The sequence below is a fragment of the Procambarus clarkii genome, chromosome 50 (assembly GCF_040958095.1).
Source record: "Procambarus clarkii isolate CNS0578487 chromosome 50, FALCON_Pclarkii_2.0, whole genome shotgun sequence".
Taxonomy (NCBI): Eukaryota; Metazoa; Arthropoda; class Malacostraca; order Decapoda; family Cambaridae; genus Procambarus; species Procambarus clarkii.
This window is the reverse complement of record NC_091199.1, coordinates 16,993,715-17,065,803: the sequence shown is the minus strand read 5'-3', so window position 1 is coordinate 17,065,803 and position 72,089 is coordinate 16,993,715. Positions and strand designations below refer to the sequence as shown.

Genomic DNA, 72,089 nt, shown 5'->3' with positions numbered 1-72,089 from the left:
TCTCTTTGATATCCCCAGGGTCAAACTTAATCTGTGTAAACACTCTATGCAAATTAAGGGACCTAGTCTATGGAACTCACTCCCTAGTGAATTGAAAAACTGTAAAACTTTTGCCTTATTTAAAAGCAAAACCAAAAAGTACCTAACTTCATCTTCTTAGTTTCCTACACTGAGCTTTAAATTTGCTCTGTACCTAGTGTTACCCAATCTCCTAATTTTTATGTAATATCAAACAACCTTATCATTGTGTTCATTGCTGTCTTCTTTTATGTGCTAGCCATATGCTGTATTGTGACTACCAATTTTTGTCAACTACCATTCAAGCTGTCATTGCAATCAATCTTATATTGTTTCTGCTGTATTGTGCCTACCAATTTGTTGTCAACTACCATTTTAAGATGTCATTGCAATCAATCTTAGCTACCTATGTGCTTTAATATACTGTACCTACAATTTTCTCTCATCTTCTTTTTTTTCATTTCATGTAATCTGTTATCATTTTTTTGTCTATAAATTTTGCAAGTATTTACCTCCTTAAAATTTTCTTAGATTAAGGACCTGCCCGAAACGCTGCGCGTGCTAGTGGCTTTACAAGACTGTAATTACCATATTTGTATCCTCACATTCCTTATGTACATTCTTGTATGTGCATAAATAAATAAATAAATAAATAAATAAATAAATAAATAAATAAATAAATAAATAAATAAATAAATAAATAAATAAATAAATAAATAAATAAATAAATAAGATGTATCAGCACCTGGTGCGTGGAGTGCAAGGTGCCACTCTGCCCCGTTGGCTGTTTCGCAGCATATCACACACTCGCGGAGTACTGAGTGTGTTTATGGTGTGTGTATATAGTGTGTGATACTGTACAGTGTGTATATAAAGTGTAAATATAAATTTATTTGGCATGATACATTGGAAATTGTGCAGGATAAGTGAACTTGTTTGTGATGCACGTAACAGTGTCTACGGACAGTACGGATGTTGTACTGCGATATTATAGTGTACGTGTTCATTATACATTGGATTGGCACATAAAAACAATGAAAATGTATTTGGAAAGGTGCGCAATAAATGAACAAAAATATATTCGCGGCAACTCGCGCGCCCCGCCCCGAGCGCCCCACCGCCTCCGAGAGCTTACACCACGGGCGCACGGGGAATGATGACGTCACGCCCCAACTTCCGGACCCCATAGCACCCAAAGTAAGTACAATTTCGATTTTTTTTTTACATACCTATACTCAGGGAAGGGTTTTTGACACTTTAAAAAGAAAAAAGATTTTTTTCCAGAGAATTTATTTCCTGCGCACTGCGGGGGTGTCACATTTGGAGGAAACGCAGTTAGGGGCTAAAGCATTGTATATACTAGTTCTATCTATAAATCCATCAACTTTTCTATTTCACCTTGTATGTATGTACTTTACCTGAATAAATATTTGTATTTGTATTTGTATTTGCATTGCAAGAGGCTGAGAGACTTGCTCTCCAATTTGCAGAAAGAACAGCTTCATATCTGCTTCCTGCGATGGTCAGAAGGAAACAAGAACAATTAAAACAATAGAGATTGACAGCCATCCATGAGAGCATAGCTACAAATGACGAATGTGACTGTCCCTTCACCAAACAAGAACTATCAGAGCAAAAAAAGGTGATAAGGACACTGCACCAGGTGCTGATAACGTTACATACTCAGTGATCGTACTCGCAGGTCCTGCTGGAGAACAAGGGATATTGGACGTTATCAATGTATCTTGGCAGCAAGGCAAACTGCTAACCTCTTGGAAGAGGGCAGACATCATTCCAATTCCTAAGCCGAAAAAACCTGGCAATTACAGACCCATTTCATTAACATCATGCATTAGTAAAACTGCAGAACGGATGGTCTTAAATAGGCTACTGTGGAAGACTGGAGACCTTCATAAACACATATTTGGCTTCACTACAGGAGTAGGTACTGCAAACTGCATAGCAACATTACTAGGAACAGTTAACTCAGGTCCAGCTATAGTGATCTTCCTTGATCTAGAAAAAGCATTCAAACTTGCAAGCCCGCAAGCAATATTACACACCTTAGTTAAAAAAGATGTATTTTGTTATTGTTATTATTTATATATACAAGAGTTCTTACATTCTTGTACAGCCACTAGTATGCGTAGCGTTTCGGGCAAGTCCTTAATCCTATGGTCCCTGGAATACAATCCCCCGCGATGAATCGTTTTTACAACCAAATACCCATTTTACTGTTGAGTTAAACAGAGGCTACAGTTGAGGATTTGCGCCCAGTAAATCCTCACCGGCCAGGATGCGAACCCAGGACAAAGCGCTCACGGATCCTATTCCAATCCTGGAATATGCAGCTCCAGCCTGGAGTCCATACCTAGTTAAACATAAGACAAAATTAGAGAAGATTCAGCGGTATGCTACCAGGCTCGTCCCGGAACTGAGAGGTATGAGCTACGAGGAAAGGCTAAAGGAGCTGAACCTCACGTCCCTGGAAAACAGAAGAGTATGGGGAGACATGATAATTACCTACAAAATTCTCAGGGGAATTGACAGGGTGGACAAAGAAAAACTCTTCAGTACGGGTGAGACACGAACAAGAGGACACAGGTGGAAACTTAGTACCCAGATGAGCCACAGAGACATTAGAAAGATTTTTTTCAGTGTCAGAGTTTTTAATAAATAGAATGCAATAGGCAGTGATGTGGTGGAGGCTGACTCCATACACAGTTTCAAATGTAGATATGACAGAGCCCAGTAGGCTCAGGAATCTGTACATCAGTTGATTGACAGTTGAGAGGCGGGACCAAAGAGACAGAGCTCAACCCCCGCAAGCACAATTAGGTGAGTACGGAACGCCAGGCGAGGGTCATACCGCTACGCCACGGAGACTATAGAAAGAACAGCTTCATATCCCAGGTATCTGAAATATGAAAATATCATATTGAATATATCATAAAAAATATCATACCCAGGTATCTGAAAAATGGAAAATGAAATATGCTAGGATGGATTCAAGATTACCTGAGTCACAGGTATGCCAGAGTAAAGTTGCGAGGACAAGTGGCAGACTACCACTTGCACGAGAATGGGACTCCACAAGGAGGAGTCCTCAGTCCTAGTCTTTTTAACATCCTAATGGAAACCCTTGTTACCATGACATTTGCAGAAGGGGTTACATTGCTAAGCTATGCTGATGATATAGCATTAGTCATTACAGGTCCTTCACTTCTAAATAAAACACAAGGTGCATTAGATAAAGTAACATCTGAATGCAGCGTTTTAGGGCTAAAGATATCTGCACCGAAGTCTAAGGCAATAATTTCTAAGGCTCTTCAACAAGGGAGCCGGTCGGCCGAGCGGACAGCACGCTGGACTTGTGATCCTGTGGTCCCGGGTTCGATCCCGGGCGCCGGCGAGAAACAATGGGCAGAGTTTCTTTCACCCTATGCCCCTGTTACCTAGCAGTAAAATAGGTACCTGGGTGTAAGTCAGCTGTCACGGGCTGCTTCCTGGGGGTGGAGGCCTGGTCGAGGACCGGGTCGCGGGGACACTAAAGCCCCGAAATCATCTCAAGATAACCTCAAGATGATATGAGACTAGGTGGCAACACTCCAGACAGGAACCTACGCATTCAAGACATTAACCTTCAGTGGGTTACACAATATTAACATCTCGGAGTGTGGATAGATTCTGAAATGACATTCAACAAGCAAATTTGATATCCGAAGGAGAAAGCAAATTCAACACTAAATATAATGAGAGCAATCACAGGGCCCCGTCTAGGAGCGGGATACAAAGTGTTAAGAATGTTTTACATACACGCCGTTCGTTCCCTGGTTGATTATGCAGCGCCTGCCTTACTCGCTCTTTCTCCTGGTCAGTGGGCAAACGTTGAGGTTATTCAAAATGATGCAATGCGAGTCATAACAGGGGCTCTCAGATGGACTAAAATACTGACCCCTTGACTAGAAACTAAGCTAATGTTGATTGAAATAAGGGTAAAAGGGATTGCTGCATGCATGCTGACCAAGATATTGACTAGACCTAGAATCAGTTCACTTAAAGATATAATCACTGGGGCACTAACTCGGGACAGAAGAGCCTCCAATAGCAACAGGTGGACCAGTTGTGCGATAAACACCATCAATACATTAGATATAAGGCCTCCAAAGGATACCTGATCAACTAGGCTGTGACTCGTACGTCAGGCTGCGAGCAGCCGCGTCCAACAGCCTGGTTAATCAGTCCGGCAACCAGGAGGCCTGGTCGACGACCGGGCCGCGGGGACGCTAAGCCCCGGAAGCACCTCAAGGTAACCTCAAGGTAAGGTATAATAAATACAGTCACTGAGAGGGATGTCGACGAGCATGCAGACCTCATTATGCAAGCCCCTTGGGAATAGCTGCCAGCAGACTTTAAGATTGTGGGTTCTTGAGGGGAAAAAAAGCCAGACTAATCCTCATCTGCTACGTAATGTTGCACAGATGCAAATAGAAGCCAACTTGGTATCAGACAGCTTCACACACTTCACAGATGGATCAGTAGACCAGCAGGGACAAGAAACCGGAGCTGCAGTTAAAGCAGGAAACTCTGTAAATAGTTGGAGACTCTCAAATGGGTGTTCGACTTTACAGAGATGCTACCCGTTCAAAAGGCTTTGGAACTTGCTCTTGCTGAACACTGACAACATGTTATCAAACATACAGATACGAGAACTGCCACTGAAACCTTGCAACAAGAACACATGCATGACAACATTAATCTGATAACAAATGTTATATTATTAATGCAAACACTCAAACGTCAAGGCCGTCGAGTACTTATCAATTGGGTGCCAAGCAATGTCAGATTCAGATGTTCAGATTCAGATTCAGATGTTTATTCAGGTAAGGTATATACATATAAGTGATGTTACATTAATGGATTGATATATAGATAGAGCTAGTACATACAATGCCTAAAGCCACTATTACGCAATGCGTTTCGGGCAAGAAAAACATTAATATCTAGAACTTAATACTAATTGAGCATAAAGAATAAAAAGTGTTGAGAACAAATACAAATAAAGATAAAAAAAAGGGGGAACATGACTGAAAAAGCAGCACAAATACAATAGGTTGACAAACAGTGTTGATTAAAAAAAAGAAAATAACGGACATGGGTTGACAATAGAGGAGTGAGGTAGGTTACAGGGAATTTATTAGGTAGTGTTTAGTTTTTATCTTAAACTGGTTGAGAGAGGTACAGTCTTTAACATGGTTGGGAAGGTCATTCCACATTCTGGGCCCCTTGATTTGTAGAGCATTTCTAGTTTGATTAAGTCGTACTCTAGGAATATCAAAACTGTATTTATTTCTGGTGTGGTGCTCATGGGTTCTGTTACAACCTTCTATGAAGCTTTTGAGATCAGGATTGGCATTACAATTTAGCGTTTTGTATATGTATAGTACACATGAGAGAATGTGCAGTGACTTAATGTCTAACATATTCAGGGATTTGAGTAGGGGTACCGAGTGATGTCTGGGGCCAGAATTGGATATTGTCCTAATAGCAGCTTTGTGTTGAGTAATTAGAGGACGTAAATGATTTTGGGTAGTAGAACCCCAAGCACAAATACCATAGTTGAGATATGGATAGATAAGGGAGTAATAGAGAGTCACCAGGGCAGGGCGTGGTACATAATATCTGATCTTAGAAAGAATGCCCACAGTTTTTGAAACTTTTTTAGATATGTTTAGAATGTGTCCCTGGAAATTCAGCTTGTGGTCAATGAGAATGCCAAGGAATTTGCCATCTAATTTGTTACAAATTTGGGTATTGTTTATTTTGAGATTTATTTGATTAGAGGATTTATTGCCAAACAGAATATAGAAAGTTTTGTCAATGTTAAGGGTGAGTTTGTTGGCAGTTAGCCACAGATGGACTTTATTTAGCTCAGTATTTACTGTGGCATTTAGAGCAAGGGGATCAGGACTGGAGTAAATGAAGGTTGTGTCGTCAGCAAATAGGATTGGTTTGAGGTGTTGGGAGGCATTTGGAAGGTCATTAATGTAGATGAGAAAGAGGAGAGGGCCAAGTATGCTGCCCTGGGGAACACCAATGTTGATGGGTAGGGTGGGAGAAATTGTATTATTCACAGAAACACATTGGAGCCTGTCAGTAAGGGAATATGTCATGTTATGAATATGAATATGTCATGAATATGTCATGTTATGAATATGGGAATATGTCATGTTATGAATATGAATATGTCATGAATATGTCATGTCATGAGCCTGTCATGTGGGAATAACAGGAAACGACATTTCAGACGAAGCTGCAAAACTTGCAACTAAGAGAAGAAACGTAAAAATTAACATACCACAGAGTCTATCACAGATTAAGAAATTAAGTAGAAACAGAGCAATGCAGAAGATGTACAGTGACCACAACACAGCAGTTGCAACATCAGGATCCGCGGGTTGGTACAAGAATTCACCAAACTACGAACTCCTTATTTTGATGAAAGCGAACAGTAGACCATCAGAAGTACACTTACATCGCATCAAGCTTGGATACCCATGTGCATGGGAGATATGCTTACAGGTTCCAGAAGATGAGAGGAAATGTCAACACTGTGGAGAAATGCCCGACAGACCACTGGAACATTATCTAACACAGTGCACAGTTACAACCACAACAGACCACTGGAACATTATCTAACACAGTACACAGTTACAGCCACAACAGACCACTGGAACATTATCTAACACAGTGCACAGTAACAACCACAACAGACCACTGGAACGTTATCTAACACAGTACACAGTTACAACCACAACAGACCACTGGAACATTATCTAACACAGTGCACAGTTACAACCACAACAGACCACTGGAACATTATCTAACACAGTGCACAGTTACAACCACAACAGACCACTGGAACATTATCTAACACAGTACACAGTTACAACCACAACAGACCACTGTAACATTATCTAACACAGTGCACAGTAACAACCACAACAGACCACTGGAACATTATCTAACACAGTGCACAGTTACAACCACAACAGACCACTGGAACATTATCTAACACAGTGCACAGTTACAACCACAACAGACCACTGGAACATTATCTAACACAGTGCATAGTTACAACCACAACAGACCACTGGAACATTATCTAACACAGTACACAGTTACAACCACAACAGACCACTGTAACATTATCTAACACAGTGCACAGTAACAACCACAACAGACCACTGGAACATTATCTAACACAGTGCACAGTAACAACCACAACAGACCACTGGAACATTATATAACACAGTGCACAGATACAACCACAACAGACCACTGGAACATTATCTAACACAGTGCATAGTTACAACCACAACAGACCACTGGAACATTACCTAACACAGTGCACAGTAACAACCACAACAGACCACTGGAACATTATATAACACAGTGCACAGATACAACCACAACAGACCACTGGAACATTATCTAACACAGTGCATAGTTACAACCACAACAGACCACTGTAACATTATCTAACACAGTGCATAGTTACAACCACAACAGACCACTGGATCATTATCTAACACAGTGCACAGATACAACCACAACAGACCACTGGAACATTATCTAACACAGTGTACAGTTACAACCACAACAGACCAGTGGATCATTATCTAACACAGTGCACAGATACAACCACAACAGACCACTGGAACATTATCTAACACAGTGCACAGTTACAACCACAACAGACCACTGGAACATTACGTAACACAGTGCATAGTTACAACCACAACAGACCACTGGAACATTATCTAACACAGAGCACAGTTACAACCACAACAGACCACTGAAACATTATCTAACACAGTGCATAGTTACAACCACAACAGACCACTGGAACATTATCTAACACAGTGCACAGTTACAACCACAACAGACCACTGGAACATTACCTAACACTGTATAGTTACAACCACAACAGACCACTGGAACATTACCTAACACAGTGTACAGTTACAACCACAACAGACCACTGGAACATTATCTAACACAGTGCATAGTTACAGCCACAACAGACCACTGGAACATTACCTAACACTGTATAGTAACAACCACAACAGACCACTGGAACATTACCTAACACAGTGTACAGTTACAACCACAACAGACCACTGGATCATTATCTAACACAGTGCACAGTTACAAACCCATTAAGATATCAACTTAGATTCAACAGAGCAGAAGTTGTTAAACACATATGGCAAAATCTTACTGAAGCGACCATACGAGTCATAAATACTCATACTCCGCCCAAGTAAAACAGAAACAAGCAACACTTAGTGGGCCAGCCAGAGGCTTAGGGCCCGCGCAGTGGGCCAGCCAGAGGCTTAGGGCCCGCGCAGTGGGCCAGCCAGAGGCTTAGGGCCCGCCCAGTGGGCCAGCCAGAGGCTTAGGGCCCGCACAGTGGGCCAGCCAGAGGCTTAGGGCCCGCACAGTGGGCCAGCCAGAGGCTTAGGGCCCGCGCAGTGGGCCAGCCAGAGGCTTAGGGCCCGCGCAGTGGGCCAGCCAGAGGCTTAGGGCCCGCCCAGTGGGCCAGCCAGAGGCTTAGGGCCCGCGCAGTGGGCCAGCCAGAGGCTTAGGGCCCGCGCAGTGGGCCAGCCAGAGGCTTAGGGCCCGCGCAGTGGGCCAGCCAGAGGCTTAGGGCCCGCGCAGTGGGCCAGCCAGAGGCTAAGGGCCCGCGCAGGAAATTCCCTGAAAAAAAAAGTTTATTGTGCACCCCATACACATCGTATGAGTCATAGTTTATTGTGCACCCCATACACATCGTGTGAGTCATAGATTATTGTGCACCCCATACACATCGTATGAGTCATAGTTTATTGTGCACCCCATACACATCGTATGAGTCATAGTTTATTGTGCACCCCATACTCATCTTTGAGTCATATTTTATTGTGCACCCCATACTCATCTTTGAGTCATATTTTATTGTGCACCCCATACTCATCTTTGAGTCATATTTTATTGTGCACCCCATACTCATCTCTGAGTCATATTTTATTGTGCACCGCATACTCATCTCTGAGTCATATTTTATTGTGCACCCCATACTCATCTTTGAGTCATATTTTATTGTGCACCGCATACTCATCTCTGAGTCATATTTTATTGTGCACCCCATACTCATCTTTGAGTCATATTTTATTGTGCACCGCATACTCATCTCTGAGTCATATTTTATCGTGCACCGCATACTCATCTCTGAGTCATATTTTATCGTGCACCGCATACTCATCTCTGAGTCATATTTTATCGTGCACCCGTGTGTAAGCACCAGTCATCATGTCACCCAGTTAAGCCCGCATTATTATTAATTTTAATTATTATTAATATTTGTTAATTTATTATTTTTAATACATACCACTGGACGTGAGAGACCTGTACACACACACATTTATATTTTGTTTACACATGATAGGTGTAAACCTGCGTATACCTAATTTTGCTAAATTAAAAAAGTGTAAACTTGCTAGTTAATAGATATAAGGTAAAGCAAATAAATTTCTTTATATATATATATATATATTTATTAAGAAGCTGAGGTATACACAGCAATGTGCTACTACCCTATTCTATATGAAATATTATTACACAGTGTAGATCAACAACTAGCTATAAGTTCATCTAACCATCTGACAGGATGGTTAGTCATACATGGAATCAGGGGAGAAAATACCAGCCTCAATACAAAAGAAACCAACTCTGAACAGAAAGTGTGAGGCTGATCTATTATCCTCCACAAGCAAAATCTGGGTACAGCACAAGAATATCTTCCAAAATTGCTGAGTGTATGAAAGTTAAATATAAGGAGGGTTAGGCTGCTATGTTTTATCAATAAAGTAAAGCCAAATAAGTTTTATTGTTAACATTGAAATATAAATGAAAAGAAGACGCATCCAATGTGCAACGATACTTTTTCAGGAGAACTTTACCAATGATTACGGGGTATATTTCACCAGGGAGGACGTGTAGACGGTCTTCAAGGTAGGTGTCGCCCCCCATATGGATCCGAACTGTTTTGGGTGGAGTATTTTCTAGCCCAATAGTTTTCAAAAACAAGTTTGAAACAAAGGTTTATACTGCTCCGGTATCAACCAATATTTTATCCGTCAATGTATTGGGTGCATTGGGCGGTACCTTTATTCTAACATACGCCTATCTTGAGGAGGCCAATCCAAACCCTTTATACTTAAACTATCTTAGTCTCTTGAAGTAGAGGGTTGATTTATTACGATGAAACTGTTGCACTGCGTGGTACTCGGTCATTAGTGGAAAGCTAAAATAAAAAGTTGGGATTGGGTCCGGGTCATAATAGTGGTCCATTTCCGGAGGAAAAATGTCAACTCCTGCGAACACTTCTTTGTCATTTTGTAGTTTGATTTTAACATTGGTGATTGTCTTCAAACTGAGCTTTTTTGTTCCTCCAAAAAGATCTAATTTGATGGAGCGGCTCTCGGATGCAGTCTTATCTAATCCAAGTTTTCTCGCTTCTCGGTGTTCTATTAAGTTGCTTGACGTCCCGCTATCAACAAACATAGTGGACTTTTGTCCATTTATAGTTACTTGGAGGTGGTTATGACCCTCTAGAGCAACCTCCTCCATACCCTCTAGTGACGGCGGGTTAGAGATGATAGGGGAATGAAGAAGATATATCGTTAATACCTCCCCGTTATCGCTGATTTCATAGCCTCGTTCTCTGTCTTCGTATTTTTGTCTTTTCTTGTGACCATAGTTGATGTGGCACTCATCCATGTTCCTCTTGGCTCCGCCTACGACTCCTATATTCTCAGAAGCCATGCCTGAGGGGAGAAGAGGACGGGAGCTGAAGCACGACCTCTCGTCTTACCATGCATGGGTCTCTCTCTCAGACAAGTACAAAATATATCCCAGATGCATCATAATATAGTCATGTACATCTTTAGATTTTACTTTCATTGGCGGGTTTGCATTTGTAAACAAATATTGTGTGGTAAGTACATCAGCAAAGTATATTTTGTATTACAAATAAGAATAATGATTTTTTTAATAGTTGAGAAGAGCGGGAAAATATAAACATTGTGCGCCGTGTTTGGAGACTGGACCAAGTAGGAGAAGGTGCAGCCCCTCTGGACGGGGACAAGTCCCGCTGGACGGGGACAATACAAGACACAAACTACTCAAGACCAACCCCCAATGGATATGGAAACCTTACTAACTTTATTTAGCTCAACCTAACCCAACCCAGCTAATTACAGTTTAACCTAAGTCAATACATCCAGGCATAGCAATATACGTTTCATTCATTACGTATGTTTCACTCCTACCATTCAAGCTGTCATTGCAATCAATCTTAGCTACCTATGTGCTTTAATATACTGTACCTACAATTTTCTCTCATCTTTTTTTTCATTTCATGTAACTGTTATCATTTTTTTGTCTATAAATTTTGCAAGTATTTACCTCCTTAAAATTTTCTTAGATTAAGGACCTGCCCGAAACGCTGCGCGTGCTAGTGGCTTTACAAGACTGTAATTACCATATTTGTATCCTCACATTCCTTATGTACATTCTTGTATATGCATAAATAAATAAATAAATAAATAAATAAGTATATAAATACAGGGTTTTAACCAAGAGAAAACGAGCTTGGTTGAATGGTCTGGTGTAGTAAGCGACCACAACATTATCAGTCAGCTGAGGTGTCTCTCTCTCACTCAAGGTAATGTTTTTATTTGTATGTCTTTATACAGGAAGGTACATTAGGTTTATGAGGGTACATAGCAATGATCAACATTGGTGATTAACATTGGTGTTCCTCAGGGCAGCATAGTTGGCCCTCTCCTCTTTCTCATCTACATTAATGACCTTCCGAACGGTCCGTCTAATTACCGCAAGCTACCACAAGCTACACAAGCTTCACAAAGCTTCCTGGCAATACGTTAGTAATGAATAAATATGATATATTTGCTCATTATAATGTTGGTGCTGAATGTACAACACGAAAAAACATAATTTTAATCTGAAAAAGTATCTTTCTATAAAGAAATTAGACAAAAATAAAGAGCTGGTGACGCCAAATCAAGTCGACAATCCAAGCGTCGGTTAGGTTAGGTTAGGTCAGGTCAGGTCAGGTTAGGTCAGGTTAGGTCAGGTTAGGTCAGCCTAACCAAACATATCATATTTATTCATTACTAACGTATTGTCAGGAAGCTTTGTGAAGCTTGTGTAGCTTGTGGTAATTAGACGGACCCCTTCCAAATGCCTCCCAACACCTCAAACCAATTCTATTTGCTGACGACACAACGTTCATTTACCCTAGTCCTGACCCCCTTGTTCTAAATGTCACAGTGAGCATACTGAGCTAAATAAAGTCCATCTTTGGCTAACTGCCAATAAACTCACCCTCAACATTGACAAAAATTTCTATATTTTGTTTGGAAATAAATCCTCAAATCAAATAAATCTCATGATAATTAATACCCAAATTTGTAACAAAATAGGCAAATTCCTTGGCATTCTCATTGACCACAAGCTGAATTTCCAGAGACACATTTCTAAATATATAAAAAAAGTTTCAAAAACTGTTGGTATTCTTTCTAAGATCAGATATTATGTACCTCGCCCTGCCCAAGTGATGCTCTATTACTCCTTCATCTATCCTTATCTCAACTATGGTGTTTGTGCTTGTGGGTTCCACTACCCAAAATCATTTACATCCTCTAATTACTCAACACAAAGCTGCTATTAGGACAATATCCAACTCTGGCCCCAGAATGTGGAATGACCTTTTCAGTTATGTTAAAGACTGTACCTCTCTCAACCAGTTTAAGATAAAAACTAAACACTACCTAATTAACTCCCTGTAACTTACCTTACCCCTATACTGTCAACTCATGTCTGTTATTTTTAAACAATGCTGTTTGTCGACCAAATTGTATTCATGCTGTTTTTCTGCCATGTTCCCCCTTTTTTTATTTTTATATTGTCTCAACACATTTTATACTTTAATCTCAATTAGTATTAAGTTTTAGTCTTTAGTGTTTTTCCTGCCCGAAACGCTTTGCGTAATAGTGGCTTTAGGCATTGTATGTACTAGCTCTCTATAAATTCAGCAATATTTGTATCACCCCTTGTATGTATGTACTTTACGTGAATAAACATTTGAATTTGAATTTGAATGATGATGTTGCATTCTTGTAAAGCCAATAACACGCATAGCATTTCGGGCAGGTCCTTAACCTAAATGAGGATTTGAAGTAGGTAATGTGTATCAAAATGTTGGCCTCTGATGTTGTTTTGAGATGATGTTTTTATTTCAGTTGTCTCTTGAAATTTCTTGTGGCGCTTTACTAAATCCATAGTAAGGTGGACAAGTTGATGGGTGTAAGTGAAGGGTCAGAATGAAACAAGGTCATTCAGGTCTGTCAGGTTCACTTTTTTTTGGGGGGGGAGGGGGGAATCCCAGGACAATTTGTTATATGAGGTTCACTATGGATTTTCCTTATGAAATTGAAATAAGTTTATTGAGGTAAAATACACACAAAGGGATGAGGTAGCTCAAGCTATTCTCACCCCATTCAGTACAACGTGTTAATATATACATAGACACACATCACAAATAAACATATTACCAAACATTCTGAGAGGTAAACATATACATTTCCTCCTTCACAAGTAGTATGTTATCAGACGTACTTCCTTATGAAGGTATATTTAGTTAGGGTAAAAAAGTATTTAGTTAATGTAAAAAAGTATTTGGTTAGGGTAAGATATATTTGGTTAGGGTAAGATATTTGATTAGGGTAAGTTAGGTCATTTTCAGATTATTTTAGGATGGATAAGAGTGAATGGTTAGCCACAGCTCTCGGTATTGTACCGGCATGACATGATCACTTTGCACATATATCTGGTCCATGCTATGTTGAAAGTTAACCACCTCAGTCAGTGCCAAGTACTCTCTCACTGAAGTGCTGAATACTTCAAATATTTTTTTTATTTACTTATTATTTTATTTATATACACAAGAGTTGTTACATTCTTGTAAAGCCACTAGCACGTATAGTGTTTCCTGTAGGTCCTTAATCCTAATTTTCCCTGGAATACGACCCGCCAAATCGTATAACAACCTGGTACCCATTCACTGCTGGGTGAACAGAGGCTACAGTTAACGATTGGCACCCAGTCAATACTCCCCGGTCAGGATATGAACCCAGGCCAAATCACTCGCGAAGCGTGGGATGAGTGTTTTACCACTGCTTCATGGGGATAATGAACCTCTGTCCAAGCTAGCTGAAGGATTGTTGATTTACTGTTTTGCATATAGGCCTAGTCCTCTTGCATATAATTGCATGTAGCCATGTGCATTGTGCTATGAGGGTAGCCCTCCAGAAACATATGGGGAAATGTTTTTATACCTTGCTTTTTTTTATTTATGTCTCCTAGAAAAATCCCAAAGACCCAAACACAAATTACTACATATCTCACTGGCAGCTATCCTGAATATCTATTCCTTTTACCATTCAACCTAACAGACATTATATCCATGATTCACTCACTTAGAACTAAAGCTGTGAGCATTAACCCTTGTGTGGCTCCGGGTTATTTAGGATTTATCACCCACAGGCACATACCAAAAAAAAAATAAAAAAAAAAAAAATTTTTTTCTTCCTAACCTGTTAAGTCGTGTTCCCTAACCACGAGAAAAAAAAAATCAATTGTACTTACCGGCGACGTAATTGAGCCGACAAGATGGGCGATGACGTCACTATTTGCATGTTCGCTTATGCACGGTGCGTCCTGGAGGCGTCGCGCACCGTCTTCAAGCAGCCAGAGTTACCACGAATTTATTTTCACGTCATTATTTAAAGTGTCTAGGCCTATTTTATTTGCAATATTAGTCACTAATTGTGTTGCACATAATGTTGCATCACAGTTATTGTCAATAAAGGTTGCATACATCGAGTATACACATGCGCACATAAATGTTTTCCACAACATCATTATATTATGTAATCACAATGTTCATTATTATATGTACACACAAGCACGCACTATATACAGGTTTTTGCACTATTACTGCAAATTTAAAATTCTTGGAGTGAGTGGTAGTCGTTGAAGCAGTCGACAGCACACAATGGAACTGCACACGCTTCACACCATGTTTGCACCATTTTACGTTTCTGTTCTCTCCTTTTTGTTGTTTTACATACTAGACATTCACGTTGGCCTATTGCACACTTTCCAGCTGGTAGCAAATTTTTTAGTCTGTGTTGCTGAAAGGCCTCCATGTGAGCGAGCCTGGGTGTTACAGCATGCTGCAACACTGGGTTCATGATTGGTCTTTGTATGCCAGGGACATCTTTACCAAACTTTGCTAATAACTGTTGCAAGTGTAAAAGCAAATGCATGGAAACTAGGTTTACGTCCAGTTTTCACCCGATACATATTATAGCAATTCAACATGTCATGCGAACAAGATGGAAAAACACTTTTTTCGTCCATTTCAATGTTTTCCGCACACACTTGATAGTGCCAACCATCATGTCAGCCTTATCAATCAAACGCATGTTGATATTGTAGTCAAGAACACAATCTGGCTTATATGTTGGTTCTTTCATTACACGGTGCACCTTGCCACTGTTCAACATTGTACCCTCATGAACGGTTGTCAGCAGGTTCACTTCTCTCTTGTCTTTCCACCGTACCGAGAGTATTTGTTCACATTTCCGAAGCTGGCACTCACCAACTGCAAGTCCACCTAGCATTTCCCTTCTTCGTGCCTTTACTGTGCCAACCAATCCGGTTCTATTTTCAATCAAGAACCTAGCTAGCAATGGACTTGTATAGTAATTATCCGTGTATAAAATGTGGCCCTTGTTCATCCATGGTACCATCATTGACTTCACTACACTACCCGAGAAACCATGTTCGTCGTTACCGGGAATGTCTACATCGCTAGCTGAATACAGAATGATGTGTAACACGTATCCGGTTTCACAGTCACACAGTACAAAGAATTTCAATCCAAATCTGTTTCGTTTGGAGGGAATATACTGCTTGAATGAAACACGTCCTTTGAAAAGTACAAGGGATTCGTCAATCACCAGCTTCTGTGCTGGTACGTAAAAATCTCTGAACTTTCCAATCACTTCATTCATATAATGCCTCACTCGCCAAAGTCTATCATCCTCTGTCCAGTCCTGATTACTTGCAAAATGCAGACACCTGAGGAGTATCTGAAATCTGTCTCGGGACATATATTTCCCGAAGAAAGGTGTTGGAATAGTCAGATCGATTAACTTGCTTTATCATTAAGGTTAATTTTGCAGTTGGGGCAATTACTGGAATTGTAATTACAGTAATTACTGTAATTACAGCAATTACTGTAATTACTATTTGCTTTTCCAAATAGTTTTTATTTCCAAACAGGTACGGTATGCAGATACAGTGCTATGCTCAACCAAGCTCGATATGTTTGGTCCAAGCTGTTTGGACGTTACCTGTGGGTGACCAATACTGTCACTTGTGGAGGACTTCTAGCCATAGGGGATGGCATTCAACAAAATATAGAACGTGTGCGAGGTGTCCGCACTACCCCTGGCTATGACTGGGGACGAACTGGAAGGCTCTTTCTTGTGGGCCTCAGTCAAGGGCCTCCTCATCATATATTCTACCTCTGGTTGGACAAGGTATGCTTTATAGTGCAATAGTTAGTTTTAAGTTAAAATTAATTAGGTTACAATTAAGGGGGGTCCCATACACCAGGAACCTTGTTCCATAAGTATGGAACCATCCCTCTTGATACTTATAGCAGAGTGATTGTTGACTGGATACTATATCTGCATATCAATCATAATGGTGGACACATTGAACAAAGCTGTTCATAAAATAATAACAAGTTACACTCAAAATATTTTTCATCAGTTCATCCAAGAGTTCCAGATTTATGGGCCATTGTTCCATACTTATGTGGCACCCTCTATACACAAATTGTTAAAGCTTTATAGTGTAACTATTTAAGTTATTTAATGAAGTAAAAATTCTAGTTACTAAATGTGCTTCAAATCATGAAAGAACTACAGTATATAACTGATACTAACTTCTTGGCAAACTAGTATTAGTGTATATATTTATTATAAATGTATACCCCTTGACAATAAATACTTGCAGACTAATAAGGATGGTTCAGATAAGTTGTCACTAGGGTGAATGCATTTTGTTGTACTGTATATCATTTTTAAGGTTTAGAACAATGTCGTTAGTCAGCTATTGTCCATCATGGGGAAGGAGCATCCCTCATTTACAGTACAGTATTTTTATTTTTCCCTTCATAGCCATCACCAATAATTATAGAAGGCTACATGGTTTATGGAGGACTAACCTACAAGCATTCAGCTAGCACTGCAGTCCTCTAATTTTAGGGAGCCCCTTGTGGCTCCCTAAAGCTATCTATGTTACTGATATGACTCCCAACTACTAGGTCACAACATTCGTGGAGTTGTTGTTTGGCCTACAGGGGGACCAGAGTCTTCACAGGCATAGAAGGCAAATGGCACTCTGCCACCCCACTGGGAAATCATCCAGAAAGTCGAGGAATCAATACAGACCACTGCTGGATTCAAAGAGACCGAAGTCTCAAAATCACCAAATGAATTCTCCCTCGACAATGTAAACAAATGATTGAATTTCTTAGAACTAAGATGAACTCAATTGTTTTAACCCTTCCTGCCAGTTGGGAGGGTGGCCCCAGAACTCCTAGTCCCCTCCAGCTCTCTTACACCAGTTGAGATGCTGATGTGGACATGTGTGAAGGTCAACTGTTAAGCTCCTGGAATGTTATTGACCTGCGCAGGTCCCACTGCAGCTCACCTAAATGCTGCCCCATCCTTGTACTTTGTTCCGAGAGGGCTGTTTGCTTGGTATTGTAATTCATTTTAGGTGTCCTTCATGGTTGTGTTTTTCGTCTGGTTTGTGTTGTGTGGATCTGGCTCATTGGGAGCTTGGAGCTGCTTGTGCTCAGGATTACCTTCCCTCAATCCCATCACAATGCTTATCGTATTCCAGTCACTTGTGCTGTCCAGTTCTGCTCGATACTCGCCTGTCCCTTCCAAAAGATATTCCAAAATGATTTACGTCCTCTAGTTACTCAACACAAAGCTGCTATTAGGACAATATCTAACTCTGGCCCCAGACATCACTCGGTATCCTTACTCAACTCGCTGAATATGTTAGATATTAAGTCACTGCACATCCTCTCATGTATATGATATTTATATAAAACGCTGAACTGTAATGTCAGTCCTGACCTTAAAAGCTTTTTAGAAGGTTGTAAGAGATCCCATGAGCACCACACCAGAAACAATTACCTATTTGATATTCCAAGAGTACGACTTAGTCAAACTAGAAATGCTCTACAAATCAAGGGACCTCGAATGTGGAATGACCTTCCCAATTATGTTAAAGACTGTACCTCTCCGAACCAGTTTAAGATAAAATCTAAGTACCACCTAATGAATTCAGTGGAACCTACCTCACCTGGAAATAACCAACCACAGGTCAGAGAACTATTGAGATTCTGTGACAAATTCTCGCTCAGCAAATTACAGAACCAACTAGGAACGAAAACACGCTGGACCTGATATTCACGAACAATGAGGAGCTAATCAGAGATATTACTGTCTCAGACACTGCGTACTCGAACCACAAGCTCATTGAAGTGCAAACTAACATTAATAACGGTAGTAGGCCCAAGAGAAACAACAAGCGAAAAGGGCTATTCAATAAATTCAATTTTAATAATAAGAGGATAGACTGGGAGAAAATTAACAGGGAACTTACAAACATTCAATGGGAAAATGTTCTTAGAAATAAAAATCCTACACAAGGAATAGAAAAACTGACTTCTGAAGCATATGAAGTCTGTCTGAAACATGTTCATTTGAGGAAAGCCAGAAAGAGGTCCAATAATAAATAAATAAGTAAAATAAATAAATTTTTATTTAGGTAAGGTTGTTGTTTCTCTTGGGCCTACTACCGTTATTAATGTTAGTTTGCACTTCAATGAGCTTGTGGTTCGAGTACGCAGTGTCTGAGACAGTAATGTCTCTGATTAGCTCCTCATTGTTCGTGAATATCAGGTCCAGCGTGTTTTCGTTCCTAGTTGGTTCTGTAATTTGCTGACTGAGCGAGAATTTGTCACAGAATCTCAATAGTTCTCTGACCTGTGGTTGGTTATTTCCAGGTGAGGTAGGTTCCATTGAATTCATTAGGTGGTACTTAGTTTTTATCTTAAACTGGTTGGGAGAGGTACAGTCTTTAACATAATTGGGAAGGTCATTCCACATTCGAGGTCCCTTGATTTGTAGAGCATTTCTAGTTTGACTAAGTCGTACTCTTGGAATATCAAATAGGTAATTGTTTCTGGTGTGGTGCTCATGGGTTCTGTTACAACCTTCTAGAAAGCTTTTAAGGTCAGGATTGACATTACAGTTCAGCGTTTTATATAAATAACATATACATGAGAGGATGTGCAGTGACTTAATATCTAACATATTCAGCGAGTTGAGTAAGGGTACCGAGTGATGTCTGGGGCCAGAGTTAGATATTGTCCTAACAGCAGCTTTGTGTTGAGTAATTAGAGGACGTAAATCATTTTGGGTAGTAGAACCCCAAGCACAAATACCATAGTTGAGATAAGGATAGATGAGAGAGTAATAGAGTGTCACTAGGGCAGGGCGAGGTACAAAATATCTGATCTTAGAAAGAATGCCAACAGTTTTTGAAACTTTTTTTGATATATTTAGAATGTGTCCCTTGAAATTCAGCTTGCGGTCAATGAGAACACCAAGAAATTTGCCATCTACTTTGTTACAAATTTGGGTATTGTTAATCCTGAGATTTATTTAATTTGAGGATTTATTGCCAAACAAAATATAGAAAGCTTTTTCAATATTAAGGGTGAGTTTGTTGGCAGTTATCCAGTGATGGACTATATTTAGCTCAGTATTCACTGTGACATTTAGAGCAAGGGGGTCAGGACTGGAGTAAATGAAGGTCGTGTCGTCAGCAAATGGAATTGGTTTGAGATGTTAGGAGGCATTTGGGAGGTCATTAATGTAGATGAGAAAGAGGAGAGGGCCAAGTGTGCTGCCCTGAGGAACACCAATGTTGATGGGTAGGGTGGGAAAAATTGAATTATTCACAGAAACACATTGGAGCCTGTCAGTAAGGTAAGACTTAAGATACTGCAGGGAGTGACCTCTGATTCCATAATGTTGTAATTTAAGAAGAAGGTTTTGGGGGTTGACAGTGTCAAAAGCCTTACGCAGGTCCACAAATAATCCAATAGAGAACTCATTTTTATAAAGAGCTGCATGTATCAAGTTAATCATACAAATAAGTGCATCGTTAGTGCTTTTTTTGGGCCTGAAGCCATATTGACAAGAGCTAAGTATATTGTGTTTGGCTAGATAAGAGTAAAGCTGCTTTTGATAAGTTTTTCAAATATTTTTCACAAGTTTGGCAGATTGATATAGGTCTGAAGTTGTTAACATCTGTGAGATCACCACATTAGTGGACAGGGGTTACTCTCGCTTTTTTTTTTAGAATATCTGGAAAGGTTTGGAGTTCAAGTAACTTGTTGAAGAGCAATGCAATGGTAGGAGCTAAAAATCTGGAGGCTTTTTGTAAATAAGAGTTGGTATCTCCTCAAGGGCACTAAACTTTGTTTTTAGGGAAAGAATTATGTCAGTAACATCAGTGGAATAAGTAGGTATTAGGTACAGAGACTGTGGATAGTTACCTGTAAGATAGTCCTGAATATTAGTACTGGAAGATGGAATATCATTTGCAAGGGATGACCCAATGGAAGAGAAGAATCTATTGAACTCAAAAGCAGTGTCAGAGGCTGAAAGCTGACCATCATTATTTGACAGGAGTATTGGTTTGGTATTTAAAATCTTCTTTGATCCCAATATTTGTGAAATTGTGCTCCAAGTTTTCTTAATGTTGCCCTTTGTGTGGGTAAATTTATCTTAGTAGTATTTAATTTTGGCTTTCCTAATTATTTTAGATAGCAATGAGTATATAATTCTTTGAAATTTCTTTGGAGACAATTCCTAACCGATACTTCTTCTCAAGGTCATGTTTTTTATTAATGGATTTAAGTATCCCCTTTGTAAGCCAAGGATTGTTTAGCCTTTTAGTTGTGATTTGTTTCGTTAGGATAGGACAGTGGGTGTTATAAAGGCTGAGAGTTTTTTGAAGAAAAGATTGCACTGCTAGGTTGATGTCCCCTATGTTACCTAATTCAAACTCCCAGTTGACATTAGCAGCAGCAGCTATAAAATTGCCTATGGCAGTTTCATTGTGCAGCCTAAAGCTTATCTCCCTTGTCTCTAGAGGTGGTTTGTTAATGTTAGTTAGGAGAAATATGGGGTAATGGTCTGTAGTGCTATCGATGATTATCCCTGAAGTAAGCGGAGAGGTTATGTTGGTCCAGATGTGATCATGAGCTGTGGCAGTACTATCAGTGATTCTAGTAGGTTTTGTGATTAAGGGTATGAGGAAGCAGGAACTCATAAAGTTGAGGAAGCTGGCAGCAGTAGGGTTTTCAGGCTAGCAGAGGTCAATATTAAAGTCCCCTGCGATAATTAGATGGTTTTTGTTCAGTCTGTTATCTAGTATTAGATTTCTAAGATTAGAATTGAATTCGGACACATCAGTGTTAGGAATTCTATAGACTGCACCCACAGACAGGACAGACTCAGCACCCTTGACTCTGAAACTGGCGAAGTTATACTCCCAATAGTAGTCTCTAGTTTTAATTACTTTTAAGCATGTTAGTTCTTGGTGGTAGCAAAGAGCAGTACCACCACCTCTCTGAATTGGTCGACAGTTGTGAATTGCTGAGTAGTTTGGCATGTTAAAGAGTTGAGTAGTATCCTCTTTTAACCACGTTTCAGTAAGAATAATAAAAGAGAATTTGTTGTCAATAGTTTCAATCAAGGTACTAACATCATCGAAGTGTTTGCTTAGTGTTCTTACATTTAAGTTAATTACAGAGATATTGTGATTATGTGTTACTACATTGTTTACATCATGAGCTGTTAAATATCTGCAATTTTGATCATTAAAGTGAAGATTGCCATAGATAGTGGATAAGAGGTTTAGTTCTGGCTCTATACTTGTTTGAATAAGAAAGTTGGCTGTAGGAAAGCAAGGCAAGAATGGCAATTACAAAACAAATTTTTTTTATATGAATGGGGAGGAAAAATAAAAATATAAACAAGACTATACAAGACAAACACAAAATGAACAAAAAATGTAAAAATGAGGTAGATTGCTTACAAGTACTCTCAGGTACACTGTAAGTAATAATTTGCATTCTGAGACACAGGCAAAGCCAGGGGTACAATGGAGTAAGGGAGTATGGCGAGGCTAGGCAACCTAGATAATAAATGAAAGCAAAGAAAAAAGTTGAATAATAAACATAGGCTAGTTTAATCTAATGATTATTAACTATAAATAGTTTAGTTATGATCATATAATTAATAAGAACTAGAGAAAATATTTATGCACTCAATTAATTAAGTCCAATAAATGACAAATATAAATTAAATTAAAATTTACTTAAAGAAAGTGTAACAAAGAGACTTTGGATACCTAGCCCGCACTAGGTGACAAGGGGGGGGGGGGTAATTATGTTGACTCAATGAGAGGGATACTAAGGTGGGACAAACCACATTGGGAGAGGAAAGTGTTGAGGTTATCCTCATTAGCAATTGTAAACATTTTACCTTCTGAGGTCTTTCTCACTTTAATCACGCCATCTCTAACGAAGCACTGATGAATCGCAGCTGGTTTGTTTTTACGTATTTGACGCAGGCGGTGGAGGAGTTGCTGTCTTTTTAGACACTTTTTTTTTTTGGAGGAGTTGCTGTCTCTAGAGCAGACTTCTAGATGTTACTACTGCTCGGCTTAGACTCGGTTACAAATATCTCTGGGAATTCTCATTATCTGCTGATGTAGACCTGACCAAATGTAAACTGTGTCACCAAAATTATTCGCACACCCTCCGTCACTATGTGATGGAGTGCGAAAAGATACGTGAATTTAGAGACAATTCTATAACCAATGTTCCAGCGATGTGTAAATATTTCATTCAATTTTATCTGCTACCAGAAACGTTAGCCAAATATCCCCAGTTTGCTAACTGTAGGTAGTAACTGAGTGATTGTAACCTATCCACCGCTGCCCACTGGATGGGGGGCGGTGTGCAGGACAAACATATAAATTGACACTAGCTCTCCACATGTCAGTTGCTTAATTTAGAACCAGTACTTGAGGTCGATCTCGAACCCATTGTTGATGTGACGACTTATATTAAATTTTGTAACTAGCTCATCAAGATTGTAACTTGCTTAGCTAAATGAATTGTGGGGTTCAGTCCCTGAGCCCATGTGCCTCTGTAACCCTTTCCACTACCGCCCACGGGATGGGTATGGGGTTCATAATAAATGAACAAAAATAAACTTGTAAAGTCACTAGTAAGCATAGCGTTTCGGGCAGGTCCTTAATCCTAATTTTCCCATGGAATACGACCCGCTAAATCGTTTAACAACCAGGCACACATTCACTGCTGGGTGAACATAGGCTACAGTTAAGGCCTTGCACACTATCAATCCTCCCCGGGTAGGATTAGAACCCCTGGCCAAAGGGCTTGCAAAGCGCCGGGCAAGTGCACTGCAAACCACTGCGCCACAAAGACTTCAATTAAGCACATTTGTGTTCGTGTGCGCGCGACAGCACACAGCAACGTGCATATTTCTCCCATTGTGACTACAAATACAAACGTCAGCAATTAATGCTTGCACTTGATGTAACACTTCATTTAGCCACTGTGTTGGCTTCCTAGAGTAATAAATCACAAACTTTTAGTTGTACCTACACGTACAGACTCCCTCATTTTCTTAGGGCTGACTATATGCAACTGTACAAAATAATCATTATTAATGTGTTATATTCACATGAATATGTTCTGTGATGCGTTGTATGCCTTAAAATGTTTAATTTCTCACAAATAATTATCTGATTCGTTGCTTGTTTTTTTTTCGTAGAAAATTCTGTGGTTTGCAGGGAACTGAAGATATATATAGTGCATCATCTCCCAACGTTTCTCCATAGTCGGGGAAAGGAAGCCAGTAAGTATATAGAGCTATCCGGGTCGCCCTATAACAGGCCAACTATTAATCAACTTCTCCCACGAGGCCACCCACGTCACCAATTGTTCAACTTATGGAAACTTATTTAATACAAGGTGAACAGATGCATCAGATGAAGGGAAAGGTGCCCTTCCATTTCAGTTCCGACCGGGAATCGAACGCGGGATATGTATAAACACAAATATATGCATAGGATCAACAGCCAAGCCTACCAGACGTGTAGGAGGGATTGAGTGCCTGAGTGCAGAGAAAGGCATGATCACGACCGATGGCCCCCCCAAAGCAGAAGCCAACGATAACTTGACAAGTTAGACCAGCAATTTATTATGCAGGAATTATATACACATTCACAATTATGGGCCCTGATAATATAGGCACGTAACATGAATGCCTCTTAAATGTAGACTATTGGTGTGAATTAGTGAGCGCAAATAAACGATTATAACGTCGATGAACCCCGGCCCATATTGTGTATATATATATATATATATGTCGTACCTAGTAGCCAGAACGCACTTCTCAGCCTACTATGCAAGGCTCGATTTGCCTAATAAGCCAAGTTTTCATGAATTAATTGTTTTTCGACTACCTAACCTACCTAACCTAACCTAACCTAACCTAACTTTTTCGGCCACCTAACCTAACCTAACCTATTAAGATAGGTTAGGTTAGGTTAGGTAGGGTTGGTTAGGTTCGGTCATATATCTACGTTAATTTTAACTCCAATAAAAAAAAATTGACCTCATACATAATGAAATGGGTAGCTTTATCATTTCATAAGAAAAAAAATTGAGAAAATATATTAATTCATGAAAACTTGGCTTATTAGGCAAATCGGGCCTTGCATAGTAGGCTGAGAAGTGCGTTCTGGCTACTAGGTACGACATATATATATATATATATATATATATATATATATATATATATATATATATATATATATATATATATATATATATATATATGTCGTACCTAGTAGCCAGAACTCACTTCTCAGCCTACTATGCAAGGCCCGATTTGCCTAATAAGCCAAGTTTTCCTGAATTAATATATTTTCTCTAATTTTTTTCTTATGAAGTGATAAAGCTACCCATTTCATTATGTATGATGTCAATTTTTTTTATTGGAGTTAAAATTAACGTAGATATATGACCGAACCTAACTAACCCTACCTAACCTAACCTAACCTATCTTTATAGGTTAGGTTGGGTTAGGTAGCCGAAAAAGTTAGGTTAGGTTAGGTTGGGTTAGGTAGCCGAAAAAGTTAGGTTAGGTTAGGTTAGGTAGGTTAGGTAGTCGAAAAACAATTATTTCATGAAAACTTGGCTCATTAGGCAAATTGGGCCTTGCATAGTAGGCTGAGAAGTGCGTTCTGGCTACTAGGTACGACATATATATATATATATATATATATATATATATATATATATATATATATATATATATATATATATATATATATATGCGAACAAGCCTGAATGGTCCCCAGGACAATATGCAACTGAAAACTCACACCCCAGAAGTGACTCGAACCCATACTCCCAGATGCCACGCAACTGGTATGTACAAGACGCCTTAATCCACTTGACCATCACGACCGGACAAAATGAGGTGATAGCCGAGGCTATTTGAACCACCCCACCGCCGGCACTCGGATAGTAATCTTGGGCATAGCATTTTACCAAATCACCTCATTCTTTGGGGCACACGTGAGGAACACAAATGCGAACAAGCCTGAATGGTCCCCAGGACAATATGCAACTGAAAACTCACACCCCAGAAGTGACTCGAACCCATACTCCCAGATGCCACGCAACTGGTATGTACAAGACGCCTTAATCCACTTGACCATCACGACCGGACAAAATGAGGTGATAGCCGAGGCTATTTGAACCACCCCACCGCCGGCACTCGGATAGTAATCTTGGGCATAGCATTTTACCAAATCACCTCATTCTTTGGGGCACACGTGAGGAACACAAATGCGAACAAGCCTGAATGGTCCCCAGGACAATATGCAACTGAAAACTCACACCCCAGAAGTGACTCGAACCCATACTCCCAGATGCCATGCAACTGGTATGTACAAGACGCCTTAATCCACTTGACCATCACGACCGGACAAAATGAGGTGATAGCCGAGGCTATTTGAACCACCCCACCGCCGGCACTCGGATAGTAATCTTGGGCATAGCATTTTACCAAATCACCTCATTCTTTGGGGCACACGTGAGGAACACATTTTGTCCGGTCGTGATGGTCAAGTGGATTAAGGCGTCTTGTACATACCAGTTGCGTGGCATCTGGGAGTATGGGTTCGAGTCACTTCTGGGGTGTGAGTTTTCAGTTGCATATTGTCCTGGGGACCATTCAGGCTTGTTCGCATTTGTGTTCCTCACGTGTGCCCCAAAGAATGAGGTGATTTGGTAAAATGCTATGCCCAAGTTTACTATCCGAGTGCCGGTGGTGGGGTGGTTCAAATAGCCTCGGCTATCACCTCATTTTGTCCGGTCGTGATGGTCAAGTGGATTAAGGCGTCTTGTATATACCAGTTGCGTGGCATCTGGGAGCATGGGTTCGAGTCACTTCTGGGGTGTGAGTTTTCAGTTATATATATATATATATATATATATATATATATATATATATATATATATATATATATATATATATATATATATATATATAGGGGGGTACCACCACTGGTGCAATTATAGGGACCCACAGCCTCAGAGAAGGGAACACAGAGCACTCAGGGAAAAACTTGACATTTAACTCTGAATACGAAAGAGTGTTCACCTCTCCTACCACCCCCTTTTTTTTTTTATTATGATGTACACTTTATTATGCAAGGTTATACAGTTACATATCTGATTTTATACAAAAAATAAACATTAAGAGGACACAAGAAAAAGTTCGCTTCCTAGAGGCTGTAGATTTCCTCGAACTCCTCCGACGCCGGGCAGGAACCGAGGATGCAGCGGGCATTTCCCCTCTGGATCGCGACACTGAGGCGCTGAAAGAGAAAACTTGCTGCTCTAGGGTCTCTTGTGGTGTCAATGAGCTTGGAACCAAGATCCTTAAGAAACCTTCTTGCACTCTCACCCCATGGGCCTAGGGTCTCAGACCCTATTGGAACGAAATTGTACCTTTGATCTAATTGCCTGTACTTGACTGACTTTTGTTTTTCTCTGTGTGTCGCTGCGGCTCCTGCCGTGCCGGCAGAGAGGGTGATGTATGTCGTTGCCAGGGTGGATACGCAAGTATAGTCCCATGCTAACTGCCTGCCACCCTTCCACGGACGCAGTGTGATTCCGTCTGGTCGGCCGGCAAAGCTAACAGAGTCACGGTTCAGTAGGTTGCGGGGCTCTCTCTCCGCTGGACACTGAGCAGAGGCAAGGCTTCTTTTAATGATGTCGTTGACTTCGTCGTGTCTAGTGTGCCAACCACCCGATTTTCCACAGTGCAGGCCATGCAATCCATATTCGTCAGCATCTGCCTTGCCGCAAATACACCTGTGAACAGTGTGGATAGGGGCAGCAAGGCGGAGAGCGACTGCAATACGGAGCTCCTGCGGATCAAGATGTGTGCCTGTCGCAGACATAGGGACTGCCAGAAGGAAGTCCCCTGCATGGGGAGCCTGCACAGCTGTGAGGCGTGCACGATCACTGGGGGTTGTTGCTGCCTCCAGCAAAGCTGTGGTTTCTTTGTCTACAATGGGGCTGTCCCAACTTGATTGTTTCTTGGCTTTCGGCATGGCTGGTCTGAGTGCTGGGTCTGTCATGGCACCCCATTTCGTGTCGCATTCCGTGTAGTGGGGGTCCTGTATCCCCGCTACATCACTCAGGGTGTCAGGTAGAATTTCCTTAACCAGGTCATCTGATGCTGAGGAGGAAGACAGGAAGGCTGGGACAGCAATTTGGGTGGCGGTGCGGACACCCAAGCCACCGAGCCTGACAGGAAGAGTGGCTTGTTTCCACTGGCATTCGTTGAGGGAGAGGTTAACAACTTTTTCCAGCATGGTCTTCAGTAGGAGGTCATACTCGTCAAGCTTTGGGTTGTTGTAAGATGGGGCGCACCTCAGAAAGTAGGTTAGCCTCGGAAGGGATAGGCATTTGGTGAGGAGATAAAAAGCATCGTGGGCATCGATGTCACCTATTCTGTCTTCCATCCTCCTAAGGTCTGCGATTTTCTTGTCGAGGATCTCCTCAATGGCGTTAGACCCGAGGGGAGCTCCAAGGAGGGTGCTGTTCTCGGCCCTAATGACATGGGCTCCAGGCAAGGCAGACCTTATTCTAGCTACGATGTCTGGGTTGGAGGAGACTACTTCACACTTGGAAGGGTTCAGGACGAGACCCAGGCTTTCTTCTTGCTCCCTTATTTTCCTGATATCTGACAAGAGGTGGTCTACGGTGCCAGCTATAGTGCCATCATCCAAAAAACAGATGTTGAACTCGCTGGACAAGCTTTTGGTGATTTCTTTTAAGACTAAGCAGAAAAGAAGGGGAGCAAGAGGATCACCTTGCTGAACACCTTCACATGATCTGATTTCATGTTCACCAAAGAGCAGTTTTGACTCGCCACTGTAGCACGATAGTATGAACGGGTAGAGGGGCCGGAAATGGCGATGTACGGCACAAAGTACTGCATCTCTTCTTACCATGTTGAAGGCATTCTTAAAGTCCAGTTCCCCCTCCCCGCTCAGCTCGTTGTCGCCGTGTGGGGGCTTAGTGGGCGGCTGCCGGAGTGTGATGCTCCTTGGGACAGTCCTCTGTCCTTTTCTAGCCTTGTGCTCCTGCTGCCGTCCTCTCCAATTCTGCTGGGCATCTTTTCCTTTTCCTTCTGTTTCGTTTTTCTCCCCCCTCTTCTCCTATCTGCTTGCCGTTTCCTACCGACCTTTTGCTCGTTCTGGTTCTTCCCTTGGACTTCTTCTATTTTGACGCCCGGGTGCTTGAGGAGGCATACTCATGCACCCGTAGAACTGCAGTACCCGACGTCGAGAGCGAGGGGAACCTTTTATTGTCAATCCCCACTTCGTCACTGAACCCGATCTCGACGGACTGTCGGTTTCTTAAGGTGGCGTTTGTGGGGCGTATACTCGCGACGCACCCCTAGGAGGCCCCGACAAGATCGGCGATAGCTTCTTGTTGGGTGTCCTGCCTCTAATTGTGGCTCCATGGTGGGTGTGGGGGCACATTCGTGAGTGAATTCTTTCTTTCGTCAAGATGATTACCCCTGCTTCGGCTTCTTCTGGTTTACCTTCTCAGGCTCGTGGGGTGGGCGACCAAGCCCCCGAGTCGGTCCGTATTGGAAGACCGGGCTCTGTAGCCTCCGCTGCATTGGGCCCCGACCTTGCTCCTCCTTTGGCCTCTCTGACTCCTTCCTCTGGCTCCCCTCCCTCCTCTGTGGTTGGGTCGAGCCCCAAGCCCCCAGTGGTGACTACCTCGTCCCCTGGCGTGGCTCCTTCTCTAGTTGTAACTACTGCGCCTTTTAACCCCTCTCTCTCTGGGGGTTCTCACCGCCGTCTTCGTCACGGCCGCCCTCGCTCGATTCCTTCCAGTTCTGCTACCTATCAAGCCTTGTTTGGTCCCGCTTCGTGGGCCAAATATTTTGATCTCCTCCCTCTTGATTCTGCGCCTCCTGACGATTTCTCCCTCCATCGACATCTCATTGATTCCGTGGATGCCTCCATTACTTTCAACCCCACTCGTCTCGGTACACGTGTCGTTGCTGCTCCTTCTCAGGATGCTGCTTCCCGCTTGGCTGCCTTATCCTGCCTTGGCGAGACCCCCGTTCGGGTCTCGAAGAACGTTCAGTTGAATGCCAGTGTTGGCACTATTTTGCTCCCGCCCCATGTTGCGACCGGTGTTCGGGACCTACGCGACTGCCACGACGATATTCGACATATCCTCGCTGCCCAGGGCCATTCTATTCTCCAGGTGGACACGTTTACTCGTCCCCCTCATGGTAGTCGCCGTCAACCCCTCCGGGTTGTGAAGATTACCTTTGATGGTAGGACCCTTCCACCCTCTGTCATTCTTGCTGGTGCCAGGTGCTCTGTCCAGGAGTACATTTCTTCTCCTCGGCTCTGCAACAAGTGCTGGAGGTTTGGGCATGGTGCCCTCCGCTGCTCCGGGACTGTCTCTCTCTGTCCTTTGTGTGGTGGCGAAGGTCACTCTAAGTCGGAGTGCACTTCTCCCCAGGCTCGTTGCCTCAACTGCGGTGAGGCCCATCCTACCTTCTCCCGTGCGTGTGTCCATTACAAGCTTGAGGCAGCCGTCCTCAACTTGAAGCACCGGGAGCGTTTATCTTTTCCTGAGGCGAGGCGCCAGGTTCGCCGGCTCCCGCCTTATACTAATATCTCTTATGCTCGCGTGTTGCGCTCTTTCTCTCCTCGTCCTTCCCGCCTTCCTCAGACTCACAACCGTTTCCAGGCCTTGGACCCTGATGCGCCCACTGCCCCCTCCTCTGTCCCTTTGGGTTCTCTCCCGAAGGATCCTCCTCCTGGTCCTCTGTCTGGGGTTCCCCTTCCTTCTACCCGGTCTGTCGTGTCTTCTGTGTCTTCTTCCTCGTCCCCCTCCGATCCTCCTTCCCATCCTCTTCCTCCATCTATTGGCTCTCCCCGCCGCCTGTCGGTGCGGGCGGATGTCCATCGCTCTCCTAACGGCCGTCGTGTGTGCTCTCGTTCGGCTTCTCCTGTTGAGACACTGGAATCCGTTGCCCGGTACGTAGTTGCTGGGACACCGGTCTCTTTAAGTCAGAAGCGTAAGCCTGGCTCCTCTCCTTCCTCTTCCCCGGCGGGTAAGAAGGCTTCGCTTTCTTCCTCAGCTCCTCCTTCTGGCTCTGTTGCTCCTTCCCCTCCCGTTTCAGTGCTTGCACCCCCTGTTCCTGCTATGGAGGTTTCTTTGGCCCCTGCTTCCCTTTCGGTTGCTGCTCTTGCTGGGGTGCGCTCCTCTCTTTCTACTCCCCCTCTTCCTGCTGCTGTCCTTGACTGCTCCTCTCCGTTGTCTCCTCCTCCTCCTCCTCCGGACCCTGCCCGCCCACCTCTGATCTGTTCTCCCGTTTCCTTCCCTCCGTCTTTGCTCAGTTTACCCATGCCCCCTAACCCTGACTTTGCTGACCCTGATCCCGACCCTGATATTCTTTAACGTGCTCTGTTGGTCTTTCGCCTTTGTTTCTTCCTTGTTCTCTGTTTTTGTCCTTTCTCTTCTCGTTGTCCATTCTTCAATGGAACGTTCGAGGTTATTACGCCAATTTCCTCGAACTCCAACTTCTGGTTTCGCGGTTTTCGCCCCTTTGTGTCTGTCTCCAGGAGCCGATGCTTGGTGCTCGTCCTGGTCGTTTTCGTGGCTATTCCTTTCTCTCCCCCCCCCCCAGCCATTGCTGGGGCTTCTAATTCTTCTGCTCTCTTGATTCGGGCTGATGTTCCCTTTGTTCCTTTACTTTTTCCTTCGCCTCTCCATTGTTCTGCTGCTCGTATCTTTGTGGGGAAATGGTACACAGTTTGTTCCATTTATCTCCCCCCGAGTGTCCCGCTCTCTCTTCCTGATTTGAAACACCTCCTAGACTCCTTGCCGGAGCCTGTGCTCCTGCTGGGTGACTTCAATTGTCGTCATTCTCTTTGGGGTGACGTTCTGACGAATACCCGGGGTCGCCTCCTTGAGCCGTTTCTCCTCTCTTCTTCCCTGTCTCTTCTGAATTCTGGTGAGCCCACTCATTTGGACTCTCGAACTCGCACCCTTTCTTGTCTTGATCTTTCTCTCTGCTCTTCTTCTCTTTACTTAGATTTCACATGGCTGGTTCTTGATGACCTCCATGGAAGTGATCATTTCCCCATCCTTGTTTCCTTTTTCTCTTTTCGCCCTTCCCTCTCTTTCCCTAGGTGGCAGTTTGCTAAGGCGGACTGGACCCTATTTTCCCTCAGTGCTACTCTCTCTGACCTCTCCCTTCTGCCCCTCTCTCGCACTCTCCTCCTTTTTCATGACACTGTCTTCGACGCTGCCCTCCGCTCTATTCCTCGCTCTTCCTCTCGGGGTCCACGGAAGTGCGTTCCCTGGTGGAATGCGGACTGTGCTCGGGCTGTCCGCTGTTAGCGTGCAGCCTGGAAGAAGCACCGCCGTAGGCAGACGACCGATTCTTTTCTTTTCTTTCGGAAAGCGAGTGCAGTGGCCCGTAGGGCCATCCGTACGGCTAAACGTGAATGTTGGGCATCTTATGTCTCGACAATTACGTCCGAAACCCCTCTGGCCCAGATCTGGAAGCGTATCCGCAAGATAGCGGGTAAGTTCGTTCCCGATGTTTCACCGGTCCTTCACCTCCATGATACTCTTGTGGCGGACCCGTTGCAGGTCGCTTCCAAACTGGGTTCCCACTTTTCTTCTGTTAGCTCTGGTCTTCATCTTCCCCAATCTTTCCTTCTTCGTAAACCTGTCCTTGAGTCTCGTCCTTTAGATTTCTGCACTCATCTTCAGCGTCCCTATAATGATCCCTTCTCTCTCTCTGAACTTCGTTCTGCCCTGGCCCTCTGCGGTTCTACGGCGGCGGGCTCCGATGGTATTCATTATGAGATGCTTCGCCATCTCCCTCCGAGCACGTCTCAGTATTTACTGAGTCTGTATAATCGGATCTGGGAGTCGTCGTCAGTCCCTGAGGACTGGCTCGATGCCGTTGTCCTCCCTGTTCGCAAACCGGGGTCTCTGGGTACTTCCCCTAAGGACTTTCGCCCTATTGCTCTCACAAGTTGTGTCTGCAAACTCTTTGAACGTATGGTTAACGTTCGTCTGATGTGGTTCCTGGAACACCATCACCTCCTCTCCCCTTCTCAATTTGGTTTCCGCAAGTGCCGCAGCACGACAGATGTCCTGGTGAACTTGGAGGTCTATATTCGTACTGCTTTTGCTGCGAAGACCTCCGTTGTTGCCGTCCTTTTTGACCTAGAAAAGGCTTACGACACCACTTGGCGTTATCATATCCTATCTCAACTTCATTCTTTTGGCCTTCGTGGTCATCTCCCTCTCTTTCTCCGCAGCTTCCTCTCTCGTCGTTCCTTTCGGGTGCGCCTTGGTACCGCTCTCTCTCCCTCTTTTCAGCAATACGAAGGTGTGCCCCAGGGTAGTGTTCTGAGCACTACTCTTTTTCTGGTTGCCCTCAATGGTCTTCTTTCCTCTCTTCCTTCTGGTGTCTTCTCCGCTCTCTATGTCGATGATCTTACCCTTTGTTGTCAGGGTGATGATTCGCCTCTCCTTCAACGCCGGCTTCAACTTGCGATTGATGCCGTGTCGTCTTGGGCCACAGGTCATGGCTTCAAGTTCTCTATTTCTAAGACTTGTGCCATGACTTTTACGCGGAAACGGGTTGTTCTTCGTCCCTCTTTGTCACTTTATGGTCATCCCCTTGAATACAAAGATTCCGCGAAGCTTTTGGGGTTATTCCTTGACACTCGTTTGTCTTGGTCTCCCCATATCTCTTACCTCCGTGTTGAGTGCTCTAAGTCCCTTACCCTCCTTCGGGTCTTGTTCCATACTTCTTGGGGGGCAGATAGGCGCACTCTCCTTGCTTTACATTCCTCTCTCGTCCTGTCTAAGCTCGATTATGGTTGCCCTGCTTACTCGTCTGCTTCTCCTTCTACTCTTCGCCGTCTTGATGCTTTGCACCATACTGGGTTGCGCCTCAGTTCTGGTGCCTTTCGTTCGACTCCCGTCCTTAGCTTGTATGTTGACACTGGCTTCCTGTCTCTCCAGGACCGCCGTGATCGCTACTGTCTTCGCTATCTTGCGCGGTCCTTGCAACATCCTTCCTCTCGCCTCTGTCGTGCTTTAACTTTTACCCCTCCTGCGGTTCCTGTTCCTCTTCACCACCTCCCTCTTTCTGTCCGGTTATCTCGCCTACAGGATTCTCTTTCCGTTCGTATTTCTGATGTTTCTCCTCGTGTTGTTCCTTCTTTGCCCCCGTGGAGGGTCCCTCTTCCGCGGTTTTGTACATCCTTGACTCGTATCACTAAAGCTTTTACCCCTCCTACAGTTCTAAAACGCCTTTTCCTCGAGCACTTTTCTTCTCACTCCCGCTCCGTTTCTGTCTTCACCGATGGGTCTAAGTCAGCGGACGGTGTTGGCTACTCTGTTGTTTTTCCTGATCGCACTTATATGTGTCGCTTGCCTCCGGAGACTAGCATCTTTACAGCGGAACTTTATGCTATTCTCTATGCTCTTCGTCTCCTGCTTTCTCGTTGTCAGTCTTCCTTTGTGGTTGTTGTTGACTCTCGTAGTGCCCTCATGGCTCTCGGGTGCTTTAATCCAGTTCATCCGGTAGTTGTCGAGATCCAGCATTGGCTGTTTCTCGTTCACAGTAAATTTAAGTCGGTTGAGTTTTGTTGGGTTCCCAGCCATATTGGCGTGTCTTTAAATGAGCGTGCAGATGCTGCCGCTAAGGAAGCTGTCCGCTCTTGTCCCATCTCTCGTAAAGGCATTCCGTATTCCGACTTTTACCCGGTTATCCATTCCTCAGTCCTTACCCGTTGGCAGGCTTCTTGGTTGTCTGTTACTGGTAACAAGCTACGTACTCTTAAATGTTGTGTTTCCTCGTGGCCGTCCTCCTTCCACCGTAACCGGCGGTGGGAAACAGCTCTGGCGAGGTTGCGTATTGGCCATACTCGCTTAACCCATGGTCACTTGATGGAGCGCCGCCCTGCTCCTTATTGTCCTAGTTGCATTGTCCCTCTTACGGTCGTGCATGTCCTTCTTGAATGTCCTGACTTCCAAGACGAGCGTGTGTCTTGCTTTCCGACCGCCCCTCGCGGTCACCTGTCCCTCGATAGAATTCTTGGTGACTCGGATACTTTTGATATCGTTCGCCTTATGCGTTTTTGTTCTCGTATTGGCATCCTTGGTGATATTTAGCGCCCTCTGATTATTTTGCGTATTTGATGGTGCTACATAGCCTTCCCGGTTTGGTGCCTTCTTTTGATAATTACTTACTTACTTCAATATTTTTACCTGCTCTAGATACAATGATCAAGATATTGGCGCCGCATGAACGTATAATCATCTAAATTTTGAGTTTGGTGCAGCGGCCTTTTAACACATGTTTTGACTTTTAAACAGTAAAACATGAAGAGAAAGGCTATGTGGCACAAGTTCATTGAGAGCGCTAAATGCATCTCAAAGAGATAATAGAGCTTTAGCTATTATCACTCTCCTCTTTAACTGATAAAATACAGGATGTTTCACACATATCTTGTTATAAATACAAGATATTAATAACAAAGCAGTGAACAAAAAAGCAAGGCAATCAAGTGGAATGGACAACAAGAAACAAATTAAGATTTGTCGAGGCAAATTTCGTAATCAGGTTCTAAACGAAATAGGGGGGAGGTACCCTTTTGAATTAAAAAGTTATTGCTTTACCTGGCCAGGAGCTGGAAAGGCAGGCAGTCAGGAAGGCAAACTAATGCTCGTTTGACACTGCTACAAGCACTTTTTTCCATTTGAGTACAGACCTCCCTCAGAGTCGTCTGTCCTTCTTGTCAATGTATTTCGCAGACATAGTTATTGAATGCTGAGGCAGGTGACCATGTAGTGCAATTGACAAGCATCCTGGGAGGACGAAGGTTAATCATTAGCAAAGGGAAACCTCCATATAAGCATAGTTACAGGTTCCCAAATCCTCACTAACTTTGAGAAAACAAATTTGGGACGGCTCCACATGAAGTCTTGAATTGTGCATTTTCAATAGGTATCATGCTTAAAAGATGAAACCACACCAAATATATGCATATTTGTTTTAAAAAAAAGTACCTTGCGAGAGGTTTGCGAGAACATTAGCTAAAGAAACAAATGAGAGTGGTATAGCTGTTGTGTCATTTACCAACTTTACAAACACAAGGGCAATTACAATGGGGGATAGCGCGAACGCAGTCCCCCGCTAAAAAAAATTTCGCACCCGAGTTAACCACATTTGGGTTAATCGCAAGGGTCAGCGCCACCGGAGTGCAATGGTGAGCCTCGCCCTGGGAAAACGGCCTTCGTGATCACCGTGTCTCCTGTGCCAGGTAAGTATGCCAAGACATTTTAACACGCAACACGCACCTGCCACGACTGGGTACCACCACACTCACAGCTATCTTTATGTTATTGCCGCCCTCCAATTGAACTGTCATTTAACACATTGATTTTTATTTGTTTTGGAATTTATCATGGGTAAGCTTGTTACAAGAAATAATGTAAATACAATCAAGATAGGAATTCATTACAGTAGTGATATGGAACACAGAGTGCTTCGAGTTGCCTATTCAAATAATTAGCTAATAAGTGGGAAGGAAAATTAAATTACCATCCCACAGGTCAGCGCAAGTAGTTCATTAACCGTCTTCTGTGTTATGCGTCCCTCAGAGGGAACACAGACATAGGAATTTCACTTCATTTACATCGAAAGACTAATTAACTAGTGTTGGAGCAAAGCGTTTGTCCCACCTACAATTCTACCGTTTTCTGTCCGGCGTTTGCAGTTTGATGAGGGACTTATCAAATCCTAAATATCTATTATCGATGAGAAATGCAATTGTTTTTAGTATTCTTTTCAATATACAAAAGTTCTCACATTCTTGTAAACCACAAAGATACCTAATATGAGAAAGGAACTTAATATTCTGAACGTTGTTGATCGTGTTACTGAAATTAACTGTCAAATTGGTATAAAAATGCTTTGGCTAACTCATCCTAATCCTTGCGCAGAAGCCCTCCAGAATTTCTTTGTTGAAGATCAGCATTGTTCCAAATGGATAACAAAAACTGGAACTCAACTCAGAATGTATCAGGTTCATGATTTGTACCAAGAGAAACAACAACGGCACTTTTCTGCACCGTGGGAGGTTACACCCTTTCCAGTTTTAATCCCTCCCTTTCCACCCAAGAAGCAAATTAGAGATCAGCCCAAGCTTCGTCTTGAGGCAAAGCTCAACGCCTTAAGCCATATTGATGCTCTGTCCACAGAGCATTCTCTCTCTCAAATCATATACACTGATGGTTCCCTACACCGCACCACGGGTGCAGCTGGAAGTGCAGTTGTACTGACAATGGGCGATGGCTTGTATTTTGAGTGGGGAGTCCGTATAAACAACTGGGCCTCTACCCTTCAGACTGAACTATTTGCCTTGATCCTTGCACTGAAATGTGACCAAGTCTCCAAACTTGATACATTAATTGTAAGTGACACTTTATCATCCTTAAATGCTCTCAACTCTTTAAGCCATAACTGTAACATGCTCGTGTCCGAAGCTAGACACAAATAGTAGGCATCCTTCAGTCTCGGGAGACTATGGAGTTGCGCCCTAGTTGTCAATCCTGGTGCAGCGTCTGGTGTGACTGATGAGGCCAATCCGAGAGTGGCAGTCCATCCCACACCGAGCACAAACGAAGTCCGATTCTGGTCTGTCTTCCTGGTTACCGGCTTTCCTTCTCTGTCTCTGCCTCCGATTCCTTGGCAAGTGACTCCTCGAACTTGGAGAGACCTCGTTGAACAGACTGCCTCCAGGCTGAACGGTCTGTAGCCAGTGTCTCCCATATAGCAAGATCGACGTCCATGGCTTTCAGGTCCCTTTTGCATACGTCTTTGTACCGTAGCTGGGGCTTGCCTACTGGAGGCTTTCCCTGCCTCAGCTCTCCATACAGGAGATCCTTGGGGATCCTGCCGTCGCCCATTCGCACAACGTGCCCGAGCCAGCGCATTCGTCTCTGTTTCAGCATTGTGTACATGCTGGTGATTCTTGCTCTCCCCAAGACGTTGTTGTTTGTCACCTTGTCCTGCCAGGTGATGTCCAAGATGTGTCGAAGGCAGCGCAAGTGGTAGGCATTCAACCGTCTTTCCTGACGGGCGCGGAGTGTCCAAGACTCACTGCCATAAAGGAGAGTGCTCAGGACACAGGATCTGTAAACCTGAATCTTAGTATACTCAGTTAGCCTATTGTTGGCCCACACTCTCTTTGTCAGTCTAGACATGGTAGTAGATGCCTTACCGATGCGTTTGTTTAGCTCCGTATCAAGAGAGAGGGAGTCAGAGATTGTGGAGCCCAGGTACACGAAGTCGTGAACAACTTCCAGTTTGGAATCAGAGATGCCGATGTCAGGTGGGGAGTCCACTCCTTGTCCCATGACTTGTGTTTTCTTCAGACTGATGGTGAGTCCGAAAGCCTGAGAGGCCTCGCTGAAGCGGGTTATGAGCCGTTGGAGGTCTTCAGCTGAGTGGGCAGTGACTGCTGCGTCGTCGGCAAAGAGGAAGTCGCGCAGACACCTCAGCCGAACCTTTGTCTTGGCTCTCAGCCTGGCGAGGTTAAAGAGCTTCCCATCCGACCTGGTCCGGAGGTAAATGCCTTCCGTGACAGATCCGAAGGCGTGCCGCAGCATAACTGCGAAGAAAATCCCGAATAGGGTTGGAGCCAGTACGCAGCCCTGCTTTACTCCACTTCGGATGTCAAAGGCGCCTGATGTTAGGCCATCAAAGACCACGGTGCCCCTCATGTTCTCATGGAAAGATCTGATGATGCTGAGGAGCCTGGGTGGGCATCCGATCTTGGGGAGGATCTTGAACAGGCCATCCCTGCTGACGAGGTCGAAGGCCTTCGTCAGGTCTATGAAGGCTACAAAGAGTGGCTGCTTCTGTTCCCTGCATTTCTCCTGCAGTTGTCTGAGGGAAAAGACCATGTCGATGGTGGACCTGCCAGCTCTGAATCCACATTGTGATTCTGGATAAACTCTCTCTGCAAGTACTTGGAGCCTCTTCAATGCGACTCGAGCAAACAGCTTTCCGACAATACTGAGGAGGGAGATTCCACGGTAGTTGTTGCAGTCGCCCCTGTCACCTTTATTCTTATACAGTGTGACGATGTTGGCATCCCTCATGTCCTGTGGCACCTCTCCTTCTTCCCAGCAGAGGCAGAGAATTTCGTGCAGCTCCATGAGCAGGCTACCTCTGCAGCACTTCAAGGTCTCAGCAGGAATGCCATCTTTGCCAGGAGCTTTACCAGAAGCAAGGGAGTCTAGGGCATCGCTGAGTTCTTCCAGGGTCGGTTCACTGTCGAGCTCCATTAACACAGGCAGACACTCAATGGCGCTCAGGGCATCTTCGGTGACCACATTGTCCCTGGCGTATAGCTCAGAGTAGTGCTCGACCCAGCGCTTCAGCTGCAGTGTCTGGTCCTGAATCACCTCGCCAGTGGCAGATTTCAGAGGAGCGGTCTTCTTCTGGATTGGGCCGAGGGCCTGCTTGATGCCGTCATACATTCCCCTTACATTGCCTGTATCCGCTGCAGTCTGTATCTGGGAGCAGAGCTGGAGCCAATAGTTGTTGGCACATCGCCTGGCGCTCTGCTGCACTTTGCAGCGGACGGCCCGAAGGATCTGTAAGTTGCGCCGACTTGGGCAGGCTTTGTAGGCTGCCAAGGCGTTTCTCTTTTCTTCGATTACAGGTGTCATCTCTTCCGAGTGAGCCTCGAACCAGTCTGCCGACCTGCTGGTCTTCTTGCCAAAGGTGGAAATGGCAGCGTTGAACACAGCGTCTCTGAAGTGCTCCCATCTTTTACAGGCAGTGACCCCAGCTGGGCCAGGAAGAGCTTCCTCGAGCACGTGTGCAAAATCTTCCACCTTGTCCTGGTTGCGGGTCTTGGTGTAGACACAAATACAACAAAATTATTAAGGATGGTAACAGAGTCCATTTCATGTGGTCTCCATCTCATGTTGGCCTCCGAATGCATGATAGAGCTGATAAGTTAGCCAAAGAATCTGCCTTTAAAGGAGCCGTTGAGTGTAACCTTGGATTGTCAATGAGCAATCTGAGAGCAGCAGTACACCGAGAACTTCAACAAGATCTTGTAGATCTGAGGCAAAGTGAAATTCACACCAGTAATTCCATCTATCATCATACTATCATGCAAGAGGAGCCACACATCTATGGATCATCCAATAAAATAAGCAGACTTCTAGAGATGTTACTACTGCTCGGCTTAGACTCGGTTACAAATATCTCTGGGAATTCTCATTATCTGCTGATGTAGACTTGACCAAATGTAAACTGTGTCAACAAAATTATTCGCACACCCTCCGTCACTATGTGATGGAGTGCGAAAAGATACGTGAATTTAGAGACAATTCTATAACCAATGTTCCAGCGATGTGTAAATATTTCATTCAAAATGATCTGCTACCAGAAATTTTAGCTAAATATCCCGAGTTTGCTAACTGTAGGTAGTAACTGAGTGATTGTAATCTATCCACCGCTGCCCACTGGATGGGGGGCGGTGTGCAGGACAAACATATAAATTGACACTAGCTCTCCACATATGTCAGTTGCTTAATTTAGAACCTGTACTTGAGGTCGATCTCGAACCCATTGTTGATGTGACGACTTAAATTTTGATGTATTAAATTTTGTAACTAGCTCATCAAGATTGTAACTTGCTTAGCTAAATGAATTGTGGGGTTCAGTCCCTGAGCCCATTATGTGCCTCTGTAACCCTTTCCACTACCGCCCACGGGATGGGTATGGGGTGCATAATAAATGAACAAAACTAAACTTGTAAAGTCACTAGTAAGCATAGCGTTTCGGGCAGGTCCTTAATCCTAATTTTCCCATGGAATACGACCCGCTAAATCGTTTAACAACCCCCAGGCACACATTCACTGCTGGGTGAACATAGGCTACAGTTAAGGCCTTGCACACTATCAATCCACCCCGGGTAGGATAAGAAGCCCTGGCCAAAGGGCTTGCAAAGCGCCGGGCAAGTGCACTGCAAACCACTGCGCCACAAAGACTGTTCAATTAAGCACATTTGTGTTCGTGTGCGCGCGACAGCACACAGCAACGTGCATATTTCTCCCATTGTGACTACAAATACAAACGTCAGCAATTAATGCTTGCACTTGATGTAACACTTCATTTAGCCTCTGTGTTGGCTTCCTAGAGTAATAAATCACAAACTTTTAGTTGTACCTACACGTACGGACTCCCTCATTTTCTTAGGGCTGACTATATGCAACTGTACAAAATAATCATTATTAATGTGTTATATTCACATGAATATGTTCTGTGATGCGTTGTATGCCTTAAAATGTTTAATTTCTCACAAATAATTATCTAATTCGTTGCTTGTTTTTTTTCGTAGAAAATTCTGTGGTTTGCAGGGAACTGAAGATATATATAGTGCATCATCTCCCAACGTTTCTCCATAGTCGGGGAAAGGAAGCCAGTAAGTATATAGAGCTATCCGGGTCGCCCTATAACAGGCCAACTATTAATCAACTTCTCCCACGAGGCCACCCACGTCACCAATTGTTCAACTTATGGAAAATTATTTAATACAAGGTGAACAGATGCATCAGATGAAGGGAAAGGTGCCCTTCCATTTCAGTTCCGACCGGGAATCGAACGCGGGATATGTATAAACACAAATATATGTATAGGATCAACAGCCAAGCCTACCAGACGTGTAGGAGGGAGTGAGTGCCTGAGTGCAGAGAAAGGCATGATCACGACCGATGGCCCCCCCCCCAAAGCAGAAGCCAACGATAACTTGACAAGTTAGACCAGCAATTTATTATGCAGGTATTATATACACATTCACAATTATGGGCCCTGATAATATAGACACTTAACATGAATGCCTCTTAATTGTAGACTATTGGTGTGAATTAGTGAGCGCAAATAAACGATTATAACGTCGATGAACCCCGGCCCATATTGTGTATATATATATATATATATATATATATATATATATATATATATATATATATATATATATATATATTTATATATATATATGTCGTACCTAATAGCCAGAACGCACTTCTCAGCCTACTATGCAAGGCCCGATTTGCCTAATAAGCCAAGTTTTCCTGAATTAATATATTTTTCCTAATTTTTTTCTTATGAAATGATAAAGCTACCCATTTCATTATGTATGAGGTCAATTTTTTTTTATTGGAGTTAAAATTAACGTAGATATATGACCGAACCTAACCAACCCTACCTAACCTAACCTAACCTATCTCTATCGGTTAGGTTAGGTTAGGTAGCAGAAAAAGTTTGGTTAGGTTAGGTAGTCGAAAAAACATTAATTCATGAAAACTTGGCTTATTAGGCAAATTGGGCCATGCATAGTTGGCTGAGAAGTGCGTTCTGGCTATTAGGTACGACATATATATATATATATATATATATATATATATATATATATATATATATATATTTATATATATATATGTCGTACCTAGTAGCCAGAACGCACTTCTCAGCCTACTATGCAAGGCCCGATTTGCCTAATAAGCCAAGTTTTCATGAATTAATGTTTTTTCGACTACCTAACCTACCTAACCTAACCTAACCTAACTTTTTCGGCTACCTAACCTAACCTAACCTATAAAGATAGGTTAGGTTAGGTTAGGTAGGGTTGGTTAGGTTCGGCCATATATCTACGTTAATTTTAACTCCAATAAAATAAAATTGACCTCTTACATAATGAAATGGGTAGCTTTATCATTTCATAAGAAAAAAATTAGAGAAAATTTATTAGTTCAGGAAAACTTGGCTTATTAGGCAAAATGGGCCTTGCATAGTAGGCTGAGAATTGCGTTCTGGCTACTAGGTACGACAAATATATATATATATATATATATATATATTTATATTTATATATATATATATATATATATATATATATATATATATATATATATATATATATATATATATATATATATATATATATATATATATATATATATATAATGAGATTCAGACCGAGAGAGAGTCAGCTAGAGAAAGATAGCTAGAGAAAACTAGAGAGCGAGAAAGAGAGAGAGACAGTGAGATAGAGACAGTGAGAGAGATATAGTGAGAGCGAGACAGCTTGTAGAGTGAGTGAGAGAGAAACAGTGAGAGCGAGACAGCTAGAGAGTGAGTGAGAGTTAGAGAGAGAGCTAGAGAGAACTTTAGAGAGAGAGAAAGAGTTAGAGAGTGTAAGAGAGAGAGAAACGAACTGAAAATAAGGCAGACAAAATAAGAGACTGACGCAGTCGCATAACGGCTGGGAGGTAGTCACGATTGTGGCTGGCTGGCTGGCTGGCTGGCTGGCGAGTCACGTATTCCTAAATATGTCTGAAAAATAAATAGTTAATTCTTGCAAGGTATTCTTTACAAATAGAACACAAATATTCTTCACAGTGTTTCACATTGTGGCTGGGGAGAATGACTATAATAGGCGCCTATCCTTAAATGTACTCCTCTATTCATGCAGCACTGTGTACCTAGTTGTTAAACGATTGGCAGGTAATATTTCAGGGGAACTATACATAGTGGGTAAGGCTCTGGGAATCGACGGCTCTCAGCCTGCTAACATGACCCAGCAGTCTTCTGTTCCTGTATCCACCTGTGTGTATTTATATTTATAAATAACCTAGTTGGAATGGTCTATCAGAACAAATCGATAAACAATACCAAAAAAGTAAAAACTAATCCGTTAGATATTTATATTTGCAAAATAGATTCATAAACACTAACTATTCCGGCAATATCCTCTCTTGTTATTAACATAATATTTACACTTCTTTACTGTCACCATCAGTCTTCTTCAATCGGGTACGTACGCACATACGAACACAAACATACACTAGAAACAAAACTAAATTTTATTACCTAATATCAGGGCTCTTAATTGTGAATGATCAAGATCAAGGGAAAGCAGATGCTTCAATATTTTTACCTGCTCTAGATACATTGATCAAGATATTGGCGCCGAATGAACGTATAATCATCTAAATTTTGGGTTTGGTGCAGCGGCCTTTTAACTCATGTTTTGACTTTTAAACAGTAAAACATGAAGAGAAACGCTATGTGGCACAAGTTCTTTGATAGCGCTAAATGCATCTCAAAGAGATAATAGAGCTTTAGCTATTATCACTCTCCTCTTTAACTGATAAAATACAGGATGTTTCACACATATCTTGTTATAAATACAAGATATTAATAACAAAGCAGTGAACAAAAAAGCAAGGCAATTAAGTGGAATGGACAACAAGAAACAAATTAAGATTTGTCGAGGCAAATTTCGTAATCAGGTTCTAAACGAAATAGGGGGGAGGTACCCTTTAGAATTAAAAAGTTATTGTTTTACCTGGCCAGGAGCTGGAAAGGCAGGCAGTCAGGAAGGCAAACTAATGCTCGTTTGACACTGCTATAAGCACTTTTTTTCCATTTGAGTACAGACCTCCCTCAGAGTCGTCTGTCCTTCTTGTCAATGTATTTCGCAGACATAGTTATTGAATGCTGAGGCAGGTGACAATGTAGTGCAATTGACAAGCATCCTGGTAGGACGAAGGTTAATCATTAGCAAAGGGAAACCTACATATAAGCATAGTTACAGGTTCCCAAATCCTCACTAACTTTGAGAAAACAAATTTGGGACGGCTCCACATGAAGTCTTGAATTGTGCATTTTCAATAGGTATCATGCTTTAAAGATGAAACCACACCAAATATATGCATATTTGTTTTAAAAAAAAAGTACCTTGCGAGAACATTAGCTAAAGAAACAAATGAGAGTGGTATAGCTGTTGTGTCATTTACCAACTTTACGAACACAAGGGCAATTACAAAGGGGGATAGCGCGAACGCAGTCCCCCGCTATAAAAAATTTCGCACCCGAGTTAACCACATTTGGGTTAATCGCAAGGGTCAGCGCCACCGGAGTGCAATGGTGAGCCTCGCCCTGGGAAAACGGCCTTCGTGATCACCGTGTCTCCTGTGCCAGGTAAGTATGCTAAGACATTCTAACACGCAACACGCACCTGCCACGACTGGGTACCACCACACTCACAGCTATCTTTATGTTATTGCCGCCCTCCAATTGAACTGTCATTTAACACATTGATTTTTATTTGTTTTGGAATTTATCATGGGTAAGCTTGATACAAGAAATAATGTAAATACAATCAAGATAGGAATTCATTACAGTAGTGATATGGACACAGACTGCTTCGAGTTGCCTATTCAAATAATTAGCTAATAAGTGGGAAGGAAAATTAAATTACCATCCCACAGGTCAGCGCAAGTAGTTCATTAACAGTCTTCTGTGTTATGCGTCCCCCAGAGGGAACACAGACATAGGAATTTCACTTCATTTACATCTAAAGACGAATTAACTAGTGTTGGAGCAAAGCGTTTGTCCCACCTACAATTCTACCGTTTTCTGTCCGGCGTTTGCAGTTTGATGAGGGACTTATCGAATCCTAAATTTCTATTATCGATGAGAAATGCAATTGTTTTTAGTATTCTTTTCAATATACAAAAGTTCTCACATTCTTGTAAACCACAAAGATACCTAATATGAGAAAGGAACTTAATATTCTGAACGTTGTTGATCGTGTTACTGAAATTAACTGTCAAATTGGTATAAAAATGCTTTGGCTAACTCATCCTAATCCTTGCGCAGAAGCCCTCCAGAATTTCTTTGTTGAAGATCAGCATTGTTCCAAATGGATAACAAAAACTGGAACTCAACTCAGAATGTATCAGGTTCATGATTTGTACCAAGAGAAACAACAACGGCACTTTCCTGCACCGTGGGAGGTTACACCCTTTCCAGTTTTAATCCCTCCCTTTCCACCCAAGAAGCAAATTAGAGATCAGCCCAAGCTTCGTCTTGAGGCAAAGCTCAACGTCTTAAGCCATATTGATGCTCTGTCCACAGAGCATTCTCTCTCTCAAATCATATACACTGATGGTTCCCTACACCGCACCACGGGTGCAGCTGGAAGTGCAGTTGTACTGACAATAGGCGATGGCTTGTATTTTGAGTGGGGAGTCCGTATAAACAACTGGGCCTCTACCCTTCAGACTGAACTATTTGCCTTGATCCTTGCACTGAAATGTGACCAAGTCTCCAAACTTGATACATTAATTGTAAGTGACTCTTTATCATCCTTAAATGCTCTCAACTCTTTAAGACATAACTGTAACATGCTCGTGTCCGAAGCTAGGCACAAATACAACAAAATTATTAAGGATGGTAACAGAGTCCATTTCATGTGGTCTCCATCTCATGTTGGCCTCCGAATGCATGATAGAGCTGATAAGTTAGCCAAAGAATCTGCCTTTAAAGGAGCCGTTGAGTGTAACCTTGGATTGTCAATGAGCAATCTGAGAGCAGCAGTACACCGAGAACTTCAACAAGATCTTGTAGATCTGAGGCAAAGTGAAATTCACACCAGTAATTCCATCTATCATCATACTATCATGCAAGAGGAGCCACACATCTATGGATCATCCAATAAAATAAGCAGACTTCTAGAGATGTTACTACTGCTCGGCTTAGACTCGGTTACAAATATCTCTGGGAATTCTCATTATCTGCTGATGTAGACTTGACCAAATGTAAACTGTGTCAACAAAATTATTCGCACACCCTCCGTCACTATGTGATGGAGTGCGAAAAGATACGTGAATTTAGAGACAATTCTATAACCAATGTTCCAGCGATGTGTAAATATTTCATTCAAAATGATCTGCTACCAGAAATTTTAGCTAAATATCCCGAGTTTGCTAACTGTAGGTAGTAACTGAGTGATTGTAATCTATCCACCGCTGCCCACTGGATGGGGGGGGGGGGGGGCGGTGTGCAGGACAAACATATAAATTGACACTAGCTCTCCACATATGTCAGTTGCTTAATTTAGAACCTGTACTTGAGGTCGATTTCGAACCCATTGTTGATGTGACGACTTATATTAAATTTTGTAACTAGCTCATCAAGATTGTAACTTGCTTAGCTAAATGAATTGTGGGGTTCAGTCCCTGAGCCCATTATGTGCCTCTGTAACCCTTTCCACTACCGCCCACGGGATGGGTATGGGGTGCATAATAAATGAACAAAACTAAACTTGTAAAGTCACTAGTATGCATAGCGTTTCGGGCAGGTCCTTAATCCTAATTTTCCCATGGAATACGACCCGCTAAATCGTTTAACAACCAGGCACACATTCACTGCTGGGTGAACATAGGCTACAGTTAAGGCCTTGCACACTATCAATCCTCCCCGGGTAGGATAAGAACCCCTGGCCAAAGGGCTTGCAAAGCGCCGGGCAAGTGCACTGCAAACCACTGCGCCACAAAGACTGTTCAATTAAGCACATTTGTGTTCGTGTGCGCGCGACAGCACACAGCAACGTGCATATTTCTCCCATTGTGACTACAAATACAAACGTCAGCAATTAATGCTTGCACTTGATGTAACACTTCATTTAGCCTCTGTGTTGGCTTCCTAGAGTAATAAATCACAAACTTTTAGTTGTACCTACACGTACAGACTCCCTCATTTTCTTAGGGCTGACTATATGCAACTGTACAAAATAATCATTATTAATGTGTTATATTCACATGAATATGTTCTGTGATGCGTTGTATGCCTTAAAATGTTTAATTTCTCACAAATAATTATCTAATTCGTTGCTTGTTTTTTTTTCGTAGAAAATTCTGTGGTTTGCAGGGAACTGAAGATATATATAGTGCATCATCTCCCAACGTTTCTCCATAGTCGGGGAAAGGAAGCCAGTAAGTAGAGCTATTCGGGTCGCCCTATAACAGGCCAACTATTAATCAACTTCTCCCACGAGGCCACCCACGTCACCAATTGTTCAACTTATGGAAACTTATTTAATACAAGGTGAACAGATGCATCAGATGAAGGGAAAGGTGCCCTTCCATTTCAGTTCCGACCGGGAATCGAACGCGGGATATGTATAAACACAAATATATGTATAGGATCAACAGCCAAGCCTACCAGACGTGTAGGAGGGAGTGAGTGCCTGAGTGCAGAGAAAGGCATGATCACGACCGATGGCCCCCCCCCCAAAGCAGAAGCCAACGATAACTTGACAAGTTAGACCAGCAATTTATTATGCAGGTATTATATACACATTCACAATTACGGGCCCTGATAATATAGACACGTAACATGAATGCCTCTTAATTGTAGACTATTGGTGTGAATTAGTGAGCGCAAATAAACGATTATAACGTCGATGAACCCCGGCCCATATATATATATATATATATATATATATATATATATATATATATATATATATATATATATATATATATATATATATATATATATATATGTCGTACCTAATAGCCAGAACGCACTTCTCGGCCTACTATACAAGGCCCGATTTGCCTAATAAGCCAAGTTTTCCTGAATTAATATATTTTCTCTAATTTTTTGCTTATGAAATGATAAAGCTGCCCATTTCATTATGTATGAGGTCAATTTTTTTTTATTGGAGTTAAAATTAACTTAGATATATGACCGAAACTAACCAACCCTACCTAACCTAACCTAACCTATCTTTATAGGTTAGGTTAGGTTAGGTATCCGAAAAAGTTAGGTTAGGTTAGGTTAGGTAGGTTAGGTAGTCGAAAAACAATTAATTCATGAAAACTTGGCCTATTAGGCAAATCGGGCCTTGCATAGTAGGCTGAGAAGTGCGTTCTGGCTACTAGGTACGACATATATATATATATAACGGCTGGGAGGTAGTCACGATTGTGGCTGGCTGGCTGGCGAGTCACGTATTCCTAAATATGTCTGAAAAATAAATAGTTAATTCTTGCAAGGTATTCTTTACAAATAGAACACAAATATTCTTCACAGTGTTTCGCATTGTGGCTGGGGAGAATGACTATAATAGGCGCCTATCCTTAAATGTACTCCTCTATTCATGCAGCACTGTGTACCTAGTTGTTAAACGATTGGCAGGTAATATTTCAGGGGAACTATACATAGTGGGTAAGGCTCTGGGAAGCGACGGCTCTCAGCCTGCTAACATGACCCAGCAGTCATCTGTTCCTGTATCCACCTGTGTGTATTTATATTTATAAATAACCTAGTTGGAATGGTCTATCAGATCAAATCGATAAACAGTACCAAAAAAGTAAAAACTAATCCGTTAGATATTTATATTTGCAAAATAGATTCATAAACACTAACTATTCCGGCAATATCCTCTCTTGTTATTAACATAATATTTACACTTCTTTACTGTCACCATCAGTCTTCTTCAATCGGGTACGTACGCACATACGAACACAGACATACACTAGAAACAAAACTAAATTTTATTACCTATTATCAGGGCTCTTAATTGTGAATGGTCAAGGGAAAGCAGATGCTTCAATATTTTTACCTGCTCTAGATACAATGATCAAGATATTGGCGCCGCATGAACGTATAATCATCTAAATTTTGGGTTTGGTGCAGCGGCCTTTTAACTCATGTTTTGACTTTTAAACAGTAAAACATGAAGAGAAAGGCTATGTGGCACAAGTTCACTGAGAGCGCTAAATGCATCTCAAAGAGATAATAGAGCTTTAGCTATTATCACTCTCCTCTTTAACTGATAAAATACAGGATGTTTCACACATATCTTGTTATAAATACAAGATATTAATAACAAAGCAGTGAACAAAAAAGCAAGGCAATCAAGTGGAATGGACAACAAGAAACAAATTAAGATTTGTCGAGGCAAATTTCGTAATCAGGTTCTAAACGAAATAGGGGGGAGGTACCCTTTTGAATTAAAAAGTTATTGCTTTACCTGGCCAGGAGCTGGAAAGGCAGGCAGTCAGGAAGGCAAACTAATGCTCGTTTGACACTGCTACAAGCACTTTTTTTCCATTTGAGTACAGACCTCCCTCAGAGTCGTCTGTCCTTCTTGTCAATGTATTTCGCAGACATAGTTATTGAATGCTGAGGCAGGTGACCATGTAGTGCAATTGACAAGCATCCTGGGAGGACGAAGGTTAATCATTAGCAAAGGGAAACCTACATATAAGCATAGTTACAGGTTCCCAAATCCTCACTAACTTTGAGAAAACAAATTTGGGACGGCTCCACATGAAGTCTTGAATTGTGCATTTTCAATAGGTATCATGCTTAAAAGATGAAACCACACCAAATATATGCATATTTGTTTTAAAAAAAAAGTACCTTGCGAGAACATTAGCTAAAGAAACAAATGAGAGTGGTATAGGTGTTGTGTCATTTACCAACTTTACAAACACAAGGGCAATTACAAAGGGGGATAGCGCGAACGCAGTCCCCCGCTAAAAAATATTTCGCACCCGAGTTAACCACATTTGGGTTAATCGCAAGGGTCAGCGCCACCGGAGTGCAATGGTGAGCCTCGCCCTGGGAAAACGGCCTTCGTGATCACCGTGTCTCCTGTGCCAGGTAAGTATGCCAAGACATTCTAACACGCAACACGCACCTGCCACGACTGGGTACCACCACACTCACAGCTATCTTTATGTTATTGCCGCCCTCCAATTGAACTGTCATTTAACACATTGATTTTTATTTGTTTTGGAATTTATCATGGGTAAGCTTGTTACAAGAAATAATGTAAATACAATCAAGATAGGAATTCATTACAGTAGTGATATGGAACACAGAGTGCTTCGAGTTGCCTATTCAAATAATTAGCTAATAAGTGGGAAGGAAAATTAAATTACCATCCCACAGGTCAGCGCAAGTAGTTCATTAACCGTCTTCTGTGTTATGCGTCCCTCAGAGGGAACACAGACATAGGAATTTCACTTCATTTACATCGAAAGACTAATTTACTAGTGTTGGAGCAAAGCGTTTGTCCCACCTACAATTCTACCGTTTTCTGTCCTGCGTTTGCAGTTTGATGAGGGACTTATCGAATCCTAAATATCTATTATCGATGAGAAATGCAATTGTTTTTAGTATTCTTTTCAATATACAAAAGTTCTCACATTCTTGTAAACCACAAAGATACCTAATATGAGAAAGGAACTTAATATTCTGAACGTTGTTGATCGTGTTACTGAAATTAACTGTCAAATTGGTATAAAAATGCTTTGGCTAACTCATCCTAATCCTTGCGCAGAAGCCCTCCAGAATTTCTTTGTTGAAGATCAGCATTGTTCCAAATGGATAACAAAAACTGGAACTCAACTCAGAATGTATCAGGTTCATGATTTGTACCAAGAGAAACAACAACGGCACTTTTCTGCACCGTGGGAGGTTACACCCTTTCCAGTTTTAATCCCTCCCTTTCCACCCAAGAAGCAAATTAGAGATCAGCCCAAGCTTCGTCTTGAGGCAAAGCTCAACGCCTTAAGCCATATTGATGCTCTGTCCACAGAGCATTCTCTCTCTCAAATCATATACACTGATGGTTCCCTACACCGCACCACGGGTGCAGCTGGAAGTGCAGTTGTACTGACAATGGGCGATGGCTTGTATTTTGAGTGGGGAGTCCGTATAAACAACTGGGCCTCTACCCTTCAGACTGAACTATTTGCCTTGATCCTTGCACTGAAATGTGACCAAGTCTCCAAACTTGATACATTAATTGTAAGTGACACTTTATCATCCTTAAATGCTCTCAACTCTTTAAGACATAACTGTAACATGCTCGTGTCCGAAGCTAGACACAAATACAACAAAATTATTAAGGATGGTAACAGAGTCCATTTCATGTGGTCTCCATCTCATGTTGGCCTCCGAATGCATGATAGAGCTCATAAGTTAGCCAAAGAATCTGCCTTTAAAGGAGCCGTTGAGTGTAACCTTGGATTGTCAATGAGCAATCTGAGAGCAGCAGTACACCGAGAACTTCAACAAGATCTTGTAGATCTGAGGCAAAGTGAAATTCACACCAGTAATTCCATCTATCATCATACTATCATGCAAGAGGAGCCACACATCTATGGATCATCCAATAAAATAAGCAGACTTCTAGAGATGTTACTACTGCTCGGCTTAGACTCGGTTACAAATATCTCTGGGAATTCTCATTATCTGCTGATGTAGACTTGACCAAATGTAAACTGTGTCAACAAAATTATTCGCACACCCTCCGTCACTATGTGATGGAGTGCGAAAAGATACGTGAATTTAGAGACAATTCTATAACCAATGTTCCAGCGATGTGTAAATATTTCATTCAAAATGATCTGCTACCAGAAATTTTAGCTAAATATCCCCAGTTTGCTAACTGTAGGTAGTAACTGAGTGATTGTAATCTATCCACCGCTGCCCACTGGATGGGGGGCGGTGTGCAGGACAAACATATAAATTGACACTAGCTCTCCACATATGTCAGTTGCTTAATTTAGAACCTGTAATTGAGGTCGATCTCGAACCCATTGTTGATGTGACGACTTATATTAAATTTTGTAACTAGCTCATCAAGATTGTAACTTGCTTAGCTAAATGAATTGTGGGGTTCAGTCCCTGAGCCCATTATGTGCCTCTGTAACCCTTTCCACTACCGCCCACGGGATGGGTATGGGGTGCATAATAAATGAACAAAACTAAACTTGTAAAGTCACTAGTAAGCATAGCGTTTCGGGCAGGTCCCTTAATCCTAATTTTCCCATGGAATACGACCCGCTAAATCGTTTAACAACCAGGCACACATTCACTGCTGGGTGAACATAGGCTACAGTTAAGGCCTTGCACACTATCAATCCTCCCCGGGTAGGATAAGAACCCCTGGCCAAAGGGCTTGCAAAGCGCCGGGCAAGTGCACTGCAAACCACTGCGCCACAAAGACTGTTCAATTAAGCACATTTGTGTTCGTGTGCGCGCGACAGCACACAGCAACGTGCATATTTCTCCCATTGTGACTACAAATACAAACGTCAGCAATTAATGCTTGCACTTGATGTAACACTTCATTTAGCCTCTGTGTTGGCTTCCTAGAGTAATAAATCACAAACTTTTAGTTGTACCTACACGTACAGACTCCCTCATTTTCTTAGGGCTGACTATATGCAACTGTACAAAATAATCATTATTAATGTGTTATATTCACATGAATATGTTCTGTGATGCGTTGTATGCCTTAAAATGTTTAATTTCTCACAAATAATTATCTAATTCGTTGCTTGTTTTTTTCGTAGAAAATTCTGTGGTTTGCAGGGAACTGAAGATATATATAGTGTATCATCTCCCAACGTTTCTCCATAGTCGGGGAAAGGAAGCCAGTAAGTATATAGAGCTATCCGGGTCGCCCTATAACAGGCCAACTATTAATCAACTTCTCCCACGAGGCCACCCACGTCACCAATTGTTCAACTTATGGAAACTTATTTAATACAAGGTGAACAGATACATCAGATGAAGGGAAAGGTGCCCTTCCATTTCAGTTCCGACCGGGAATCGAACGCGGGATATGTATAAACACAAATATATGTATAGGATCAACAGCCAAGCCTACCAGACGTGTAGGAGGGAGTGAGTGCCTGAGTGCAGAGAAAGGCATGATCACGACCGATGGCCCCCCCCCCAAAGCAGAAGCCAACGATAACTTGACAAGTTAGACCAGCAATTTATTATGCAGGTATTATATACACATTCACAATTATGGGCCCTGATAATATAGACACGTAACATGAATGCCTCTTAATTGTAGACTATTGGTGTGAATTAGTGAGCGCAAATAAACGATTATAACGTCGATGAACCCCGGCCCATATTGTGTATATATATGTATATATATATATATATATATATATATATATATATATATATATATATATATATATACATACATATATATATATATATATATATATATATATATATATATATATATATATATATATATATATATTTATATATATATGTGTGTGTGTGTGTGTGTGTGTATATATATATATATATATATATATATATATATATATTTATATATATATATATATAAATATATATATATATATATATATATATATATATATATATATATATATATATATATATATATATATATATAATGAGATTCAGACCGAGAGAGAGTCAGCTAGAGAAAGATAGCTAGAGAAAACTAGAGAGCGAGAAAGAGAGAGAGACAGTGAGATAGAGACAGTGAGAGAGAAACAGTGAGAGCGAGACAGCTAGAGAGTGAGTGAGAGAGAAACAGTGAGAGCGAGACAGCTAGAGAGTGAGAGTTAGAGAGAGAGCTAGAGAGAACTTTAGAGAGAGAGAAAGAAAGAGTTAGAGAGTGTAAGAGAGAGAGAAACGAACTGAAAATAAGGCAGACAAAATAAGAGACTGACGCAGTCGCATAACGGCTGGGAGGTAGTCACGATTGTGGCTGGCTGGCTGGCTGGCTGGCGAGTCACGTATTCCTAAATATGTCTGAAAAATAAATAGTTAATTCTTGCAAGGTATTCTTTACAAATAGAACACAAATATTCTTCACAGTGTTTCGCATTGTGGCTGGGGAGAATGACTATAATAGGCGCCTATCCTTAAATGTACTCCTCTATTCATGCAGCACTGTGTACCTAGTTGTTAAACGATTGGCAGGTAATATTTCAGGGGAACTATACATAGTGGGTAAGGCTCTGGGAAGCGACGGCTCTCAGCCTGCTTATTAACATGACTCAGCAGTCATCTGTTCCTGTATCCACCTGTGTGTATTTATATTTATAAATAACCTAGTTGGAATGGTCTATCAGAACAAATCGATAAACAATACCAAAAAAGTAAAAACTAATCCGTTAGATATTTATATTTGCAAAATAGATTCATAAACACTAACTATTCCGGCAATATCCTCTCTTGTTATTAACATAATATTTACACTTCTTTACTGTCACCATCAGTCTTCTTCAATCGGGTACGTACGCACATACGAACACAGACATACACTAGAAACAAAACTAAATTTTATTACCTATTATCAGGGCTCTTAATTGTGAATGGTCAAGGGAAAGCAGATGCTTCAATATTTTTACCTGCTCTAGATACAATGATCAAGATATTGGCGCCGCATGAACGTATAATCATCTAAATTTTGGGTTTGGTGCAGCGGCCTTTTAACTCATGTTTTGACTTTTAAACAGTAAAACATGAAGAGAAAGGCTATGTGGCACAAGTTCACTGAGAGCGCTAAATGCATCTCAAAGAGATAATAGAGCTTTAGCTATTATCACTCTCCTCTTTAACTGATAAAATACAGGATGTTTCACACATATCTTGTTATAAATACAAGATATTAATAACAAAGCAGTGAACAAAAAAGCAAGGCAATCAAGTGGAATGGACAACAAGAAACAAATTAAGATTTGTCGAGGCAAATTTCGTAATCAGGTTCTAAACGAAATAGGGGGGAGGTACCCTTTTGAATTAAAAAGTTATTGCTTTACCTGGCCAGGAGCTGGAAAGGCAGGCAGTCAGGAAGGCAAACTAATGCTCGTTTGACACTGCTACAAGCACTTTTTTTCCATTTGAGTACAGACCTCCCTCAGAGTCGTCTGTCCTTCTTGTCAATGTATTTCGCAGACATAGTTATTGAATGCTGAGGCAGGTGACCATGTAGTGCAATTGACAAGCATCCTGGGAGGACGAAGGTTAATCATTAGCAAAGGGAAACCTACATATAAGCATAGTTACAGGTTCCCAAATCCTCACTAACTTTGAGAAAACAAATTTGGGACGGCTCCACATGAAGTCTTGAATTGTGCATTTTCAATAGGTATCATGCTTAAAAGATGAAACCACACCAAATATATGCATATTTGTTTTAAAAAAAAAGTACCTTGCGAGAACATTAGCTAAAGAAACAAATGAGAGTGGTATAGGTGTTGTGTCATTTACCAACTTTACAAACACAAGGGCAATTACAAAGGGGGATAGCGCGAACGCAGTCCCCCGCTAAAAAAAATTTCGCACCCGAGTTAACCACATTTGGGTTAATCGCAAGGGTCAGCGCCACCGGAGTGCAATGGTGAGCCTCGCCCTGGGAAAACGGCCTTCGTGATCACCGTGTCTCCTGTGCCAGGTAAGTATGCCAAGACATTCTAACACGCAACACGCACCTGCCACGACTGGGTACCACCACACTCACAGCTATCTTTATGTTATTGCCGCCCTCCAATTGAACTGTCATTTAACACATTGATTTTTATTTGTTTTGGAATTTATCATGGGTAAGCTTGTTACAAGAAATAATGTAAATACAATCAAGATAGGAATTCATTACAGTAGTGATATGGAACACAGAGTGCTTCGAGTTGCCTATTCAAATAATTAGCTAATAAGTGGGAAGGAAAATTAAATTACCATCCCACAGGTCAGCGCAAGTAGTTCATTAACCGTCTTCTGTGTTATGCGTCCCTCAGAGGGAACACAGACATAGGAATTTCACTTCATTTACATCGAAAGACTAATTAACTAGTGTTGGAGCAAAGCGTTTGTCCCACCTACAATTCTACCGTTTTCTGTCCTGCGTTTGCAGTTTGATGAGGGACTTATCGAATCCTAAATATCTATTATCGATGAGAAATGCAATTGTTTTTAGTATTCTTTTCAATATACAAAAGTTCTCACATTCTTGTAAACCACAAAGATACCTAATATGAGAAAGGAACTTAATATTCTGAACGTTGTTGATCGTGTTACTGAAATTAACTGTCAAATTGGTATAAAAATGCTTTGGCTAACTCATCCTAATCCTTGCGCAGAAGCCCTCCAGAATTTCTTTGTTGAAGATCAGCATTGTTCCAAATGGATAACAAAAACTGGAACTCAACTCAGAATGTATCAGGTTCATGATTTGTACCAAGAGAAACAACAACGGCACTTTTCTGCACCGTGGGAGGTTACACCCTTTCCAGTTTTAATCCCTCCCTTTCCACCCAAGAAGCAAATTAGAGATCAGCCCAAGCTTCGTCTTGAGGCAAAGCTCAACGCCTTAAGCCATATTGATGCTCTGTCCACAGAGCATTCTCTCTCTCAAATCATATACACTGATGGTTCCCTACACCGCACCACGGGTGCAGCTGGAAGTGCAGTTGTACTGACAATGGGCGATGGCTTGTATTTTGAGTGGGGAGTCCGTATAAACAACTGGGCCTCTACCCTTCAGACTGAACTATTTGCCTTGATCCTTGCACTGAAATGTGACCAAGTCTCCAAACTTGATACATTAATTGTAAGTGACACTTTATCATCCTTAAATGCTCTCAACTCTTTAAGACATAACTGTAACATGCTCGTGTCCGAAGCTAGACACAAATACAACAAAATTATTAAGGATGGTAACAGAGTCCATTTCATGTGGTCTCCATCTCATGTTGGCCTCCGAATGCATGATAGAGCTCATAAGTTAGCCAAAGAATCTGCCTTTAAAGGAGCCGTTGAGTGTAACCTTGGATTGTCAATGAGCAATCTGAGAGCAGCAGTACACCGAGAACTTCAACAAGATCTTGTAGATCTGAGGCAAAGTGAAATTCACACCAGTAATTCCATCTATCATCATACTATCATGCAAGAGGAGCCACACATCTATGGATCATCCAATAAAATAAGCAGACTTCTAGAGATGTTACTACTGCTCGGCTTAGACTCGGTTACAAATATCTCTGGGAATTCTCATTATCTGCTGATGTAGACTTGACCAAATGTAAACTGTGTCAACAAAATTATTCGCACACCCTCCGTCACTATGTGATGGAGTGCGAAAAGATACGTGAATTTAGAGACAATTCTATAACCAATGTTCCAGCGATGTGTAAATATTTCATTCAAAATGATCTGCTACCAGAAATTTTAGCTAAATATCCCGAGTTTGCTAACTGTAGGTAGTAACTGAGTGATTGTAATCTATCCACCGCTGCCCACTGGATGGGGGGCGGTGTGCAGGACAAACATATAAATTGACACTAGCTCTCCACATATGTCAGTTGCTTAATTTAGAACCTGTAATTGAGGTCGATCTCGAACCCATTGTTGATGTGACGACTTATATTAAATTTTGTAACTAGCTCATCAAGATTGTAACTTGCTTAGCTAAATGAATTGTGGGGTTCAGTCCCTGAGCCCATTATGTGCCTCTGTAACCCTTTCCACTACCGCCCACGGGATGGGTATGGGGTGCATAATAAATGAACAAAACTAAACTTGTAAAGTCACTAGTAAGCATAGCGTTTCGGGCAGGTCCCTTAATCCTAATTTTCCCATGGAATACGACCCGCTAAATCGTTTAACAACCAGGCACACATTCACTGCTGGGTGAACATAGGCTACAGTTAAGGCCTTGCACACTATCAATCCTCCCCGGGTAGGATAAGAACCCCTGGCCAAAGGGCTTGCAAAGCGCCGGGCAAGTGCACTGCAAACCACTGCGCCACAAAGACTGTTCAATTAAGCACATTTGTGTTCGTGTGCGCGCGACAGCACACAGCAACGTGCATATTTCTCCCATTGTGACTACAAATACAAACGTCAGCAATTAATGCTTGCACTTGATGTAACACTTCATTTAGCCTCTGTGTTGGCTTCCTAGAGTAATAAATCACAAACTTTTAGTTGTACCTACACGTACAGACTCCCTCATTTTCTTAGGGCTGACTATATGCAACTGTACAAAATAATCATTATTAATGTGTTATATTCACATGAATATGTTCTGTGATGCGTTGTATGCCTTAAAATGTTTAATTTCTCACAAATAATTATCTAATTCGTTGCTTGTTTTTTTCGTAGAAAATTCTGTGGTTTGCAGGGAACTGAAGATATATATATAGTGTATCATCTCCCAACGTTTCTCCATAGTCGGGGAAAGGAAGCCAGTAAGTATATAGAGCTATCCGGGTCGCCCTATAACAGGCCAACTATTAATCAACTTCTCCCACGAGGCCACCCACGTCACCAATTGTTCAACTTATGGAAACTTATTTAATACAAGGTGAACAGATACATCAGATGAAGGGAAAGGTGCCCTTCCATTTCAGTTCCGACCGGGAATCGAACGCGGGATATGTATAAACACAAATATATGTATAGGATCAACAGCCAAGCCTACCAGACGTGTAGGAGGGAGTGAGTGCCTGAGTGCAGAGAAAGGCATGATCACGACCGATGGCCCCCCCCCCAAAGCAGAAGCCAACGATAACTTGACAAGTTAGACCAGCAATTTATTATGCAGGTATTATATACACATTCACAATTATGGGCCCTGATAATATAGACACGTAACATGAATGCCTCTTAATTGTAGACTATTGGTGTGAATTAGTGAGCGCAAATAAACGATTATAACGTCGATGAACCCCGGCCCATATTGTGTATATATATGTATATATATATATATATATATATATATATATATATATATATATATATATATATATATATATATATATATACATACATATATATATATATATATATATATATATATATATATATATATATATATATATATATATATTTATATATATATGTGTGTGTGTGTGTGTGTGTATATATATATATATATATATATATATATATATATATATATATATATATATATATATATTTATATATATATATATATATAAATATATATATATATATATATATATATATATATATATATATATATATATATATATATATAATGAGATTCAGACCGAGAGAGAGTCAGCTAGAGAAAGATAGCTAGAGAAAACTAGAGAGCGAGAAAGAGAGAGAGACAGTGAGATAGAGACAGTGAGAGAGAAACAGTGAGAGCGAGACAGCTAGAGAGTGAGTGAGAGAGAAACAGTGAGAGCGAGACAGCTAGAGAGTGAGAGTTAGAGAGAGAGCTAGAGAGAACTTTAGAGAGAGAGAAAGAAAGAGTTAGAGAGTGTAAGAGAGAGAGAAACGAACTGAAAATAAGGCAGACAAAATAAGAGACTGACGCAGTCGCATAACGGCTGGGAGGTAGTCACGATTGTGGCTGGCTGGCTGGCTGGCTGGCGAGTCACGTATTCCTAAATATGTCTGAAAAATAAATAGTTAATTCTTGCAAGGTATTCTTTACAAATAGAACACAAATATTCTTCACAGTGTTTCGCATTGTGGCTGGGGAGAATGACTATAATAGGCGCCTATCCTTAAATGTACTCCTCTATTCATGCAGCACTGTGTACCTAGTTGTTAAACGATTGGCAGGTAATATTTCAGGGGAACTATACATAGTGGGTAAGGCTCTGGGAAGCGACGGCTCTCAGCCTGCTTATTAACATGACTCAGCAGTCATCTGTTCCTGTATCCACCTGTGTGTATTTATATTTATAAATAACCTAGTTGGAATGGTCTATCAGAACAAATCGATAAACAATACCAAAAAAGTAAAAACTAATCCGTTAGATATTTATATTTGCAAAATAGATTCATAAACACTAACTATTCCGGCAATATCCTCTCTTGTTATTAACATAATATTTACACTTCTTTACTGTCACCATCAGTCTTCTTCAATCGGGTACGTACGCACATACGAACACAGACATACACTAGAAACAAAACTAAATTTTATTACCTATTATCAGGGCTCTTAATTGTGAATGGTCAAGGGAAAGCAGATGCTTCAATATTTTTACCTGCTCTAGATACAATGATCAAGATATTGGCGCCGCATGAACGTATAATCATCTAAATTTTGGGTTTGGTGCAGCGGCCTTTTAACTCATGTTTTGACTTTTAAACAGTAAAACATGAAGAGAAAGGCTATGTGGCACAAGTTCTTTGATAGCGCTAAATGCATCTCAAAGAGATAATAGAGCTTTAGCTATTATCACTCTCCTCTTTAACTGATAAAATACAGGATGTTTCACACATATCTTGTTATAAATACAAGATATTAATAACAAAGCAGTGAACAAAAAAGCAAGGCAATCAAGTGGAATGGACAACAAGAAACAAATTAAGATTTGTCGAGGCAAATTTCGTAATCAGGTTCTAAACGAAATAGGGGGGAGGTACCCTTTTGAATTAAAAAGTTATTGCTTTACCTGGCCAGGAGCTGGAAAGGCAGGCAGTCAGGAAGGCAAACTAATGCTCGTTTGACACTGCTACAAGCACTTTTTTTCCATTTGAGTACAGACCTCCCTCAGAGTCGTCTGTCCTTCTTGTCAATGTATTTCGCAGACATAGTTATTGAATGCTGAGGCAGGTGACCATGTAGTGCAATTGACAAGCATCCTGGGAGGACGAAGGTTAATCATTAGCAAAGGGAAACCTACATATAAGCATAGTTACAGGTTCCCAAATCCTCACTAACTTTGAGAAAACAAATTTGGGACGGCTCCACATGAAGTCTTGAATTGTGCATTTTCAATAGGTATCATGCTTAAAAGATGAAACCACACCAAATATATGCATATTTGTTTTAAAAAAAAAGTACCTTGCGAGAACATTAGCTAAAGAAACAAATGAGAGTGGTATAGGTGTTGTGTCATTTACCAACTTTACAAACACAAGGGCAATTACAAAGGGGGATAGCGCGAACGCAGTCCCCCGCTAAAAAAAATTTCGCACCCGAGTTAACCACATTTGGGTTAATCGCAAGGGTCAGCGCCACCGGAGTGCAATGGTGAGCCTCGCCCTGGGAAAACGGCCTTCGTGATCACCGTGTCTCCTGTGCCAGGTAAGTATGCCAAGACATTCTAACACGCAACACGCACCTGCCACGACTGGGTACCACCACACTCACAGCTATCTTTATGTTATTGCCGCCCTCCAATTGAACTGTCATTTAACACATTGATTTTTATTTGTTTTGGAATTTATCATGGGTAAGCTTGTTACAAGAAATAATGTAAATACAATCAAGATAGGAATTCATTACAGTAGTGATATGGAACACAGAGTGCTTCGAGTTGCCTATTCAAATAATTAGCTAATAAGTGGGAAGGAAAATTAAATTACCATCCCACAGGTCAGCGCAAGTAGTTCATTAACCGTCTTCTGTGTTATGCGTCCCTCAGAGGGAACACAGACATAGGAATTTCACTTCATTTACATCGAAAGACTAATTAACTAGTGTTGGAGCAAAGCGTTTGTCCCACCTACAATTCTACCGTTTTCTGTCCTGCGTTTGCAGTTTGATGAGGGACTTATCGAATCCTAAATATCTATTATCGATGAGAAATGCAATTGTTTTTAGTATTCTTTTCAATATACAAAAGTTCTCACATTCTTGTAAACCACAAAGATACCTAATATGAGAAAGGAACTTAATATTCTGAACGTTGTTGATCGTGTTACTGAAATTAACTGTCAAATTGGTATAAAAATGCTTTGGCTAACTCATCCTAATCCTTGCGCAGAAGCCCTCCAGAATTTCTTTGTTGAAGATCAGCATTGTTCCAAATGGATAACAAAAACTGGAACTCAACTCAGAATGTATCAGGTTCATGATTTGTACCAAGAGAAACAACAACGGCACTTTTCTGCACCGTGGGAGGTTACACCCTTTCCAGTTTTAATCCCTCCCTTTCCACCCAAGAAGCAAATTAGAGATCAGCCCAAGCTTCGTCTTGAGGCAAAGCTCAACGCCTTAAGCCATATTGATGCTCTGTCCACAGAGCATTCTCTCTCTCAAATCATATACACTGATGGTTCCCTACACCGCACCACGGGTGCAGCTGGAAGTGCAGTTGTACTGACAATGGGCGATGGCTTGTATTTTGAGTGGGGAGTCCGTATAAACAACTGGGCCTCTACCCTTCAGACTGAACTATTTGCCTTGATCCTTGCACTGAAATGTGACCAAGTCTCCAAACTTGATACATTAATTGTAAGTGACACTTTATCATCCTTAAATGCTCTCAACTCTTTAAGACATAACTGTAACATGCTCGTGTCCGAAGCTAGACACAAATACAACAAAATTATTAAGGATGGTAACAGAGTCCATTTCATGTGGTCTCCATCTCATGTTGGCCTCCGAATGCATGATAGAGCTCATAAGTTAGCCAAAGAATCTGCCTTTAAAGGAGCCGTTGAGTGTAACCTTGGATTGTCAATGAGCAATCTGAGAGCAGCAGTACACCGAGAACTTCAACAAGATCTTGTAGATCTGAGGCAAAGTGAAATTCACACCAGTAATTCCATCTATCATCATACTATCATGCAAGAGGAGCCACACATCTATGGATCATCCAATAAAATAAGCAGACTTCTAGAGATGTTACTACTGCTCGGCTTAGACTCGGTTACAAATATCTCTGGGAATTCTCATTATCTGCTGATGTAGACTTGACCAAATGTAAACTGTGTCAACAAAATTATTCGCACACCCTCCGTCACTATGTGATGGAGTGCGAAAAGATACGTGAATTTAGAGACAATTCTATAACCAATGTTCCAGCGATGTGTAAATATTTCATTCAAAATGATCTGCTACCAGAAATTTTAGCTAAATATCCCCAGTTTGCTAACTGTAGGTAGTAACTGAGTGATTGTAATCTATCCACCGCTGCCCACTGGATGGGGGGCGGTGTGCAGGACAAACATATAAATTGACACTAGCTCTCCACATATGTCAGTTGCTTAATTTAGAACCTGTAATTGAGGTCGATCTCGAACCCATTGTTGATGTGACGACTTATATTAAATTTTGTAACTAGCTCATCAAGATTGTAACTTGCTTAGCTAAATGAATTGTGGGGTTCAGTCCCTGAGCCCATTATGTGCCTCTGTAACCCTTTCCACTACCGCCCACGGGATGGGTATGGGGTGCATAATAAATGAACAAAACTAAACTTGTAAAGTCACTAGTAAGCATAGCGTTTCGGGCAGGTCCTTAATCCTAATTTTCCCATGGAATACGACCCGCTAAATCGTTTAACAACCAGGCACACATTCACTGCTGGGTGAACATAGGCTACAGTTAAGGCCTTGCACACTATCAATCCTCCCCGGGTAGGATAAGAACCCCTGGCCAAAGGGCTTGCAAAGCGCCGGGCAAGTGCACTGCAAACCACTGCGCCACAAAGACTGTTCAATTAAGCACATTTGTGTTCGTGTGCGCGCGACAGCACACAGCAACGTGCATATTTCTCCCATTGTGACTACAAATACAAACGTCAGCAATTAATGCTTGCACTTGATGTAACACTTCATTTAGCCTCTGTGTTGGCTTCCTAGAGTAATAAATCACAAACTTTTAGTTGTACCTACACGTACAGACTCCCTCATTTTCTTAGGGCTGACTATATGCAACTGTACAAAATAATCATTATTAATGTGTTATATTCACATGAATATGTTCTGTGATGCGTTGTATGCCTTAAAATGTTTAATTTCTCACAAATAATTATCTAATTCGTTGCTTGTTTTTTTCGTAGAAAATTCTGTGGTTTGCAGGGAACTGAAGATATATATAGTGTATCATCTCCCAACGTTTCTCCATAGTCGGGGAAAGGAAGCCAGTAAGTATATAGAGCTATCCGGGTCGCCCTATAACAGGCCAACTATTAATCAACTTCTCCCACGAGGCCACCCACGTCACCAATTGTTCAACTTATGGAAACTTATTTAATACAAGGTGAACAGATGCATCAGATGAAGGGAAAGGTGCCCTTCCATTTCAGTTCCGACCGGGAATCGAACGCGGGATATGTATAAACACAAATATATGTATAGGATCAACAGCCAAGCCTACCAGACGTGTAGGAGGGAGTGAGTGCCTGAGTGCAGAGAAAGGCATGATCACGACCGATGGCCCCCCCCCCAAAGCAGAAGCCAACGATAACTTGACAAGTTAGACCAGCAATTTATTATGCAGGTATTATATACACATTCACAATTATGGGCCCTGATAATATAGACACGTAACATGAATGCCTCTTAATTGTTGACTATTGGTGTGAATTAGTGAGCGCAAATAAACGATTATAACGTCGATGAACCCCGGCCCATATTGTGTATATATATGTATATATATATATATATATATATATATATATATATATATATATATATATATATATATATATATATATATATATATACATACATATATATATATATATATATATATATATATATATATATATATATATATATATATATATTTATATATATATGTGTGTGTGTGTGTGTGTGTGTATATATATATATATATATATATATATATATATATATATATTTATATATATATATATATATATATATATATATATATATATATATATATATATATATATATATATATATATATATATATATATATATATATATAATGAGATTCAGACCGAGAGAGAGTCAGCTAGAGAAAGATAGCTAGAGAAAACTAGAGAGCGAGAAAGAGAGAGAGACAGTGAGATAGAGACAGTGAGAGAGAAACAGTGAGAGCGAGACAGCTAGAGAGTGAGTGAGAGAGAAACAGTGAGAGCGAGACAGCTAGAGAGTGAGTGAGAGTTAGAGAGAGAGCTAGAGAGAACTTTAGAGAGAGAGAAAGAAAGAGTTAGAGAGTGTAAGAGAGAGAGAAACGAACTGAAAATAAGGCAGACAAAATAAGAGACTGACGCAGTCGCATAACGGCTGGGAGGTAGTCACGATTGTGGCTGGCTGGCTGGCTGGCTGGCGAGTCACGTATTCCTAAATATGTCTGAAAAATAAATAGTTAATTCTTGCAAGGTATTCTTTACAAATAGAATACAAATATTCTTCACAGTGTTTCGCATTGTGGCTGGGGAGAATGACTATAATAGGCGCCTATCCTTAAATGTACTCCTCTATTCATGCAGCACTGTGTACCTAGTTGTTAATCGATTGGCAGGTAATATTTCAGGGGAACTATACATAGTGGGTAAGGCTCTGGGAAGCGATGGCTCTCAGCCTGCTTATTAACATGACTCAGCAGTCATCTGTTCCTGTATCCACCTGTGTGTATTTATATTTATAAATAACCTAGTTGGAATGGTCTATCAGAGCAAATCGATAAACAATACCAAAAAAGTAAAAACTAATCCGTTAGATATTTATATTTGCAAAATAGATTCATAAACACTAACTATTCCGGCAATATCCCCTCTTGTTATTAACATAATATTTACACTTCTTTACTGTCACCATCAGTCTTCTTCAATTGGGTACGTACGCACATACGAACACAGACATACACTAGAAACAAAACTAAATTTTATTACCTATCTTACAAAATTAAATCATTAATTCCCCATCTGGCAACCCTCCCTAGTTTTTCTCCTCCTCCTCTTCCACTAGCTGAACAATGTGTCAGTTGGTCATTCCCTTGGATGCAGCACGTCAGCAGTTACCTAACTCCTAAATGTTACCTGGTTGATGGAGTTCTTCTACTCCCCAAGCCCGGCCCGAGGCCAGGCTTGACTTGTGAGAGTTTGGTCCACTAGGCTGTTGCTTGGAGCGGCCCGCAGGCCCACATACCCACCACAGCCCGGTTGGTCCGGCACTCCTTGGAGGAATAAATCTAGTTTCCTCTTGAAGATGTCCACGGTTGTTCCGTCAATATTTCTAATGCTTGGCTGGAGGGTTTTGAACAACCGTGGACCTCTGATGTTTATACAGTGTTCTCTGATTGTGCCTATGGCACCCCTGCTCTTTACTGGTTCTATTCTGCATTTTCTTCCATATCGTTCGCTCCAGTAAGTTGTTATTTTACTGTGTAGATTTGGTACTTGTCCCTCCAGTATCTTCCAGGTGTATATTATTTGATATATCTCTCGTCTTCTTTCTAGTGAGTACATTTGGAGGGCTTTGAGACGATCCCAATAATTTAGGTGCTTTATCGCGTCTATGCGTGCCATATATGTTCTCTGTATTCTCTCTATTTCAGCAATCTCTCCTGCTCTGAAGGGGGAAGTGAGTACTGAGCAGTACTCAAGACGGGACAACACAAGTAACTTGAAGAGTACAACCATTGTGATGGGATCCCTGGATTTGAACGTTCTCGTAATCCATCCTATCATTTTTCTGGCTGTCGCAATATTTGCTTGGTTATGCTCCCTAAACGTTAGGTCGTCAGACATCATTATTCCCAAATCCTTTACATGCTTTTTTCCTACTAGTATTTGTTATTTGTTAGGAGTTAATTTACTGCAAGGCGAACAGTGGCATCAGGTGAAAAGAAGCGAGCTTTGCCTGAGCACTCGTGTCCTGCCCCTGCAAACGAATCCGAGACCTTTAGGCTGTAACACTGTAAAAGTGTTTGGGTTAGTTTATTTAAAATATATATAGAGTACACGAGTCACAGACAAGGATCTGAGAGGCGCCAGTTGTCTGCCTGAGATCTCACACCTCTAACCGTTAATGACCCCAAGTGACCTGAGGTCAGATCATGATAATTTCACCTTGCTTCCGCTAAGCGTATAATTGGAGCCGGGTAGCCTTCAAACATGCCGACGTTTAAGGAGTGGCTTGGTAGTGCCGGAGGCTATCTACTTGTGGGCGGAGTTAGCTACTAGGTTCCCCAATATAAACTCGGAGAGCTATCCAGCATGGAGCATTCAGAGACAGAACAGCAGACGAGAGCAGAGACGACGTCCCTAGCAGGGAGGCTGTCGGCCGGCAGGGGCGAGACAGTCTCTGTCAAGCTACAGACCCCCCCCCCCTCTCTATTCAACTTAGACTCAGTCCTCGGTGAGTGAACATTAAGGTGACTTGGTCGTGTTTTACAAGTGTTGTGTGATGATCAGGGGCAGTCAAGTTGTAGGGTTCTCAGATTCTTGGAGGATGACTCACTTTAAATATTAAACTGGAACATTTTAATTGAATTGCTAAATTATGATACTTCATGGGAAATATAATTATGAATTTATTATTTAAATTGTGTTTAACTTTGTTCCCTAGAGATTTTGAGTTGAGGTGAGAAAGCCTCTGTGGTTACTGGTTTCATGATATTAACGAGTACATGTTTGGAGTTGATACATGGTACAGAGGGAACATACTAATAATGAACTCATGATAACATCTTTTGAGAATTTTGTGATACAGGCAAGTTCCATTCCTTGTCTTGTATGTAATGATCATGAATGGATGGTGGCAGCATTTCGTCTTCTACTATCTACTCTTCTACGTCTACTATCTACTCTTCTACTTCTACCTATCTACACCTCTCCCTCCACCCCTCTCTAAACTCTCACTTTCAACTAATGACCCTCCTCGCTCCTCCCACCTCTCTCCCTCTCACCCCAAACCCTCACTAATTACTTCACTATTCATTTCTTTCCTTTCGTTTTCTCTTATACGTTTGTGGCAATGATTCTGTATTCTAGAGTTCTCTCTAGAGTTTCGGGTAGCTGATCCAGTTACGGCGCCTTGTAGTCTTAGCACCTAGGTAGTCAAATACCTAGGTTACAAGGTGTTGAACGAGAGAGGTTGCCTTAGGAACTCTGGAGGTGCTCTAGAATAGTTAGCTAACTGAGGACGGGATAACGGACTAGAGAGAGCTATTTCCCCCGGCCTCGTTAGTTAACTGGGGGGTGGAATAATGGACAAGATAGAGCTATTTCCCCCACCCCCCGTTACAAGGCTGTGACTCGAATGCGTTTACGTGTAAGCACAATCGTGACTTTTAGTCCTTTTTTAAACACACGCGCACACACACACACACGACCAAAGAGCCAGAGCTCAACTCCCGTAAGCACAAATAGGTGAGTACACTTGTAGGATACGAACAAAATTTGGCGGTCGTACATTTGTAACGGCTGGCGATTCTTATCGCTTCTCGGCTAAGTGTTTGATACGATCCTTATGTAGAATCCTAGACATTTATCCGGTTTCTGGATCTTGAGGGAAGTGCTTGCTCTAAACTTTGTCGTGGGTGACCCGGAATTACAATACCACCAGGATTGGTCCTCTCCCCGAGGGGAGACATAATATTCTCGTTATGTAAAGTATATCGAATATTATATGTGCATAATCAAAACGTATTTAATTAGTAAAAACTACTGTTTAGAGGGGTCACACGTAGGAAAGTACAAAATACGCAATGTTTTTTGTTCTATTTTCAATTATTAATAATTGATATCCGCCTAAAATCATCCCCCTATTTCTCTGTTAAGTGTTTTGTTAGAACTTGTAAGATCCCAAATAACAACGACAGATAAATTGTGTAAGAGCAACTCTCCAGAGATTCTGTCACTCATCAAGGTATTTTTTCTGCTTTGCTACGACCAATGGCTTACTATCAGGGGTATTGGGCGAATTTACAGACACTGAAAATACACCGTTCCACACCCCCCCCCCACCCAATAAGGGCCGGGGTTCATCGACGTTATACTCGTTTAATTACGCTTACTAATTCACATCAACATTCTACATTTAAGAGGCATTCATGTTACGTGTCAATATTATCAGGGCTCTTAATTGTGAATGATCAAGGTCAAGGGAAAGCAGATGCGTCAATATTTTTACCTGCTCTAGATACAATGATCAAGATATTGGCGCCGCATGAACGTATAATCATCTAAATTTTGGGTTTGGTGCAGCGACCTTTTAACACATGTTTTATATATAATAAATAAGTTTCTTATAAGTTTCTTTAAATTATTTGTTATCCACTTTGGGTCATTAGTATTCGATCTATTCAATTTGTATGGTATACTACGCTCCTGTGCTTTGTTTAGAATATTCTTAAATAAGTTATATATTAAATCCACATCGAAATCCCCTTTTACGTCACCTATCGCTGGGTTCATGTCTCGCTCTAAGACCGGCCCACACCCTATACCGAAGACTTTCCAATCTATTTGACCCCAAAAATTTCTTAGGCTATTAAAATCAGCTTTTCGAAAATCTGGCACTTTAACAGAATTTTCTCCTACAGGTCTATTCCATTCTATGCTAAATCTGATTACTTTGTGATCACTGTTCCCTAGCTCACTCCCTATTTGGATGTCATTAATTTGTGTTTCCCTGTTAGTTAACACTAAATCTAAAATATGATTTTCCCGTGTTGGTTCCTTAATGTGTTGCGTAAGAAAGCAATCGTCAATTAATTCTAGAAAATCTTCTGCTTCACTATTCCCTGTTTTGTTCACCCAGTTTATTCCACTAAAATTAAAGTCACCCATGACATAAACACTGTTAGATCTAGATGCTCTAGATATTTCATCCCATAGATGCTTTGCTTCCATTCTGTCTAATTTTGGTGGCCTATATATAACTACTATTATAATATTATTTGCTTTTTCGTTTATTTCTATCCAAATAGTTTCTGTGTGTGGCTCAGTTTTGATTCCCTCTTTGAGACTACATTTCAAATTGTCCCTAACATATATGGCTACTCCCCCTCCTCGTCTAATATATCTATCTGTGTGAAATAGTTTAAATCCATTTATCTGATATTCAGCTAATAGTTCTCAATTTTCTACATTCATCCACGTTTCGGTAAGTGCAATAATATCTATTTTTTCTGTGCAGACAAGAGCATTTAATTCATTAATTTTATTTCTTAGACTTCTACTGTTAGTGTAATATATCCTAAGTGAATTGTTATTTTGAGGCCCTTTTCTTTCCCTGATCATTTTGCCAATTCTTTTCTCCCACGAACACATACTTTTATTACCTCCTTCTTCCAAATCAATTCCCATACCACTATCTACTAACAGTTTAAACCCAAACAAACACCTCTAACCACTGGTTCCAACGAGTTCGCAACAGCAACAACCCCAGCCCTCGATAGATGTACCCCATCACGAGCATACATTTTAATTCTTCCATAGAAGTGTTCCCAGTTGTGTATGAAAGATATTGCATTTGATTTGCAATATCTTTCCAGCCGGCAATTGACACCAAGTGCCCTCGACATCCATTCATTTCCCACTCCCTTTCTTGGAAGAATGCCACATATGATCGGGATTCCTCCCTTGCTCCTAACTAATTCAATGGCTGTCCTGAATCTCAGTATTAGATCCTCACTCCTAACTCGCCCAACATCATTACCCCCTGCACTAATACAAATAATGGGTTTGTTCCCATTTCCCGTCATAATATCATTCATGTTTCCAACAATATCACCAATTCCAGCTCCCGGATAGCAAACCCTTAATCTATTCCCCCTATCTCTGGCACAAAACGTTCTGTCTAAATACCTCACCTGGGAATCTCCCACAGCCAAAATTTGCTTCGGTACCTTCTTAACTTTTTGAGCAGCCTGAGGGGCCTGCGCTCCGCCGCTCCTCGCCGATTTTCGTTCCGAGTGAACTGCAGGCGCACCACAGCACTCGTCCTCCAACACGGCAAATAAATTTGCTGTCCTTAGGGCGTCTGTAGGCGGCCTTGTCAAAGTCTTCTTAAGACCCCTGTCCTTCACGACTCTCCACGATGAGGTCCCGTCAACACTGGTCTCCTCCTTCGTTTCCTCCCGAAGTCTCAGCCGTCTTATATTGAAAATAAATGGTAAAAATACATAGTCAATATATATATATATATATATATATATATATATATATATATATATATATATATATATATATATATATATATATATATATATATGTTTCATTGAATATGACCGCATATTCTGTATTTATTAATTTCTGGTTTAGGGCTTCTATCCCTCTAACTATTTTCTTAGCATCAGGGCTTAATTGAAATAGGAGTTCTCTAAAACTCATTTTCGTACTTTTAAGGTGAAGAAAAGAAGTGATTTACTATAGAGTGTATTACACTTATTTGTATAATTTGCACGACGTTTCGAACCTCCATGGTTCATTCTCAAGTGAACAGATCTTACAATACTAGTTGATTTTATACCCGCATTAGGTCAGGTGATAATACAATGAAGGTGAAAACATGGGGGGATACATAAGGGATAAACATAGGGGCTGCAGAAGGCTTATTGGCCCATACGAGGCATCTCCTATCTAAACACAAAGATTAATCCAGTGTAATTGGCCTGTTATGTTGGACATTGTCTTCTGTGTTGGCATCGATATGTTCTTGTCTTGTCCTTACTCTCATGGTGGGTAGAGTAAA

General features: G+C 41.5%; 1 long non-coding RNA gene and 5 other non-coding genes across 7 annotated transcripts; 1 reads left to right on the top strand and 5 right to left on the bottom strand.

Annotated features, from left to right (window-relative positions):
• The first annotated feature begins 11,701 nt into the window (after window positions 1–11,701).
• LOC138351516 (uncharacterized) lies at window positions 11,702–40,940 on the top strand. 2 transcript variants are annotated; one of them, XR_011222481.1, is made up of 3 exons: window positions 11,702–11,788; window positions 16,498–16,757; window positions 39,864–40,940. It is a non-coding gene; the product is annotated as an uncharacterized lncRNA (long non-coding RNA). The 2 variants fall into 2 exon arrangements; XR_011222480.1 differs by lacking the exon at window positions 39,864–40,940 and adding an exon at window positions 24,186–24,737.
• LOC138351758 (U1 spliceosomal RNA) lies at window positions 36,182–36,344 on the bottom strand. The gene has a single exon (XR_011222623.1). It is a non-coding gene; the product is annotated as a U1 spliceosomal RNA (small nuclear RNA).
• A 3,988-nt stretch (window positions 40,941–44,928) lies between the features above and the next one.
• On the bottom strand, window positions 44,929–45,091 carry LOC138351761 (U1 spliceosomal RNA). Its single transcript, XR_011222625.1, has one exon. It is a non-coding gene; the product is annotated as a U1 spliceosomal RNA (small nuclear RNA).
• A 5,318-nt stretch (window positions 45,092–50,409) lies between these two features.
• On the bottom strand, window positions 50,410–50,572 carry LOC138351760 (U1 spliceosomal RNA). The gene has a single exon (XR_011222624.1). It is a non-coding gene; the product is annotated as a U1 spliceosomal RNA (small nuclear RNA).
• Window positions 50,573–55,999: 5,427 nt separating this feature from the next.
• On the bottom strand, window positions 56,000–56,162 carry LOC123772802 (U1 spliceosomal RNA). The gene has a single exon (XR_006774713.1). It is a non-coding gene; the product is annotated as a U1 spliceosomal RNA (small nuclear RNA).
• A 5,453-nt stretch (window positions 56,163–61,615) lies between these two features.
• On the bottom strand, window positions 61,616–61,778 carry LOC138351756 (U1 spliceosomal RNA). Its single transcript, XR_011222621.1, has one exon. It is a non-coding gene; the product is annotated as a U1 spliceosomal RNA (small nuclear RNA).
• Between the last annotated feature and the right edge of the window lie 10,311 nt (window positions 61,779–72,089).